Genomic DNA, 72,089 nt, shown 5'->3' on the forward strand with positions numbered 1-72,089 from the left:
TGGATTACTTGTAATCCATGATGGAATAATTGTAATCCGTATTGGATTTTGTAATCCATAATTTTAATGTATGGAATAACGGATTATTTTAATCCAGTAATCCGGGATTAATAATTCTGCCCATATCTACGTTAAGTTTGCTATAAATTGCTCAGCTCTAAACTCCACGCTAGAATTTCATTTTATTAAGAAAAAATACTAGAGTCCTATGTGTAAAACGTGTTAATATACAAATAATATCTAATAAGAAAGTGTTGAATGGTTGCGATGAGGTTTTACGAATTTTTTCATTATTTTATTTACTTCTTCATTTTCATTTCATTCCATTCATTTACTTGTGTACGCTTGTTTATTTAGTGTGAACTTGACGATTAATTAACGAGAGGTGTATCAAGAGTGACAAGCTTAAGACTACTCAAATTCTTACAATTTTGTAATATAAAAGCATCTTACTGAAATGTTCAATGTTTTTATTAATTGTACCTTATAATAAAACAGTCGTTATGGTTATACGGACCCGTAATGCTAAAGCATTTCCACGATTCAATGTTTTTCCGTGGAGCGGAGGAAATAACTAGATATTTTTTTAATAAATATGTTCTGTGGCTATAGACGGATCGTTTTCGAATGAAAGAAGTCGAATTCGTATGATAGTTAATTTTAGTATGAAAATTCAAACAATTATTTAAATTATTAAATTAAATTGTGAAGTCGGGAAAAAAGTCCTCATTAGCGAATTAAATATTTTAAAAATCATAAAAAATTATATTGGTGAAGTAGTTTTGGATCACATCACTCTATTGCACACAACCTTGTTTATGATTTAGTATTTTTATTCAACGGAATTAAGTAACTTATGTTACTCAATTAACTCATCGTCTATGAAAAGAGTCAAATTCGTTCAATTAAATCTTGTACTGTTGGTTGAACAATAAATTAAAAAAATTGATATTCATAAATTGAAATAAGTATAGCGAATAAGATATTGTTTTTAAGTACAACTAAAATAAAACTTTCAGTTTTGCAAAATTTTTGTAAAAATATGTTGAATTTTATAATTACCTGAAGCTTCGCGTAACCATCTTTGCAGTTTAATCTCGGATTCGATCTCTAAAATTTAAAACAAAATTAATTTTTACATGTCTATTGTTATGGCAAAATTAATATATACATATTAATGTATACATATTATGATTTTTCTAATAATTTAAAAACTAATGTAAAAGCCGTGTGTAATGTATTATTAATATGAAATAGGAATTACGCGTAGTTGAGTCTGGATCATAATCTTGTTCTGAAATTAAAACGAAAACATTTTTTACTTGTGAATAATCAACAACTATATGGAAATATTTTCAATTATTACCAGGTAATGCAAACATAAAAGTCAATTGCTCTGAAATTATGATTACAAAAAATTATTTTTAAACGATATAAGACCTAATTTCATGTTTCATTATAAATTAAAGGAGGAAGTCAAGGTTTAAAATACACGTTTAATAATAGTAAGAAAGTTAATTTTACAAATAAATACTAAAGGATTTAAATTTAATATTCATATCTCTCATAAAAATACATTGATAAATGGTTTTTGCGATTATTGTATCATTTCCAAAATATTTCTCCTACTAGCATACATAATTGGTTTTGTTGTATAATAATAGTTACTCATTGAGATGTTATCTTGTCCAACAACAAAATTTATCATGTTCCACATGGTCTCTGAAATAAACAAATAATTGATTGAGTTAAAACAATCAAATGAAGTTTTAATGCGACATAATCGCAACATTTTGTTTTAACACAAAATGTTCTGAATAGAAGTACATTTTGAGTTAAACGTGGCCCATTTAATTAGTGATAAACCGTCTCAGAATTTTATCAAACAATTATTCTATAATATCTATTCTAGATTATCAATGATATTGTACAAACTAAATTAATATATAATCATATTGTTCGTGTAGGAGACTCTTTTGAGAAATATTATTAACACAAGTTGCGTTATTTGAGCTTATTATCCTCATCAAACCTCGGCTTCACCACTATTGATAATTCTTGGAGTCCTTCGGTAAAAAACATTTTTAAAAAATACAATACACACAAAGGCCTCTAATTAGAACCATTTTTTATAGAGATTATAGTTCATAAATATAAATTACCTTATAGTCAGGCAAATGGCAAGTACAACAAAGCCATTAAATTTATAGTATTAATAATTTTAAGTATGTCTTACTGGCTTTAATATGTATGCCAATGAGTACGTCTGTAATAAATTATGTATAAAAAATGTAAGTCTTGAAATTAAAAAAAATATTTTGTAAACGAAATATGTACTGACTTGTAGTTTCAAGCTCCATTCGATAGAAAGGTCCATCTGTAAGAAAGTTGAATATTTAATTTTGTTTAGTTTTTTTTTTAAAGTTACAACAAATACCTTGAGTAGGTACTTGTAAAAACAAATTACATACCATTATTTGCCAAAACATTTAAAATAGTATAGAAAAGTAACACATAGTTCACTTTCATTTTTGTCTGCAAATAATAATGCAAATTAAAACATGTCATAATAGACGGAGATATACTTACAATAAAATCTAAACATTTATTGTAGGGTTGCCTATGTAAATTGTTTAACTCCGTTTGGGATTATTTCTTTATCAATATATTAATGTATAACTGGATCGAACAACTACATTACAACAACATTAATAGAATAATACAAGAAAAAATAGAAATAGAATGGCAGAACATGTGGCAACAATTAAACACAAATCTAATTGAAATAAACAACAATATCAAAAGATGGCCAAAAAGCAGAAAAATCGAAGTCATATGAAACAGACTCAGAATTGGACACAAAAACTTACCCATGTGTACATTTAAAAAAAAGAAGACAAGCCAGTGTGTCAATCCCGCGGCACCTCTCTCACGGTCAAATACGCATTAACAGAATGCAGAAAATACGATGACTCCTCATTCCCTAGCGAGCGAACTCAAATTAAATTAGATTTAGAAGTAGTAGTATCAAACATAAAATGAAAATAACCACTGATAATATGTAACACCTATATTTCCAACCAAAAAACATTTTCTTGCAATGACATCGAAAATATTATATAGAAAATACCCTCTCTTTACAATATTGCAGGGGAATTTTAACAAAATATGGGATACCGGTAAAATACCAGACAGCTAGAAAAACGGAAATGTAGTAACGATACAAAAACCTGGGGAAAATAAATTGCATTTTAAATGTTATGGACCTATTAAATTACTTAAGACCATGTGTAAAATATTAGAAAAATGTATAAAGTTTAGATTGGTCTGGTACCTTAAGCACTTAAAATATTTCAGTTCTATTCAAAGTGGATTTAGGAAATATAAGTCAACTTAAAATTCTCTTACAAGATGATAGAAATTTTGCTCAACAGGTTAAGCAAAAATTTGGACTAATTGGGTAGCTTAAACATAGCTAAAGCTTATAACAAATCATGGAGACACTAAATCAAAAGAGAACTATCCAAAGTAATAAACAAAGAAAAAATGTTTAAATTTGTCGAAAGTTTGCTTCAAATTAGAACATTTCAGGTCAAAAGGGGGAAAATTGCTGTTCGGATAAATATATTTTGGAGAATGGAGTCCCTCAAGGATCGACACTACCTGTAACTCTTTTTTTAGTTTGTGAAACAATGTATCTAATACTATCTCGGCACCAATACAGGCAACGTTATTGGCATTTTAATGTCTTAGCTCTGGCACATAGCCAAAAAAGCGTAACGAAAAAAACATTACCTAAAAAGCGTAACGAAAAAAGCGTTACCAAAAAATAAATGGGGTTGAAGATGAGGTGGGAATGGGAAAGGGTGGAATTAGCTATGGGAAATAACCGAAAAAAAGCGTAACGAAAAAAGCGTTACCAAAGAAGCGTTATCACACGGAGATCGGTTGGAGGTGAAAATAGGGGTAGGAGATAAGGGGTGGGGGTGGGATAGGGTTGGGGTTGGGGACAGGAAATAAGGGGGGAGGTGGGAATGGGGTTGGGGTTGGGGACAGGAGATAGGGGTGGAGATAGGGTGGGAGATAAGGGTGAGAGATAGGGGTGAGTGATAGGGACGGGAGATAGTGGGTAGGGGAGAGGGGTAAGATATAGTAGATAAGAGATATGTTGTACGTTCAACGTTAAAATTCAAACTAAATAATAAATTCAAAATAGTTTAATTCTCTATGTTAAGTTACTTTTGGCCAGATAATAAACACTACAATTTTAGCCAGAAACTTGATTATACATAATTTTTTTATCTCTTTGGCCTTATGCTGTAACTGGAAGCTCCATAATTTTTTTTTTAAATTATAATTCCACAACTAATTAAAATTTATTCGGTATTTCAACGAGACATGAAAATGCTCTTTCGTGGTTGCAGACTCGGCTGAAAAACTTTTTTACCGACGACTTATATATTTCTTGTAAAAGCAAAAGAATTAAAACAGTGAGACACTTCTTACAGGATACATTAGACCAACTTTCTAATTGGACACTTAACTCAGGATTTCAATTCTCCTCCAAAAAATCAAAATGCATAAACTTTACTAAAAATCGTAAAGCTGTAAGAAGCTATCATTAAAAATGGCCAACAAGGAAACCGAACAAGTCACAGTAATAAAAATATTAGGTCCAACTTACAACCAAAAAAATTCATGGCTACAACATAAATCAGCTAAAAATGTATTTAAATCGAAACTTAAATTTAATCAAAATGATATCACATACCACTTTGGGTGCAGATACTTTAATTTCAAAAATAATGTACAGAGCCATTATTCGCTCCAAGATAGACTATGGAGTGATAATATTATATAAGTGTGAATCGAACTATCTTAAACAAATAGAAAGCTAACACAATAGTGGGATACGTCTCTTCTTTACACATTCAAATTATTAAGAACAAATAACTATTATTAAACCACAACAAATCAAGAATTTACCAAGCCATACTTTATAGAATAAACCTTGAAAATATTACTCAAATAGAATGACATAAAACTATACCCTGGACAACCAAACAAACAATAACTGAATATTACTGTATAATCGATCGCCCGGGTGTTTTTTACACAGGTTGGATCCGATTATTTGCGTGGTTCAATAGGTAATACACCAAAGAATTCTCAAGATAAAGCGGAAAAAGTGGACTGCATAGATGGTAGGATGGCACTTACAATAATATTGAAAACGAATGCGGAATTAAAATAAGTGAAATATGTACTCAAACATAAATCACAAAACGAACAGAAAATTATTAATCAATGGGGAGAATTCTTATAAATTAATGCCACACGGCGTAATAACCTAAAAACCCCTAAATTTATAGTAACAATAAGATACTTATCGACTATTTGAAGATTTGTCTTGTAACCTATGTTCAACCCAATGATGGCCACTAGGTTGACAGATATGTAGCTGACGAGTACACACACGCGAACTAGAACACGCTAAGGTGTAGGTGAGTCGCAGGGCGATTAAATTATATGCACGAGGGTGCAGGTGAAATATGCACAGGGGTGCACGCGAAATATATGCACAAGAGTGCAGGCAAATCGCATGACGATTAAAACTATACGAACGACTATTTACTAAAATAACAACATAGGACCATCGAGTAAGGTCCAAGATGGCGCGACGTACATCGGCGAGCAAATAAACGTCCGGTAGGCACAATGGTCAACGAAACATAGGATTACTGACAAAGACGAGGTGCGTTACATCAGCGTTCTCTCTCGTCCAACCGGGGGTGGTGGCACAAGCAGTGTTGCCGGTTCACTACATAATAATGAAAAGAGGGCATGTATACTATTGTAATATTGTACCATAGCATAAAATGTTACCATTTTTGAAGTTTGTTAGTATTACTTAAACAATTGCAATGATAGAAATACTAACTGCTTCAATGGTTTTCATACATGTACAGTGTGATTATTTTATCATAGGCCACTTAATATCTCACTTAGCTCAATTAAAAAAATGAATTTTTTTTCATAGTGTCTTCAAAAATGTGATCTCGATTTTCCACAACATTTTATATCTTCAACTGCTTTTAAACTTAGTTTTTTTGTTTGTAAATTTAAAAAAATAAACTTTAACACAAGCATTTCATTAACTTTTTAAATTGAGAATAATGTACTAAACGTTTTGACTGGTTGATAACAAGTTTTGGATTTACTTAAACAATGATAATTACAATATGAGTACCCAACAATTTCTGGTGATATTATTCAGTTAGTGCAAAACACTTGTTTAAAAAATACATGTTTTTTTTGTGTTCAATATGTAAACATCAAAGAGTGACTACGGCTAGAGGAGGAGCTAATATATATATCATGTAAGTATAATATGGTATACAACTAAACAAGTGCTGAAAGTCCTACACTACAATACTAAAAAACTATTTACATCTATTCTAAATACTCCGTCCCTGCTGTTTTTATTCCATTATGCCTTGAATCAACTTTACTGGATTACTAGGATAAAATCATTTTCAAATAAACGCTTTGATACGTACTATGATATGCGTAGTTGAGTGGACCAAAAACAATTTTTTTTACTTCTTCTCTTGACATTATGTTCCTTGGAGGTAAAATAATATTTCCCTATTTTTTGGCATAAAAACAGTAGGGACGGAGTAATTTTTTTTTGGTCCACCCTAATGCGTAGTTATAACCAGAGTTTTGCATCATTATAATAAAATATATCTAAATAATCATCTAGATGACAAATTATTCATAAACAAGTTCTTAGTTTAAAAATGTATTTGAATAATTTTTAAATATAGTATTTAAATTGTACGTAAGTATTTATTTACACCTAAAGTAGTGTCCACTCAATTCGTCCAGTTTTGTAAAAAAAAATTAGCCATTTTACATATTGTTCATATTAATACAGATTGTAAATATTTCCAATAAAAAAAAAGTTATAATAATTTTTTAAAATAATTATATTTAAAAATTGTATTTCATATACATTTAGTATTTACAATTTTATATTTAGAAAAAATATAAGCCCAGTAAATATAAGAAAACAATTTTGTATATTACTTACTAAATAATTGCAATGATAGTTATACAAGCTTCTTCAATGTTTTTTTTACGACTGATCGAATGGCTTATATTTTGTCGACCGAAACAATAAAATCTAGATGTATTTTGCAGAATTGTTTATGCGAATTTGTTAACACAAGCAACATATGTCATTTTTGGTTACGAATAACTTATTTATATTTACATTACTCTGAAGCATAATACGAAGTAGAGTATAAAATTACATTTATTCAATATTATACTAGTATGAGTAATAGTAAGCGGAGCTCTATGTACACAATTAACTTACAAATAAATTCGTACAAACGATCGCCGACAATGAACACGCAATATTACAACTATCAGATTCGAATGTTTTTTAACCCAAGAGAAAAATATAGAATCAAGTTTTTATAGGGGTTATAGTTTTTTTTAAACCTAAATTAAGAAAGCCAATGTAATTTTAATGTGGTTAATTACATTGTATACACTCAGATCCGGAAATTGAATTAATTATCCGTATTTTATCAAATTAAACTAGGGCTCCCTATTTCACGGATTCACGTGAAATTAATCATGAGTTTATAAGACCCGTGATTGGAAATTGTCCGTGAATTTATAGTTTTATTCACGTGATTCACGTGATATTACGTGAATATCACGTATATCACGTGAATATTCACGTGAATAATATTAATATACGTGATCACGGGAACTTTGTACAACGTATTCACGTGAATTAAACATACGGATTTTATATTACTTTTATTCACGTGATCACAGAACCGTGATCACGTATGTATTATTTCACGTACGAAACCGAGACCCCTAAATTAAACATGTATATTTTTTTAACTATTTCAGACAAATCTGAATTTTTTGTTGCAAATTATAGCTAAACAAAATTATTGATATTTTGTAAATTGTCAAAAATTTGTTATATTTGCAATAAAACGATAACCTGGTTGAACGTTTAAACTCTCTTTTTTTCATATCTTTGTTTACACATTCTTGTTAACACAAAAGATTTGAAAAAAAAATTAAAAACACAAGTTAAGTGGATGAAATATTGACGATTAGATATATAAGAGTGGGCCTGCGTGCATTTATAATGTTATGTGATAGAAATATTTATTTATAATTTTAAAAAAAATTATAAAACACTTTTATGTTATTGACGAATGTTTATGAATTTTTACTGTAAAAAAGTAACAAAAAAAAAAAAATCATAACTATTACTCCAAAAGTTGTGTGCAAACTTTTGGTAAAATAATTTATCTCTGATGTAAACCAGGGCTAATGTAGAGTTTAAAAATGGGGCTAGAAATAGAAAATCTCTTCAAATACAATTTAATTATACAAATCAATAGCCTTAAAAGTTAAAGTTTATATTATAGTAAAAACAATACATATTCAAATATTTTATTTTTTTTTAAAATTAAAGCCTGTAAAAATACACTTTTAATGCACACTATTTAAGTACGTAAGGAAAAAGCATTAACACCAATAGCCCCTTTCCCAAGCATCCTCCCTTGTCTCTAATCAAGTGAGGAGCTTATGGTACATCATCCCCCCTTGTATCTACCCTGAACGCAAATGCCCTTGTCGCTTATCGTATATTATAATTTAACTTGCATATTGAATTTTACTTAAAATATCAGTGTTGAACAAAAACCAACGATATGTTTTCATAAAATACCGTATTTTTCTCAATAGTTGTTGCAATGTAAACAAATAACAAATATCTGTTGGCATTATACAGCTTGAGTTTTAGCATAATATTAGCAGCCATATTTAAATTAACAAAATGTATTGAGCTATTATGGTTTTTTTAGAACACAAGTGTTCTTTCAAACTTAAATTATGTTATAAACACAATAATGAAAAAACGTATTAACTAGAGGATTAGATATCTAATATTGTACAAAACTTAAATTATATTTATTTTTATAATTGGGAGCTGTGATTTTTAAGTTTTGTATTTTCATGTTTGTTTTGACATTTTGAGTATTTTATCGTAGTACATGGTTCTACAATTTAAGAAAATAAATATTTCAGACATTTAAGTACACAAATAATGTGTTTACTTGTTTACGAAAAAAAACTATAATATTTCTGTAAAAGTAGTTTTTATAATGTATAATGCTAAAACTTATTAATGTATGATACCTTCAGTTGTTTTTCATTAATTTATATCGCAACAATTATTGTGAAAAAGAACTTGTTTCCGATAAGATAAAAAAAACCAGTACAGTGGGGTCGGTGCATAGTGGGGAAGAAACATAGTTGGGTCGGGGCATTTTGGGGACGGGGAGGTCACAGGTTTACAAGAATTTTTAAATCTGAAAGTGATAAAACCACTTTCGAAAAAACGCTTCGATGCAAATCGGTAGTTAGTATTTTCAAGCCAGTACAGTCCAAACCAAGCACAGTATAAACCAGCAAAGTTAGAAAGTCTTAAATGAAGGTTCTGTATTTACAAATGAGCATCAAAGCGTTTATTTGAAAGTGATTTTATCCAAGAGGACTAGTACAGTAGAGTATTGGCATAATGTAATCAAAGCAATGAGAAAACGGAGAGGTCACAGGTCTACAAGAATTATTATAAATAAAAGTGATAAAATTGAATAAAATAGCTTTCAAATAAACGCTTTGATGCTCATTTGTAAATACAGAACCTTAATTTAAGACTTTCTAACTTTGCTGGTTTATACTGTGCTTGGTTTGGACTGTACTGGCTTGAAAATACTAACTACCGATTTGCATCGAAGCGTTTTTTCGAAAGTGGTTTTATCACTTTCAGATTTAAAAATTCCTGTAAACCTGTGACCTCCCCGTCCCCAATATGCCCCGACCCAACTATGTTTCGTCCCCACTATGCACCGACCCCACTGTACTGGTTTTTTTTTTTTTTTGCAAAAACTTAGTGGACCAAATAACACATATACATGTTATATTTTGTTGGAATGGTCGACGATTCATGTTCCAATCGTTTGTACTCCATAGTTTAAATTATAATCGCTTATTCTCAATAAAATTAATATTTATGTATTATATACTTCCATTAAAGCAATCTCACACAAACTATTTATACTTCATGGATTATATTATTTCAAAGCTATATTATACTTCTATTTTACTAGATTGACAATGTACAAAATAAAATGCAACTAAAAAAACCTTTTCATAGATCCTTAAAATGTAAAGGGTGGGATAGTGAAACGGGTTTTACCATTTAAATACATTAGAAAATCGCCGTTTTACTGCCTCATCCTGTATAATAATTTCTTGTTATTTTCTAAAGAAAAATGGATTTTCTTACATTTAAATTAAAATAAATCGTATACTGGTACTGTGATGGAGAAAACAATAAATTTTACCTACATATATTACTTATTAGTTAAATATTACTAACGTGTATAGCCACTAGCGGTCGGCTGTTGCCTGTTATTTAACAATAACCTTTTATGGAGATTTTAAAAATTGTGTTTTTTTAATAATAGCATAAGAGCAGTATCATGATGTTAAACGTTCACGAGATTTGATCTAGTCATAAAATAAAGTATTATCATTTATGACTTAATTATTATTAAAATTTATCTTAATAGTAATAGTACATAGTAATAAAATAATGAAATATTTTACACAAAATTAGAGCTACAAGTTAATAAACTAAAAAATTAAAATTAGCACGAAGCAGATTATCTAATATTAGACTATTTAAACAATCAAGCGTGAATCTCTTTAAATGAATAACAGTATAACAATATGCAAAACATTAGTTTTCCTTTAAAAAAATTGTGTAATAAAAAATACATTTTGAGGCGGTATACTGCATAAAAACCAACACTTAATCTGAATCCAAAAAACAACAGTCCTCTTCATTACTTGCAGGTAGTTGGGCCTTATATACTCATAGTTGACCTTCGGTAAGGTTATATAACGCAGGCTATAAAATAACGCGATAACGACAGTGGTTTTGTCGTATCAGAATCATTAAATGTTTTAATAAGTACACGGATAGGTTTTTTTCCCAATAAATCGAGTGTCTACTATAATCAGTTACACGATTTAGTCGCCTATGATATCATGTAATAAACACAATATTATGATACCGATCATTGGGCCCTAACCTAATCTAACACGGATAGACGTTACCAACTGATAGTTTTTAGTGTCTGTTCGTTTCTCACATCTGGTACACCGGGTTTTTAGTTAAAAAAAAAAAAATTGAATTTGTGTAATCTTAAAGTCAAAAGTGGTACTTGAGCACAAAACTTAATAGTACCATTCTGCATAGATAAACATACAATTTTTTTAATGATTTGATCAATTTTTTTTAAAGATTTTAGGTGTTTTTGTTAAAATATACGAAATCTGCGAAAACACAGTTTCCCGGCAAAAAAAAAAAACTGTAGTGCCGAATTTTTTTTCCCGTTAAATATGTTATGGGTACATATGAATTCCAACTACTGGCAAATTTTCAACCCAAAAGTATTAAAATTACCGCTAAAAACCCCGAAAAACAAAAAAACTTGTACCCCCCCTAGGGGGGTGGGAAATGGGTATAGTTTAAATTTGACACAACTGACGTGTGCGGGCATACCAAATAATTATTTCTTATACATTTCAACTCGATCCGATTCTTTTTCTCGAAATTATAGCCAGTAAAAGTTCTAACTTAAAAACTCGTACGGTTTTTTTTTTTGTTTTTTCAAATTTCGTCTGTAAAGAATTAAACTTTTTCAACTTTTACCCCCCCCCCCCCCCAAAGTACAAACTAGATAAAATTTGTGATTTATAGAGTTGCTATTCTAAGGAATTTGTCTAGTATTATAAAAGTTACAGTGTATACAGCGAAAAAAAAAGCCCACATCAGAGTAAAACCAATAACTTCTCGCTTTGCATCGAAGCTAAAATAAAATTATTGAAACAGTTGAAAAATATTGTATATTATCGTGAATCGCTCTGTATTGAAAGTTTAAGATACCTATATTAATAACCTTTTATTTACATTACAGCAGTCACTGAGAATAACAGCTTAGTTTTGATAAAAATAACAATACTACAATATGGTATTACAATTACACGATAACTGATTTTACAAAAACTTCTTGTAATAAGTAATAATTATAAAATATATTTGATTCAGAAAAACATTCACTGTATGTCTCTCTTTTTCGTTTAACCTCCGTTTCTTTTTTTTTTAGAAATATTTAATTAATAAAAAGTAATTAAGGGCACATAATGATATTGCTTCAAGATCCGTAACCACCCGGTACCCCTGTGTACGCCGAGTGTTTTATATGACCAGCCATGGATGATGTTGATATATAAAATTTCAGTATCAATTAAAAACCATTAATAATTGTATTTTTAAACTATTCTAAACAACTATTATACTTTTTTCTCGGAAATTTAAAAAGTATCATATTATTAATTTTTTTTTATTTCATTTATTTCAAAGAAATATCCGTTTTTACATAATCATATGAAAAAGTTTGTAATATCCCTCTCTTCTTTAAAAAAACAACATTAGTACTACGTTTTGAAAGAAAAATTGTATTAACTTGTTTTGTAATTGCTTAAATTATAATTAAAATAAATGTTATCATATACATCAAGACATAAGGAATGTGCAAAAAATACGTTAGATACGTTTCTGACGACATGACTATTGAGGAGTAGTTCGTTTTATTTTTCTTCGACTGCAGTCGTCGGATGGAGGTTCCTAACAACCACTCTGAAGGCTCTTTTTTGTTTCAGTTGAAACGTATAAAAAAATCAGCTTTAACGGACTGAAGGAATTTTATGATATTCCTATAAGATTTTTCAGAACTGGTGGATAGTCTTACTCCATTTGTGGAACTTTTGCAAAGGAACTTTTCACCATTGGTAGCTTCATTAATTTTAGAGAAGAAAGTGTTGAAGTCGTTTACACTCGAATATAGATAAGAGGTGGCGGATTATTTGGACGAATGGTAATAGGAACGTCGTTTGTAGTGAGGTCCATATCAATTACATTGGTATTTGTATTGTCAGTACTGTGTGATTGAAGTGGCGAGAAGCGGTTATGTGAATTACATTTTTTTGACTGTTGGTTTTAATGTGCTGTTTGGTTAAGTAAACTTAAACGTTTGGAGTTATTCAGTCGACATTTTTTCCTGATGATTTAGATGAGGTAGGCGAATTATTTGACACGCTCTGTATGCGAGATTTTGGTATAACAAGCGGAGGAACGGTTGGTTTAATGTTATTATTGTTATAAGAGGCAATATGGATGTCGTTATCGCATATGTGATTACGACGAGATAAGATGGGTCCGTGCCGTCACGATTACAAGCTCGTTGATATCTTATTTATACTTACCTGTTACCAGTTAATTAGGGATTTTAACACGATGGGCCACTCGAGCCGAGACCCCAAAAAATGTTTTGGGTAAAAAGCGTAAAATGCAGCGAACTTAGGGATTAAAGACCATTTGCAATTTTAATTACTAAAAAGGTTGTCCTAGTACGCTTAATTTAGAGTTAAACTTTAACTTAAAAGTGAGTAGTAAAAAGCTGTCGCTATTAAATAATAGCACTTTAGACAATTACTATAGATGAATTTTTAAATTTGTATTTAATACATATTATAAAATACGAACCTAACTAATATTTTTTTTAGAAATATTAAATTAATAAAATTTAATAAAGGGCGCAAAATGATATTGCTTGAAGATCAATAACCACTCGGTACCTTTAACTCTATACAGGGTGATTTTTTTATCATGAGCCACTCAATATCGTATAGGGTTTAATAAGAAATTAAAGTTTTCTTTTTTATCAAATTTGAACTCAATTATTAACAATTTTTTTTGTATATACCCCCCTCCTAACTCGTTTTTTTTGTATAGCAACTTTTGAAACTCTAATGGTAACGTATATATTTTATTAACTTTTTAAATTGAGAATAATGTACTAACAATTTGACTGGTCTATAACCAGTTTCGGATAACTATTTTTTAAGTTATGAAAGTTTCAAATAACAACACAAGATGAGTTTATAAACAAGTAGAATAGCACATAAAACACACAAAACGATCAGTACTGTGAGGTGAGTACAAAATGGTCTCCACCTAGGTAAGAGTACCTATGCTAAGTGGAGAGTTACCTTGGCTATTTTGACATTAGTCTTTTATAGTAAAAATAGTTAATATTGTTTTGCTTATTTTACATTAAGTTCAAGTGGGTCGTTTGCATGAGTTCCCGAATTGGCATTATTGTTACACAGTACATAATATTACACAATTTAAACATACAATTTGTTTTGCTTAATCTATTTACTTAAATTGTACTTTATATTACAGTACTAACTAGATGAAATTTGTGATTTATAGAGTTGCTATTCGAAGGAATTGGTCCAGTATTAAAAAAGTTACAGTGTATACAGACAAAAAAAAAAAAGGCCGCATTAAGGTAGAACCAATACCTTCGCTGGTTTGCATCAAAGCTTAAATTACCCTGTATATATGAATTTGTTTTAGAAATATTTAAAAGATAATTATTTCGTTAATAATTGATATATTATGGCTAAACGTCGTAATGAAAATGTGACCACTTGATTCTTGAACGAACTCGTTTGGCTCCGTTAATGATTGGCAGCGGTCTAAATATTTGTATGGGAGAGCCATAACTAAAATATTTTCAAACGAATATTTCTTTGACCAAAGTTAACTATATAAACTGAGTCCATCTTCTGTGTTAAAAAAAATGTAAGGACTTAAACTTACTAATAATAAATAATGGTGAAGTCACGTCAACGGATGTGATAGATGGAGAGGAGTAGTGGTCCTGACAAAGGACCTAAGTTGCCTTTATATTACACCTGTATATAGCCAATACAAATTATGACTGAAAGTAATAAAATAATTTATAGTAGCGAGCAAAGATATTTTATTGTGCGGTACATTAAATTACTAGACAATTTTTTATACTAGTGTGCAAATATACTAAAAATTTTAACTGCAAGTACATTTAACGTAATAGAGATAGAAGTATGTCATTCATAATTATTAAATGGTTATCGTTATCTACAAGACGTAAAAGTCTTTTACGCCTAATGACATATTTGCAAGATACCATGGCTGTACTTCCATGGCTTATGACACAAGTATTGTCAGGCGGAGGTGTAACAACAGCAGAAGTTGAGTAGTTGTCTGCATACCTGATACTTAAGTACAATCCTATCAGTTTACATGTATGCTCAAATGTAACATCGTGGCTCTCTGGGTCTAAAAAAGAGTTTTTAAAAGTTATCCAAATTCAGCTTGCTGCACTGACAAAAAATACATAGTTGGACAAACTAAAATTAAGATTAATCTTTTATCTTCACCCAAGAGAAAAAGTGTATTGAGTCACAAAATATAAATTTTACAAGAAAACACATAATAAAATTATTTATTAATAAATTAATAATTACTAATTTCTTCTTCATAAACCTATCAACCTTACACACTTCAATATCACCCAACTGCAATACCTGTTTTACCCTATAACATTCTCCAAAAATAAACACGATTGTCGCCGTTTTACAACTTCTAATCCTCAGTCTTTTACCTTCAAGTTTCTCAGCCAATTCTACCGGACTTTTCCCCACTAACGCTGTACATCTTTCGTAATCTCGTCCATTACTAAAGAGAACAAGTAAGGACTCAACGCTATACTTTGATGCACACCTACTCTTACACTAAAATCTTCTATTTCTCCACACAAACTCTTCACTCTTGTACTTGCTCCATCATACATTTCCTCTAATACTTTCACTCACACTCGTGGCTTTCATTTTTTCTTGAACGCCCACCTCTAAACCTCTAATTAATAAAAATTGAAATTTTTTGTTTAATACACTTTTACTCTGAGGTACGGATATAACCTAATAAAAAACTCTAACGGTGAAATAAGTATTAAATAATTTGTTGGACTAAGTTTGTATTAGTTGAACGATTTATTTATGTAGTTATTTCAACTATAAATGTATCGTGTTAACTGTAATGTTTGTTGGTCCAAATATGAATTTTCTCCGTATAACCAATACATTTTTAGTAGTTTATTATTTACTCTGTATTATATCGGTTATTAACGATTTTAAATTACGTCTTAACAGTTTTCTTCTGTCAGCTCCAAGTTTTTTTACTTTTTTTCTATCACTACCTGAAAAATTCAATAAATGTGTTAAAAAAGTATAAATACTTTTGTAAAGTGCTTTTATAATGACAATTATGTAACCCTAAGTAAGCACAGTGAAATTTAAAATTTGCATACTACATTATTCGAAAAACACACAAATCGTTCATATATGTTTTTATTGGAATTATACGTTTACATGGTGTCTTTTTAAAACATTCTTTATATAAGATGTCTACATGCACTATCTAAGTGCCTGCGCTCAAAGCTACTATCAAAGAAATCGAAAATTAGACTATACAAATAATAGCAATACCTATCATAACGTATGCATGTGAGGCAAGGCCAACAACGTTAGAGGATGAGAGAATATTGGCTATAGTAGAAAGAAAGTTTCTAAGGAATATATGTGGACCAAAAATAATTAATGTAACAAAAAGGTATGAAATGAGGGCAAACGAAGAAGTATACAATGGCTTTGGAGAACCAAATATAATTGAAGTAATTAGAGCCAAAAGACTAAGCTGGCTAAGTCACATACCTAACTAAGGTCTAACATGATTGTGAAGAAGGTCCTAAGTTGGGGACCACGAGGAAAGAGGCCCTTAGGTAGACTTACACAACGATGGTTTGATAAAGTCTCAAAGGATCAGTAGGATCAGATCAATGGATAGAAAGAAATGGAAGGAAGTGTGTGTTGCAGCAATGGGCCTGACCGGCCTCTAAAGCTGAAGAGAAAATAACATTCGTAGAATAATTATTATTTCTATATAATTTACTTTCGTAGGCGTTTATTTATTTTTTAATGAACTATACAGGGTGATCAATTTATCGTGAACAACTCAATATCTCATAGGGTTTAATAAGAAATTAATTTTTTTTTTCATATTATTTTTATATAATGTGATCTCAATTTTTCACAAATTTTTGTTTTATTCCCCCTTCCGACTTTTATTCTTTGAAACTTAAAGGGTAACGTATACATTTTATTAACTTTTTAAATTGAGAAAAATGTATTAAAAATGTTGACTGGTCGATATCCAGTTTCAGATAATTATTTTTGAAGTTTATTTATTTATTTATTTATTTATGAACGGGCTAGGAGCCTAATAGTAGAATACAATTTATAGTCTTAAATATGAACAATATAACATAATTATTAAAGTAAGCAAATACCAAACAATGCAACGGATCAAATAAACAAATGGCACTTATATGAAAAATAAAAAACAAAAGTAAACATAGGTAAAAAGTAGTAATAACAGATTGCAGTACTATTAATAAAATATTTTAAGATAAGCCTAGTTGCTCGTTACAAATGTGCATCATACGGTGAATGGGATTATTTCTACCCTAGTTGGTGGTGTGGAATGGAACAACAAATGAAAAATTAGACCTAGTTAAGTGAGAAGCAACTTTAAAATTAATTAGAGAAAGGAGAGAGGGAGCATCCACACGTCCGTCAATTAGCTTGTGCAAAAACACCAAATTAGCTTCAACTCTTTTATCCGCTAGAAACAAGAGTCCAAGTTTATTCAACACTGGCCTATAATCTTGCGATGGATGTGGAATTTGCAAAATAAATGACGCCGAAGAACAGAAACGCCTCTGGACCCTCTCAATGCAAGAAGAGTCAGCTGCCGTAAAAGGGTCTCAGAGAATAGAAGAATATTCTTAAAGAAGCCGTACGACAGAGCAATATTAAGCTTTTAGAGAACTAGAGAGCTTACATTTTTTTGACGTGCGTATGACAAAGCCAAGCATCTTTAACGCACGACAACAAACTGCCTCTATATGGTAATGAAAATCGAGATTTGGACAAAAAAGAATACCCAAGTATTTCTACCTAGTAACAATATTAATGCTTGACCCATTTATCAAGTATGTATAGCTAATAATATTTCTATTCCTAGCAAAAATCATGGATTGGCATTTTTCTACATTAAAGCTTAGTCCCATAGAATTGAACCACAAAACAAGAACATCAAGCTCGTTCTGGAGGGTAACACAATCAGTTACTGACTCAATTATCCTGTAAATTTTCAAATCGTCAGCAAACATAAGGAACATAGAATCTGGGATAACCAATTTTAGACCATTAACCAATAGAGAAAACCACAACGGGGATAAGTGCTCCCCTTGAGGAACACCCGAAGGTACATAGACTGCTTTAGATTTACATCCTAAGACTTTAACACATTGGACCATACCAGATAAATAAGATTTGAACCAAGATAGAATGGGCTCACCAAATCCAGCTTTATATAGAACTTCAATTAGTATTTTATGGTCTACTCGATCAAACGGTTTGGAGAAATCCGTAAAAATAACATCCACCTGTGTGCGTTTTTCAATGGCCTCCAATATAAAATTATGAAGTTATTGAAGTTTCAAATTTAAGGCAGGAGGAAAGGTGGAGTGCATTATTATTTTTATCTGCGCTCATTTCCCAACCGCACTTCCTCAAAAAACTAGTTTGCAAGGGAGGAAAAAAAAAAACAAAATTTTAAAAATTGAGATCACTTTGTATAAAAACAATGTGAAAAAAAATGTAATTTCTTATTCAAACCTATGAATAAAGTATAAATACATAACGGAATAAAGCGTAATTACCAATATCATCAACAAACTCGAATTCAATATTGCCTGTAACTAAAACATCAAAATATGCAATAAGTAGTTGTACGATTATTGAAAATAAGTATTTTATTAGATCTACGTATAACGGTAACTTTAAAACTGAGATTACATAGACTAAGTCAACATTTTGTTGAATATTACTAGTAACGATTTTACGATGCTACGATTTCGCGTCATCAACATAAAGATAAAGATTTAGTGATTGAATAATAATAATGGGTACCAGGGTACTATAAAACACACTCCGTCGCTGCCGGTCACAGTACCAGAGACCCATACGTTAAGTTTGCTAAAAATTGTTCAGCGCCAGGAGCGGACGATAAATGTATGAATCTCATAGTGCCAAAACCTTTTCAAAATTAAATGTCATAGTATTACGTTAAACATTTTTAGAAAAATACAATATAACAAAGCTAAACTTGCACAGACACACTGCACTAAAATATCAATTTACAAGAAAAAAGTATTAGGAACCTAAACGAAAATTTTTAGAAACTGTGGTAGTTTTGCGGAACCGTAATGCTACCGTAAAGCATCTTACTGAAATGTTCAATGTTTATATTAATTATACCTAATAATAAAACAATCATATGGTTATACGGACCCGTAATGCTAAAGCATTTCCACGATTCAATGTTTTTCCGTGGAGCGGAGAAAATAACTAGATATTTTTTTAATAAATATGTTCTGTGGCTATAGACGGATCGTTTCCGAATGAAAAAAGTCGAATTCGTATGATATTTAAATTCACTCAATTTAAACTCATACTGTTGGTTAGACAACACATTTTAAAAACATTTGTTCACAAATTAAAATAAGTATAGCGCATAAAAATTAAAAATTATTATGAAAAATATTTTTAAGAAAATTGTATGTGAAACACAGTTATTTTTAGTTACCCGAAAGCTTAACTTTTTAGAGAAATTCCCTTTCATAAATAATAATCGATTCAGTTTAGAACACTTGAAATAATATGTAGTAGCCACATTTGAGTAAAAGAAATGAACGGAATGATATTAAACGATCATTAAAACTAAGTGAAAAATATTTAGCTTATGACTATGATTTAAAATCGAATGTTTTTTATGAGCAATTAAAATGTAATTAATAGTTTTGTAAAGTGTTTGGGAAAATATGTTGAATTTTTTGATTACCTGATTCCATGAGTAGTCCTTGTTGCAGTTCACGCTCAAGTATGTGCTCTAAAATTAAAAAAACAATTCATTTTTATACATGTCTATTGTTATGACAAAATTAATATGTATTTGATTTTTATCCTAATTTAAAAACTAATGTTAAAGCCGTGTGTAATGTATTATTAATATGAAATAGGAATTACGCTTAATTGTGTTTCCATCATAATCTTGTTCTGAAATTAAAACGAAAACATTTTATACTTGTGAATAACCAACTACTAAATGGAAATATTTTCTATTATTACCAGGTATTGCAAACATAAAATTCAACTGCTCTGAAATTATGATTATAAAAAAATTATTTTTAAACGATATTACACTTAATTTCATGTTCCATTTTAAACTTAAAGGATTAAGTCAACGAAGAAAATACACGTTTAATAATAATAAGGGAGTTAAATTTACAGATAAATATTGAGTGATTTAATTTTAATATTTACGAGTAAATCACACACATAATTGCATTGATAAATTGTTTTTTCATTAATTATTGTATCATTTCCAAAACATTTCGTCTACTAGCATAATCGGTTTTGTTGTAGAATAATAGTTACCCATTGAGTGCCGATTTTGACGAACAAAATGTTTGAATCTGTCCCAAAGTGTACCTTAAATAAATAAATAATTGATTGAGTTAAAAAATATCAAATGAAATTTTAATTTTTGTACATATTATATATGTACAAAAATGTTCTGAACAGAAGTACATCTTGAGTTAAACGTGGCCCATTTAACTAGTGATAAACCCTGTTGAAATTTCATTACACAATTATTCTATAATATCCATTCTAGATGAATAATAATGTAATTATATTATTCGTGTGGGGACTCTTTGGAGAAATATTTTTAAAACAAGTTGCATCATTTAAGCTTATTATCAAACCTCGACTTCACCATTAACGATAATTCCTGAAGTTCCTAAGTATAAATCATATTTTAAAAACACAATACACTCAAAAGCCAATAATGGGAAACATTTAATTACAGAGATTATAGGTCGCAAATATAAATTACCTTATATTCAGGTAAATCACAAGTACAACAAAACCATTAAATTTATAGTATTAATCATTTTCAGTATGTCTTACATTTATTAATATGCATTTGAAGGAGTTCGTCTGTAACAAATTATGTATAAAAACTGTTAGTCTTAAAACTTAAAAAAGTATTTTGTAAACAAAAAATTTACTGACTTGTAGCGTTGAGCTTCTTTCTATCCTTTGGCTTATCTGTAAAAAAGATGAATATTTAATTTTGCTTAGTTTTTTGAACCAAGTATCTTGAATAGATACTTGTAAAAACGAATTACATACCATCATCATCATTTTCATCATTCGCCAAAATTATTAAAATAGCACAGAAGAGTAATGCACAGATAATTTTCATTTTTGTCTGCAAATAATAATGCAAATTAATATGTGTTATATTAGACGGAGGTATAGCGATACTTACAATAAAATCTAAACGTTTATGGCAGAGTTGCCTATGTAAATGTTTAAACTCCGTGCTATATTATTTCTTTATCATTATATTTACTTATTTACATTGCTCTGGCATGTAGTTTAAACTTCTGTTATAATAAACACGAAGGTACAAAATCATGGTTTTCTTACATAGATGCAAAGATTACGTAACCACAAAATACGATTACAGAAAATACTGAAAACTGTTATTGATACATGTTTAACAGTTTTAAAAATTGTTGTCGTTTACGCGTTTCAGAGTATGGTTTAATTAAAATTAGTTGTTTTCAATAAAAACTACATATGTCAATTATGTCTAGGCGATATGGATACGGTTTGTCGCTTTGAAACTTATAGATTACACGCGGGAGTACTATTAGAAAGACACGTATGACTGTATTGAGGTAAAAACGACTGTATTAGACCAGCAAAAAATAATATTAAACAATATTTTAATATGTAGATATCTATTCACAATATGTGAATAGATCAAAGCGTTTATAGCGTTTATTAAAAAGTATTTTTACCACTTTTACTAAGATTAATTTCTGTAGACCTTCGACCTCTCCGTCCATACTTTTTTAATTCATTATGCCTCGACCCCAGGTCACTTCTTCTTGGGACACACCTTTTCCGGCCCTCAATTAGCACCCAGTGCTACTAGTCGGTCCGCAGTCGTATGGGGATACCTCCGGGACGAACCACTAAAGCCAAGGATTTAACCTAGTAAACCAGTACCTACAGGTAGTACTGGTTTACTAGGTTAAATCACTTTCAAATAAACGCTTTGATACGTACTGTGCATACTATGCTGTGCGTAAATATAACCAGAGTTTTGCATAATTCTAATGAAAGATGTCTAAATAATCATCTAGAGAACAAATTATTAAAAACAAAAGTTTTTTGTTTAAAAGTTTACTAGAATAATTTTTTAAAAATATTATTTAAATAGTCTTTTAAGACCCCTGGATACCGGCTGTTTTCTTCAGCCAAAACACATAATTTTTTGTCAATCGCACAGACCGAGCCAATGATCCGATAAGCAATTGAAAATCAGATATGAATTTGCCATGAAGTTTACTTGTGATCGGTTTAAGCACTTTTTTCAATTTTTAGTTTTAACTATTTCCAAGTTTGATTTTAAAATTTGAAATTGTACAAAATGTTCAAACGTGTTTTATGCGCAGTAGGAATAATATATCAATAAAGTACGCTGACCGATCTTAAGTAAACTTCATGACAAATTCATATTTGTTTTAAGATTACTTATCGGATCACTGGTTCATGTGATTTTTTACACACTAAGTAGTGTCACTGAGCGCTACCTTAACTCAAGTTATCCAGCTTTGTAAAAAAAAAAATAGCTATTTTACTTATTGTACATATTAACAACAGACTGTAAATATTTTCAAAAAAAAAAAATTAAAAAAAAAAGAGTAGTCACTATTCAACCCTTCACTAGAGCTTTGTAAAAAAAAAATTGCCTTTTAACTTATCGTACATATTAACAACAGATTGTAAATATTTAAAAAAAAAAATGATTTTTTAAAGCAATTATATTTTAAAATACTATTTCGGATACATTTAATACATTGTACATTTAGAAAATATATAAAGCCACTAAAAATAAGACAGCAGTCCTGTATATTACTTACTTAAATAATTTCAATGATAGCTATACTGACTGCTTCAATGGATTTTTTACGACTTATCGAATGGCTTATATTTTGTCGCCCAAAACAGTACATATTATATGTATTTTGCAGAATTGTTTATGCAAATTTTGGTACCAAAAACAATAATACACCTATAAAAGTTGTTAATGTAAATATGGCTTCTCATATTATGCTAAAACTTAAGCTGTATAATGCCAACAGATATTTGTTATTTGTTTACATTGCAACAACTATTGAGAAAAATACGGTATTTTATGAAAACATATCGTTGGTTTTAGTACAACAGATATTTTAACTAAGATTCAATATGCAAGTTAAATTATAAAATGAATGATAAGAGACAAAGGCCTTGCGTTTAGAGCAGAATTAATGGGGAATATTGGACCAAGAGTCCTTCACTTACTTCAAGTTAAACTATTATTTAAATGGTTAGAGACAAGGGAGGATGCTTGAGATGGGGGCTAATGGTGTTGAAGCTTTTCTCTTACGCACTTAAATTGTGTGCATTTTAAGTTTATTTTTTTAGGCTCTAACTTTTTTAAATATTAAATACTAGAATACCTGTATATTGTTTTCACTATACAATAATCTCTACTTAGTTTTTTTGTCCTTAAGTGTTATAATGACTTTAATATTAATGTAGCCAATTGTAGAGTTATCGTTATGTTTTTTTTTACTTTTTTAGTGTTGAAATTATGTAAATTAGGTTTTTAAGTCGTTAAAAATTATAAGTATACGATCTTAAAAAGTATTGGAATTTTTTAACATCACAACAGTCGTTGTAAAAATGACATGTTAATATTGCTAGCATAATTTTTTCATGTTAAAAAATAACCGCGCAATTTAAAACAATACAAATTATGGAAAAATATTGTATTTAGTTAAAGAAAAATTATTGTTAGCATTTCTGCAAGAAAAAATATTTTATCTAAAATGCCTATTAAGTGTATTATGTCAAATAATAATAATTAGGCATAACAGGGTATTTGCTATAGTTATTGAAACATCGAGATTCTACCGCGAAATAAATAAATGAGGTGAATCATTTAAATAAAAAAACAACTGCAAAACAAAATATGTTTAGCAAAACAAGTCGTTTTCTATAAAAAAAAAAAACCATACAAATTGTTTTTGTAAAATACGAAGTTTCTTATAATATACAAAGTCTGAGTTACCATTTGTTTACATTACAACGATTGCTGATAATAACAGTTTGGTTTTGATAAAAAAAACAATACTACAATATTGGCTTACAACTTTTATTAAAGTATGCAGATTCAAGATACAAAATACTTGATAATTGGTTTTACAAAAAAATACTTATATCTAAGTTATGTTTATAAAACATGTATTATATAGAGATATGTCATATATTTATGTAACTGTACATAAACGGTATTGGTTACAATTATTATAACAACAGGGTTCTACAATGCATTTAAATTTTAAACATTTTAAACCATAAGGAACAAAAGTTGTTATAAATAACAGCTTGAATTTTATTAGTTAACCCTACGACAATCATATCAGAAAAACTATTTCGCTTCAATAAAAATGTCACTATAAAATGATACATACTTTTTTTTAAGGTTTGCCAATCCTTACAATGTAAATTATAAAGGCTTAATATACCATCCTTGTAAGCAAATACCCTATTAAATGTAATAAAATGTAGTTTTTATTTTGTAAAATAAATTTTAAAAAACCAGTACAGTGGGGTCGGGGCATAGTGGGGACGGGGAAGTTACAGATTTACAGGAATTTTTAAATCTGAAAGTGATAAAATCACTTTCGTGATTTAGTTGTATATTATACAATTTAGTTTTGGTTATCTCCTCTCAGGCTGCTTAACAACTAGTCGGGGTACTACACAAAACTCTTTTGCTAGTTAGATCTATTTCGTTATCCTATTCCAAGGCTACCTATCCTAATAAAGACTGGTATACTACCCCGCTCAAAGACGACTACACAGATTGTCCTTCCTTTACCAAACACTTTATAATGACTATTTAATTATTTTAAGTATCCAATTCTTATCGAAAACACCCAACTAATTGGCAATCAATGAAATTAGATTTCTGTAACAACCCTGTAGCCCTGTACGTATGTATTGCAGGCTGTTTGAGTCTTGTCACAATCGTGGTGATAGGTTTTTAGATATTTAATAGACTAACTTCAGAGTAAATCACAAACATTTAATTTGATATACTTATAAAACATGTACAACGTCAAACAGTTAATAGCATAAGTTCAGTATGCTTCATAAATATGATGACTAAGACAATTATAAGCCGCTTAAGACTTCAAAAGAAAATGATAGGTAGAAACTTCAAGTGTAGTGTGTGGCGGACCCAACTCATCTCCTCTGCTATGACTCAAGTTCTCCCTTATATGCTGGTCCGCTCGTTGAATGGCCGTGGAAATCTTCGCAATTATCGAAAGTCCGCGCGTGGATGACCTCGCTCGCCCATGACATCCGCTTATGTCAACGGTGGAGGAAAGGTAGAGGCATGAGAGTGCAGCCTTCGCATGGTCGAAATTGGCTAGCTTCGATGTGAGATTCGCGCGGTAGTTGCCAAAACGTTAAGTTCCTTTTAGTGTTTGGCCTCGTTGTTGAGGTCAACTGTGAACAGAATTACAAAGTTGTCTGCTTTCGCAAGATGCTGTAATGACCTTCTGGGTCTGATGTGAAATCGGCACGTGTGGTACATTCATATTTAGCAATATTTAACAATGAGAAGTTATATAATATAATATATAGATATATGTATATGTTAGTCCCGATAAGTTGTACAATGTAATGTATATATGTATCAATTAACCCTGAAAAGGGTGGGTCCGTAACATTTCTGAGCTGCATTCGCTTCCTAAGAAATATAGTGAACCAGGATACCTATAACCGGACTATTTTAAGATAATTTAACTATAATAAAATAAATAAATGATTAAATAAATAATAGACGAATACTTTGTTTCTATTGATAAATCTTTACACTAATACACTGAGTTAAGCTATAGATATTTACATAAGAATAGTTAACCCTACTTTCGTGCCTCTCCAACTAAATGATTGGTGTGTAGCTACGGAGCTACAGGAGTTACTCGTGTATGTCATTCTCTTTCTGTTTGGCCAACTCAGTATATTTGTTATTTTTTATTATTTACATGTTTTATCTTATAATCAGATGCAAGTATTACTATGTGCATAAAATATTATGAAATAGTCGATATCAATATATTACAGCTACTATCAAAAAAACTAAATTAGGAGGGGGGGGGGGGTAAATACAAAAAAAATGGAAGAAATTGAAATCACATTGTATACAAATATTATAAAAAAAAATGTCAATTTTCAATTAAATTGTGTGGTTCACATATCATTGATGTCAATGATATTTAATTTTTAACGTAACCACCCGGTACCCCTGTGTACGCCGAGTGTCTTATATGACCAGCCATGGATGATATTGATATATAAAATTTCAGTATCAATTATAAACCATTAATAATTGTATTTTTAAACCGTTCTATACAACTATTATACTTTTTTCTCGGAAATTGAAAAAGTATCATATTATTAATTTTTTTTTATTTTACTTATTTCAAAGAAATATCCGTTTTTGCATAATTATATGAGAAAGTTTTCTAGGTAAGAGTACCTATGCTAAGTAGAGAGTTACCTTGGCTATTTTGACATTAGTCTTTTATAGTAAAAATAGTTAATATTGTTTTGCTTATTTTACATTAAGTTAAAGTGGGTCGTTTGTATGAGTTGCCGAATTGGCGTTATTGTTACACAGCACATAATATTACACAAATTTAACATATAATTTGTTTTGCTTAATCTATTTACTTAAATTCTACTGTCTACTACAATACCAACTAGATGAAATTTGTGATTTATAGAATTCCTACTCGAAGGAATTGGTCTAGTATTAAAAATGTTACAGCGTATACAGACAAAAAAAAAGCCCACATCAAGGTAGAACCAATACCTTCTCTGGTTTGCATCGAAGCTTAAATCACCCTGTATACATGAATTTGTTTTAGAAATATTTAAAAGATAATTATTTCATTAATAATTGATATGTTATGGCTAAACGTTGTAATGAAAATGTGACCTCTTGATTCTTGAACTAACTCGTTTGGCTCCGTTAATGATTGGCAGCGGTCTAAATATTTGTATGGGAGAGCCATAACTAAAATATTTTCAAACGAATATTTCTTTGACCAAAGTAAACTATATAAACTGAGTCCATATTCTGTATTAAATTAATTTTAAAAAGTTTTTCAGCCGATTCTGCAACCACTAAAGATCATTTACATGTCTCGTTGAAGTACCGAGATAAATTTAGAGTAGTGGTGGAATTATAAATAATGATATAGTATATTAAGAAGCAGTAACAAGCGCTAGTATATTAAAACATCAAGTTTCTGGCTAATATTGTAGTGTTTAATATTTAGCTTAAAGCAATTCATAGAGAATTTAGGCCCCTAAACTGTTTTGAATTTATTATTTAGTTCTAATTTGAACGTTGAACGTACAACATATCTCTTCTCTCTTATCTCCTATATCTTTCCCTATTCCCTACCCACTATCTCCCATCCCCTATCTTCCACCCCTTTCACTCACCACCTATCACTCACCCCATCTCCCACCCCCTATCTCCCACCCCTACCTTCTACCCCTATCTCCTACCCCCGTAATGGTTTTGTAACGCTTTTGTAAAGAACACTTTTTTCGGTTATGTGCCAGAGCTAATTCCCACCCCCATCCCCATTCCCAACCCCATCTCCGTGTGGTAACGCTTTTTTGATAACGCTTTTTCCGGTTATGTGCAAGAGCTTAGACATGTAAATGTCAAAAAAAAGTAAGGACTTAAACTTACTAATATTAAATTATGGTTAAGCAATGTTAACAGATGGGATGGATGGAGAGGAGTAGTGGTCTCGACAAAGGACCTAAATGGCCTGTATATTAAGCCAATACAAATTATGACTGAAAGTAATGAAATAATTTATAATAGCGAGCAAAGTCTTTTTATTTTGCAGTACATTAAACTAATAAACAATGTTGATATAAGTTTCCAAATATACTAAAAATTTAAACTACAAAAACAATTAATAACGTAATATATTAAGAGATATGTCACCCTTTACATTCTTATGGTCTTGGTTCTCTACAAGACGTAGACGTGAGAAATATTTGCAAGACTTCAAGATTGCTTCTCCATGACTTATGACACAAGTATTGTCAGGCGGAGGTGTAACAACAGCAGAAGTTGAGTAGTTTTCTGCATCCTTTACACTTAAGAACAATCCTAGCAATCGACATGTATGCTCAAATGTAACATTGTGGCTCTCTGGGTCTAAACATTTTTTTTTAAATTCATCCAAATTTAGCTTGCTGCACTGACAAAAAATACATAGTTGGACAAACTAAAATTAAGGTTAATCTTATATCCTCTTCCAAGAGAAAAAGTGTATTGAGTCAAAAAATATCAATTTTACAGGAGAACAAATAATAAAATTATTTATTAATAAATTAATAATTACTAATTTCTTCTTCCTAAACCTATCAACCTTACACACTTCAATATCACCCAACTGCAATACATTTCATACCCTATAACATTCTCCAAAATTAAACACGATTGTCACCGTTTCACTCCTTCTAATCCTCAGTCTTTTACCTTTAAGTTTCTCAGCCAATTCTACCGGACTTGCCCCCACTAACGCTACGTCATCCGTAAACAACATACACCAAGGCACCTCCCATTGTACATCTTCCGTAATCTCGTCCATTACTAAAGAAAACAAGTAAGGACTCAACGCTATACTTTGATGCACACCTACTCTTACACTAAAATCTTCTATTTCTCCACACAAACTCTTCACTCTTGTACTTGCTCCATCATACATTTCCTCTATTACTTTCACTCACACTCGTCGCTTTCATTTTTTCTTGAACGTCCACCTCTAAACCTCTAATAAATAATTAACTAATTAATTAAAATAAATGAACTTAGATGGACCCATCTAGAGCCCAAAAGTCATATAAGATATATATATATATACTAAATATCATTTATATATTATAAAGGCAGTGAATAGAGCGTGCAACTTAAATCTAAGTAAACCAAAAAACCAGAAAATTATAATTTTTTATTTAATACACTTTTGCTCTGAGGTACGGATACAACCTAATAAAAAAACTGTAACGGTGAAATAAGTATTAAATAATTTGTTGGACTAAGTTTGTAGTTTCTTGAAATAGAAAATTAGTTGAACGATTTATTTATGTTATTATTTCAACTATAAATGTATCGTGATAACTGTAAAGTTTGTTGGTCCAAATATGAATTTTCTCCGTATAACCAATAAACTTTTAGTAGTTTAATATTTACTCTTTATAATATCGAGTAATAACTCTCTGAAATGTGGTCTTAACAGAATTCTTCTGTCAGCTCCAAGACTTTTCACATTGTTTGTACCACTACCTGAAAAATTCAATAAATGTGTTAAAAAAGTATAAATACTTTTGTAAAGTGCTTTTATAATGGCAATTATGTAACCTAAGTAAGCACAGCGAAATTTAAAATTTGCAAACTACATTATTCGAAAAACACACAAATCGTTCATATATGTTTTTATTGGAATTATACGTTTACATGGTGTCTTTTTAAAACATTCTTTATATAAGATGTCTACATGCACTATCTAAGTGCCTGCGCTCAAAGCTACTATCAAAGAAATCGAAAATTAGACTATACAAATAATAGCAATACCTATTATAACGTATGCATGTGAGGCAAGGCCAACAACGTTAGAGGATGAGAGAATATTGGCTATAGTAGAAAGAAAGTTTCTAAGGAATATATGTGGACCAAAAATAATTAATGTAACAAAAAGGTATGAAATGAGGGCAAACGAAGAAGTATACAATGGCTTTGGAGAACCAAATATAATTGAAGTAATTAGAGCCAAAAGACTAAGCTGGCTAAGTCACATACCTAACTAAGGTCTAACATGATTGTGAAGAAGGTCCTAAATTGGGGACCACGAGGAAAGAGGCCCTTAGGCAGAACTAAACAACGATGAATTGATAAAGTCACAAAGGATCAGTAGAATCAGAGCAATGGATAGAGAGAAATGGAAGGAAGTGTGTGTTGCAGCAATGGGCCTGAAAGTCCGATATACAAAATTCCAATATTACGAAAATGGTTATAATTTATAGGACACGTTTTATACGTTCAGAAGAGAACACTTAAAATTATTACTACCATTTATCCTCAAACTAAAATACAAGCTATAATACAGGGTGATCAACTTATCGTGAACCACTGAATAACTCACTGGATTTAATCAATAATTAAATTTTAAATCTAAAAATGTTAACTGGTCGATAACCAGTTTTGGATAAATATTTTTAAAGTTATGAGGGTTTAAAAGTTAGGATGGGAGGGGAAGTATGGATGGTAATGCACGCAGATAAAAATATTACTACACTCCACCCTTTCTCCTGCCAGTCAAAATTTATAACACATTATTCTCAATTTAAAAAGTTAATCAAATATAAACAATACCATTTAAGTTTAAAAGTTGCTATCAAAATAACCAAGTTGGGAAGGGGGAAGATTGAGATCACAATGTATTAAAATAATATGAAAAAAAAAATGAATTTCTTATGAAACCTCTGCGATATTGAGTGGTTCACCCTTTATAGTGTCAGCTTCATGCTCTATTAGATGCCATTAAGTTTTCGACAGCTTTTTAACATCTATATTTATCTATAAAAAACATTAACTGTTATTACTGTAGCTGATATTAGTTTTTAATAAAATAATTAAAAAAAAAAAAAAGACTAATTATTCTTGTTGTTTAGTATTCTTAAGGTATTAAAAAGAAGAATTAATAAAATGTATATTTGTGTTTTGTGTATATAACTAACACAAGTCACAAAAATATTTTATATAAACGAATATAGTTCGCGTGTGGCGTCCGTAGCATGCACACTCGTTTTTGCTACGCTCCGTCATTCCATTCACCGTTATCGCATTTTCTAACGTAAGCACAATTTTAAATTATTCGAGTAAATTACAACATCGTCGTAGTGCTCTTCTTATCGTTGCGGCACTCGTTGTCGTCGTCGTTATCACGCGCGGCGGCTGGACCTTGACCTGTACCTGCAATGCCACAATCACCTGCACTCGCAATCAAGAACACAAATAACAGTAATAAATTGAATTTATTTACCACCAAGATAAATAACGACGATTCTAATAATCATCGAACAAATAAACTTAAAAACCAAACAACTTCTACGAATAGCTCAGGCGCTACTGATACAATGAACACCTCAAATAATGATAACTCCTCTCCGGATGAGTGGACACAATCTACGACAACTAAAACCAAAAGAATTCATTCAAGCTCATCCGAACATAGCTCACCAAGAACGCCGTTAAACAAAAATAAAAATAAAAAACTATTTTTTTCCACAAATCTGTATGAAGTATTATCGCAAGATGATCCTCCGCCCGCACCTCCACCGAATGATAATATAGATTCTATCCAAAATCAAAATCCATCAGGTTCCAGCAACACCGAACCTAAAGCACATCGACCACCCCCAATTTTTGTAAGAGGCTTATCCAACTTTCCTGACCTTTGCACTACACTTATCGAATTAATTGGAGTAGATAACTTCTATTGCAAATCGTCAACAGATCGGTTGAAAATAATGACAGCTAATCCTGAATCGTACAGATCACTGGTCCACTTCCTAAGGGACCAAAAGGCCGAATTTCATACTTTCCAACTTAATGAAGACAAACCAATACGCGTTGTGATTAGAAACCTCCATCCATCCACGCCAACTGAGCTAATCAAATCCGAGCTTGAAACGCGTCTATTTGAAGTCAGGCAAGTATCAAGCGTACTCCATAAGATTAATAAACATCCACTTCCGCTGTTTTTTGTGGACCTTGAACCAAATGAACAGTCTAATGACATCTTTAAACTTACGTCACTACTTCATACACTAATAAAAGTGGAAGAGCCGTATAAACCAAAAACCTTAAGCCAGTGCTCAAAATGTCAAGATTATGGGCACACTAAATCCTATTGCGGCTATCCAGCACGCTGTGTACGCTGCGCTGCCCATCAAATGACGTCGGACTGTCCAAACTCCCGGGATGTCCCTCCAAAGTGCGCACTCTGCTCCGGGGACCATCCGTCCAATTACAAAGGCTGCTCGATCTACAGGGACCTCCAACGACGCAAAAAACCAAAGTCAACTAACCAGGTATCTGATAATATTAGTCCTAAAAATACTCATGTACAAGAAACACAACCAGTGAAAACCTCCTCAACCCACCCACCTGTTCCAAATTATACCTATGCACAAGCTACTTCCAACTCTAATGCTAATAATATAGTTACTCCTCCTCCAGATATTAATCTACTAATGGTGAATTTCATGAATGAGTTCAAACAATTAATTAACCCATTAATAGCTCTTCTCACTAAAGTAGTCTCAAAACTTTTAGATAAAAAATAATGTCTTCGTCCACGAACAACTCTATTCTAATTCTTCAATTTAATGCCAATGGTATTAAAAATCACGTAAATAAATTGCAACTAGTCCTTCAGGAAAAGCGCATAGATATTGCGCTAATTTCTGAAACACATTTCACGAAACATTCCCACATTCCCATTAATGGGTATAATCTTCATAAATCAAATCATCCGGACAACACAGCGCATGGAGGTGCAGCGATTTATATTAAGCCCTCCCTGATGTACCATTCCATTCCAAACTTCTGCCAACCTTATTTACAGTCATGTGCCATTCTATTACATATCAATAACATACCAACTACTATAGCGGCAATTTACTCCCCTCCAAAACATAATATCAACATTCAAAACTACGCGGACTATTTTAGTACACTTAGTCATAATTTTATCATAGGGGGCGATTATAATGCTAAGCACATCAACTGGGGCTGCCGCACTAACAACCCCAGAGGTATGGTACTTTACAATTTTATAAATATGAAAGGCTACAATATTTCTGCTCCACCAAGACCAACTTACTGGCCTACCTCCATACGCAAAAAACCGGATATATTAGACATTTTTGTTTCCAACACACCATCCAACATATACCTTACGACGGGAAATCTCCTTGAACCTACCTCGGATCACTTCTGACCATCAGTGCTTCTCCATCAATCCGTTCATCTCCTCCTAAACTATTTCAGCCGACTACAGATAGGTGTAAATTTAACAATTTAGTTGACCAAAATATAAATATGAAGGTTAGCCTCAAAACCACTCAGGAAATTGACGACGCAATAAATAAACTTACAAATATAATTCAACCCGCAGCCTGGGACGCTACCCCAACGCAAACGCAATTTTTAAATAATTCACTAACAATTCCCGAACACATACGCATCCTAATAGCTAACAAACGCAGAGCTAGGGCGCTATATCAACGCTATTGCCTTCCATCACATAAACGCAACTTTAATAATCTAGCAAACTCTCTAAAAAAAATACTAGCTAAACATAAAAACCAACTCCAAGTCAATTACCTCACCAATCTATCACCTAATAAAAGTCTTTGGGAAGCTACTAAAAACTTCTAAAACACGCAGCACCAAACACCCCGTTAATCCAACCAGATGGTGGGCTCGCTTCCACAGATACTGAAAAAGCTGAAATACTAAAAAACCACCTAGCAGAAACCGTCAGTCCTCACACTGATATACAAAATCCACAAAATACTGAGTTAGTGAAGCAGTACCTTGATACCCACCTTCCTCTTTGTCTTCCCACTAAATCTTTTACTCCAAATGATGTTAAATTTGCTCTACAGAAATACAGCCTCAAAAAGTCCCCAGGCTATGACTTAATCACTGCAGAAGTAGCAAGGTGTCTCCCAAAAAGAGCAATCGTTCTACTAACAGTCATATTTAATGCTGCCCTAAGATTGGCATACTTCCCACTACTCTGGAAATTTTCAATCATCACACTTTTCCCTAAACCCAAAAAGCCTTCCGATCTACCTTCATCATACCGACCAATAAGCCTCCTGCCCTTCTTCGCCAAATTATTCGAAAGACTAATTTTAAAAAGAATCCTTCCTTCCATATACTCCAGTAATGTACTTCCTAACACTCAATTTGGCTTTCGTGCCTCTTACTCTACAACACACCAGCTGCACAGGCTAGTGGACGCTATATTTTTTTCTCTTGAAAAAAAAAATACTGTTCCTGCGTGTTCCTCGACGTGTCCCAGGCGTTTGATCGGGTCTGGCACGAAGGACTGCTATATAAATTAAAACTTTTTCTTCCACCAACGTACTACCTGTTAATTAAATCATATTTAACCGACCGCCACTTTCAAGTTAGGTTTGGTTCATCTTACTCAAACATTGCAAACATTAATGCAGGAGTTCCCCAGGGTGGCATACTGTCACCAATTCTATATAATATATATGCCGCTGACCAACCTACCTCTCCAAACACAATAGTAGCTGAGTTTGCGGATGACAAGGCAATTATAGCAATACACGAAGACCCAATTTTAGCTTCCTTAAATCTTCAACATCACCTTAACTTAATGTCTAATTGGTACGATAAATGGAGAGTTAAAGTAAACCAATCAAAATCGCTACATACCACATTTACACTTAGACTTACCCCATGTCCCGCAGTTTCTTTAGCTGATATACCCATCCCTTCATCTCAATCAATAAAATACCTAGGGCTAACCATTGATCGGCGCCTCACTTGGGCATTACACGTAAGAGAAAAAAAACTTGCCTTAAACGCACGTCATCGGTTGCTTAAAACATTATTAACTAATAAACATACTAAATTAAATATAAAATTGCTCATTTACAAATCCTTAATAAAGCCTATGTGGACATATGGACTTCAACTCTGGGGCAATGCCAAGAAATCAAATCTTAATAAAATACAAACCACTCAAAACAAAATCCTTCGCTCCATCACCAATGCCCCACCTTATGTTTCCAATTTCTCTATCCACTCCGACTTAAAAATTAAAACTATACATGAAGAAGCCAAAACGTTCTATAAACGTGTCTTCCATAAACTGTCCTCTCACCCAAACCCTCTTATATCTGGACTAGCAACTCACACGATTCCTGGAAACCCACCACGGCGACCAAAAAGAAACTGGTGTAGAGATCTCCTTAATGATTAACCAAAAAAAAAAAAAGTAAAAATTTAAAAATTTATATATAAGATTTATATATAAATAAGCAAAAGGAAGTGCGATCACTGGATGGTTTCTTCCCTCACCCTATTCATGTGAAAATTACTTGTAGCACATATTCTTATTATGCCTAGGGCATAGATTGTATATTTCAAATAAAAAAAAAAAAATAAAAATAAAAATACAAACGAATATATTTTTGGTTTAAAGATGTGTTATAATTTACATTAAAAATGATTTCATTATGAAAAAATAATATATATTTTTTATAAAGCCATGTTTTTTTGTATTCATTTGGTGTACATTTTTTTATTAATCTCATTGACAAGGATTTACGATGTGTTAGTTATTTTATGTACCAATAAATGTATTGTAGGAATGCAGATTAAGTTCAAAAAAATATTATTTAAATGAACGAATCTAAAACGTTCATATACAAAAAATTTGATGAAAAATACATTTTTTACGTTCTGTTAAGGATAGCGGTTTTTGAAGACCTATGACGTCATATGTTTTAACTTTAAAAACCGTTACACTGAACTGAATGTATAAAAACGATTTGTTAATTAAATTTTTGCAAATAAACATTCAAGATTCAATTCAAGGTGGAAGTTTTTGAAGTTAAAACATGTTATGTTATAAGTTTATAAGTTCAATGAAGTAACAATTTTGCGGTCAGTTGGAGGTAACGTTTTAAAAGTTAACATATGTAGCGTTTAAATGAACATATAGTTTTAGAACAAATATTTGTATAATGTTAAATTTAGATTATTATCAACTTGCAAATTGAACGATTTCATTTTAACAGTTTATTCTCATTACGTTACGGAAACCTTAATGACTTAAAATAAATTTCGAATGACCATCTAGATATTAAGCGCTATTTACCAATATCGAATAAAGCGTAATTACCAATGTCATCAACCTGAGCGAATTGAATATTGCCTGTAACTAAAACATCAAAATATGCAATGAATAATTGTACGATTATTGAAAATAAGTATTTTGTTAATCCACGTATAACGGTAATTTCAAACTAAGATTACATAGACTAAGTCAAAATTTTGTTGAATATTACTAGTAACATGGATATGATATCGGACGGGGTGTCATTCCAAAATTTGCGTGGAAAATTTGTGTTACGATTTCGCGTCATCAACATAAAGATAAAGATTTAGTGATTGAATAATAATAATGGGTACTAATGCGGTAATGCGGAACCGTAATGCTAAAATAAATCTAATGAGCTATTATTAAAAAGCCAAACTTGCTTAAACACTATACGCTAGAATGTTATTTTATTAAGAAAAAGTACTAGTGTCATATGCGTAAAACGTGTAAGTATAGTAATAAGAAAGCAATTAATGGTTGCTGCGGTCGATAAAGTTTTACGACTTTTCCATTCAGTTTTTTATATTTTCATTTCATTCATTCACTCGTGTACACTAGTTTATTCAGTGTGAATTTTACGATTAATTACCGCGGGGTGTACGAAGAGTGACAAGCTTATGATTACATACATTATTACATTTTTTTTAATATAAAAGCATCTTACTGAAATGTTCAATGTTTATATTAATTATACCTAATAATAAAACAATCGTTATGGGTTATACGGACCCGTAATGCTAAAGCATTTCCACGATTCAATGTTTTTCCGTGGAGCGGAGACAATAACTAGATATTTTTTAATAAATATGTTCTGTGGCTATAGACGGATCGTTTCTGAATGAAAAAAGTCGAATTCGTATGATAGTTAAATTCATTTAATTGAAACTCATACTGTTGGTTAGACAACACATTTAAAAAAAAATTGTTCACAAATTAAAATAAGTATAGCACATAAAAATTTAAAATATTTTTAATAATTATTTTTAATAAAAATTGTATGTGAAACACAGTTATTTTTAATTACCCGAAAGCTTAACTTTTTACAGAAATTCCCTTTCATAAATAATCGATTCAGTTTAGAGCACTTGAAATAATATGTAGTAGCCACATTTGAGTAAAAGAAATGAACGGAATGATATAAAACAATCATTAAAACTAAGTGAAAAATATTTAGTTTATGACTATGATTTCAAATCGAATGTTTTTATTAGCAATTAAAATGTAATTAATAGTTTTGTAAAGTGTTTGAGAAAATATGTTGAATTTTTTGATTACCTGATTCTATGAGTAGTCCTTGTTGCAGTTCACGCTCAAGTATGGGCTCTTAAATTAAAAAACAAAATGCATTTTTATGTATAGCAAAATTAATATGTATTTGATTTTTCTCATAATTTAAAAACTAATGCAAAAGCCGTGTGTAATGTGATATTAATATGTAATAGGAATTACGCGTATTTGGGTCTGCATTATAATCTTGTTCTAAAATTAAAACGAAAACATTTTATACTTGTGAATAACCAACAACTATATGGAAATATTTTCAATTATTACCAGGTATTGCGAACATAAAAGCCAATTGCTCTGAAATTATGATTACAAAAAAATTATTTTTAAACGATATTACACTTAATTTCATGTTCCATTATAAATTTAAAGGATTAAGTCAACGAAGAAAATACACGTTTAATAATAATAAGGGAGTTAAATTTACAAATAATTATTGAGTGATTTAATTTTAATTTTAACGAGTAAATCACTCATAAAATTGCATTGATAAATTGTTTTTGCAATAATTATTGTATCATTTCCAAAACATTTCGTCTATTAGCATACTAAATCGGTTTTGTTTTAGAATAATAGTTACCCATTGAGTACTTATTTTGACAAACAAAATGTTTGAATCTGTCCCAAAGTGTACCTTAAATAAACAAATAATTGGTTGAGTAAAAAAATCAAATTAAATTTTTATGCTACATCATAAGTATAAAACGTTCTGAATAGAAGTATATTTTGAGTTAAACGTGGCTCATTTAACTAGTGATAAACCCTGTTGAAATTTCATTACACAATTATTCTATAATATCCATTCTAGATCAATAATAATGTAATTATATTATTCGTATGGGGACTCTTTGGAGAAATATTCTCAAAACAAGTTGCATCATTTGAGCTTATTATCAAACCTCGACTTCACCATTAACGATAATTCCTGGAGTTCTTCAGTATAAACCATTTTTTAAAAATACAATACACTCAAAAGCCAATAATAGGAAACATTTATTTACAGAGATTATAGGTCGTAAATATAAATTACCTTATAGTCAGGTAAATCACAAGTACAACAAAACCATTAAATTTATAGTATTAATAATTTTTAGTATGTCTTACTTTTACTAACATGCATTTGAAGGAGTTTGTCTGTTACAAATTATGTATAAAAACTGTTAGTCTTAAAACTTAAAAAAGTATTTTGTAAACAAAAAATGTACTGACTTGTAGCTTCGAGCTTCTTTCTATCCTCTAACTTATCTTTAAAAAAGATGAATATTTAGTTTTGTTTAGTTTTTTTGAACCAAGTATCTCGAATAGATACTTGTAAAAATAAATTACATACCATCAGTCGCCAAAATATTGAAAATAGCACAGAAGAGTAATGCACAAATAATTTTCATTTTTGTCTGCAAATAATAATGCAAATTAAAATGTGTTATATTAGACGGAGGTATAGCGATACTTACAATAAAATCTAAACGTTTATGGCAGAGTTGCCTATGTAAATGTTTAAACTCCGTGCTATATTATTTCTTTATCATTATATTTACTTATTTACATTGCTCTGGCATGTAGTTTAAACTTCTGTTACAATAAACACGAAGATACAAAATCATGGTTTTCTTACATAGATGCAAAGATTACGTAACCACAAATTACGATTACAGAAAATACTGAAAACAGTTATTGATACATGTTTAACAGTTTTAAAAATTGTTGTCGTTTACGCGTTTCAGAGTATGGTTTAATTAAAAATAGTTGTTTTCAATAAAAACTACATATGTCAATTATGTCTAGGCGATATGGATACGGTTTGTCGCTTTGAAACTTTTAGATTACACGCGGGAGTACTATTAGAAAGACACGTATGACTGTAATGAGGTAAAAACGACTGTATTAGACCAGCAAAAAATAGTATTAAAACAATATTTTAATATGTAGATGTCTATTCACAATATGTGTGGAATGGATGAAAATATTTAACATAAGCAAAGCATCAAGAAAATACGAAATATTTTTCAAATTTTTTTTTTTATAACGACTACGTTGAAAATTAGCGTCAAAGCGTTTAGCGTTTATTAAAAAATATTTTTACCTCTTTTACTAAAATTAATGTCTGTAAACCTTCGACCTCTCCGTCCATACTTTTTTAATTCATTATGCCTCGACCCCAGGTCACTTCTTCTTGGGACACCCCTCGGCCCTCACATAGCACCCAGAGATACTAGTCGGTCCGCAGTTGTATGGGGATACCCTCGGGACGAACCACTAAAGCCAAGAAATACCTGTACTGGTTTACTAGGATAATATAACTTTTAATTAAACAGATTTAACAACAGATTGTAAATATTTTCAAAAAAAAGTGATTTTTGAAAGCAATTATATTTAAAATACTATTTCGGATACATTTAATACATTGTACATTTAGAAAATATATAAGCCACTAAAAATAAGACAGCAGTCCCGTAAATTACTTACTTAAATAATTTCAATGATAGCTATACTGACTGCTTCAATGGATTTTTTACGACTTATCGAATGGCTTATAATTTGTCGCCCAAAACAATACAATTTATATGTATTTTGCAGAATTGTTTATGTAAATTTTGGTACCAAAAAACAATAATACACCTATAAAAGTTGTTAATGTAAATATGGCTTCTCATATTATGCTAAAACTTAGGCTGTATAATGCCAACAGATATTTGTTATTTGTTTACATTGCAACAACTATTGAGAAAAATACGGTATTTATGAAAACATATCGTTGGTTTTAGTACAACAGATATTTTAACTAAAATTCAATTTGCAAGTAAAATTATAAAATGAATGATAAGAGACAAAGGCCTTGCGTTTAGAGCAGATTTAATGGGGAATATTGGACCAAGAGTCCTTCACTTACTTCAAGTTAAACTATTATTTAAATGGTTTAGAGACAAGGGAGGATGCTTGAGATGAGGGCTAATGGTGTTGAAGCTTTTCTCTTACGCACTTAAATTGTGTGCATTTTAAGTTTATTTTTTTGGCTCTAACTTTTTTAATATTAAATACTAGAATACCTGTATATTGTTTTCACTATACAATAATCTCTACTTAGTTTTTTTGTCCTTAAGTGTTATAATGACTTTAATATTAATGTAGCCAATTGTAGAGTTATCGTTATGTTTTTTTTACTTTTTTAGTGTTGAAATTATGTAAATTAGGTTTTTAAGTCGTTAAAAATTATAAGTATACGAAAAAGTATTGGAATTTTTTAACAACACAACAGTCGTTGTAAAAAATGTTAATATTGCTAGCATAATGTTTTCATGTTAAAAAATAACCGCGCAATTTAAAACAATACAAATTATGGAAAAGTATTGTATTTAGTTAAAGAAAAATTATTGTTAGCATTTCAGCAAGAAAAAATATTTTATCTAAAATGCCTATTAAGTGTATTATGTCAAATAATAATAGTTAGGCATAACAGGGTATTTGCTATAGTTATTGAAACATCGAGATTCTACCGCGAAATAAATAAATGAGGTGAATCATTTAAATAAAAAAACAACTGCAAAACAAAATATGTTTAGCAAAACAAGTCGTTTTCTATAAAAAAAAAAACCATACAAATTGTTTTTGTAAAATACGAAGTTTCTTATAATATACAAAGTCTGAGTTACCATTTGTTTACATTACAACGATTGCTGATAATAACAGTTTGGTTTTGATAAAAAAAACAATACTACAATATTGGCTTACAACTTTTATTAAAGTATGCAGATTCAAGATACAAAATACTTGATAATTGGTTTTACAAAAAAATACTGATATCTAAGTTATGTTTATAAAACATGTATTATATAGAGATATGTCATATATTTATGTAACTATTTATGTACTGTACATATACGGTATTGGTTACAATTATTATAACAACAGGGTTCTACAATGCATTTAAATTTTAAACATTTTAAACCATAAGGAACAAAAGTTGTTATAAATAACAGCTTGAATTTTCATTAGTTAACCCTACGACAATCATATCAGGAAAACTATTTCGCTTCAATAAAAATGTCACTATAAAATGATACATACTTTTTTTTAAGGTTTGCCAATCCTTACAATGTAAATTATAAAGGCTTAATATACCATCCTTGTAAGCAAATACCCTATTAAATGTAATAAAATGTAGTTTTTATTTTATAAAATAAATTTTAAAAAACCAGTACAGTGGGGTCGGGGCATAGTGGGGACGGGGAAGTTACAGATTTACAGGAATTTTTAAATCTGAAAGTGATAAATCACTTTCGTGATTTAGTTGTATATTATACAATTTAGTTTTGGTTATCTCCTCTCAGGCTGCTTAACAACTAGTCGGGGTACTACACAAAACTCTTTTGCTAGTTAGATCTATTTCGTTATCCTATTCCAAGGCTACCTATCCTAATAAAGACTGGTATACTACCCCGCTCAAAGACGACTACACAGATTGTCCTTCCTTTACCAAACACTTTATAATGACTATTTAATTATTTTAAGTATCCAATTCTTATCGAAAACACCCAACTAATTGGCAATCAATGAAATTAGATTTCTGTAACAACCCTGTAGCCCTGTACGTATGTATTGCAGGCTGTTTGAGTCTTGTCACAATCGTGGTGATAGGTTTTTAGATATTTAATAGACTAACTTCAGAGTAAATCACAAACATTTAATTTGATATACTTATAAAACATGTACAACGTCAAACAGTTAATAGCATAAGTTCAGTATGCTTCATAAATAGATGACTAAGACAATTATAAGCCGCTTAAGACTTCAAAAGAAAATGATAGGTAGAAACTTCAAGTGTAGTGTGTGGCGGACCCAACTCATCTCCTCTGCTATGACTCAAGTTCTCCCTTATATGCTGGTCCGCTCGTTGAATGGCCGTGGAAATCTTCGCAATTATCGAAAGTCCGCGCGTGGATGACCTCGCTCGCCCATGACATCCGCTTATGTCAACGGTGGAGGAAAGGTAGAGGCATGAGAGTGCAGCCTTCGCATGGTCGAAATTGGCTAGCTTCGATGTGAGATTCGCGCGGTAGTTGCCAAAACATTAAGTTCCTTTTAGTGTTTGGCCTCGTTGTTGAGGTCAACTGTGAACAGAATTACAAAGTTGTCTGCTTTCGCAAGATGCTGTAATGACCTTTTATCTCTGATGAAACCAGGGCTAATGTAGAATTAAAAAAAGGGGCTAGAAATAGAAATTCTCTTCAAATACAATTTAATTATACAAATCAATAGACTTAAAAGTTAAAGTTTATATTATAGTAAAAACAATACATATTCAAATATTTTTTTTTTTTAAAATTAAAGCCTATAAAAATACACTTTTAATGCACACTATTTAAGTACGTAAGGAAAAAGCAATAACACCAATAGCCCCCTTCCTAAGCATCCTCCCTTGTCTCTAATCAAGTGAGGAGCTTATGGTACATCATCCCCCCTTGTATCTACCTGAACGCAAATGCCCTTGTCGCTTATCGTTCATATTATAATTTAACTTGCATATTGAATTTTACTTAAAGTATCAGTGTTGAACAAAAACCAACGATATGTTTTCATAAAATACCGTATTTTTCTCAATAGTTGTTGCAATGTAAACAAATAACAAATATCTGTTGGCATTATACAGCTTAAGTTGTAGCATAATATGCGAAGCCATATTTACATCAACAACTTTTATAGATGTATTGTTGTTTTTTTAGAACACAATTGTTCTTTTAAACTTATACTATTATTTATTAAATATCGGATTATGAATGTATAAACACAGTAAAATGTATTAGCTAGAGTAAAAGATATCCAATAATGTACAAAACCTAAATTATATTTATTTTTAGTAAAATAATTTACCTATGATGAAGCCAAGGGTGAATTTAGAATTGAAAAAAATAGGCTAGAAAAAAAATCTCTTCAAATATTTTACAAAGCAATGCCATAGAGTTTGTACAATTTCCCCCCAGGTATCTTCCCTGAACGCGAGGTCTTTGTCTCTTATCATTTAATATTGAATTTTGCTTAAAATATCAGTGTTGAACAAAAACCAACGATATGTTTTCATAAAATACCGTATTTTTCTCAATAGTTGATGCAATGTAAACAAATAACAAATATCTGTAGACATTATACAGCTTGAGTTTTAGCATAATATGAGCAGCCATATTTACATTAACAAAATGTATTGAGCTATTATGGTTTTTTTAGAACACAAGTGTTGTTTCAAACTTAAATTATGTTATAAACACAATAATGAAAAAACGTATTAACTAGAGGATTAGATATCCAATATTGTACAAAACTTAAATTATATTTATTTTTATAATTGGGAGCTGTGATATTTAAGTGCTATGATATTTGATGCTAAAACTTATTAATGTATGATACCTTCAGTTGTTTTTTATTAACTTATATCGCAACAATTAGTGTGAAAAAGAACTTGTTTCCGATAAGATAAAAAATATAATTATTGAAATAAATGACAAATATTGTATATTATCGTGAATCGCTCTGTATTGAAAGTTTAAGATAGCTATATTAATAACCTTTTATTTACATTACAGCAGTCACTGAGAATAACGGCTTAGTTTTGATAAAAATAACAATACTACAATATGGTATTACAATTACACGATAACTGATTTTACAAAAACTCCTTGTAATAAGTAATAATTATAAAATATATTTGATTCAGAAAAACATTCACTGTATGTCTCTCTTTTTCGTTTAACCTCCGTTTCTTTTATTTTTAGAAATATTTAATTAATAAAAAGTAATTAAGGGCGCATAATGATATTGCTTCAAGATCCGTAACCACCCGGTACCCCTGTGTACGCCGAGTGTTTTATATGACCAGCCATGGATGATGTTGATATATAAAATTTCAGTATCAATTAAAAACCATTAATAATTGTATTTTTAAACTATTCTAAACAACTATTATACTTTTTTCTCGGAAATTGAAAAAGTATCATATTATTAATTTTTTTTATTTCGTTTATTTCAAAGAAATATCCGTTTTTACATAATCATATGAAAAAGTTTGTAATATCCCTCTCTTCTTTAAAAAAACAACATTAGTACTACGTTTTGAAAGAAAAATTGTATTAACTTGTTTTGTAATTGCTTAAATTATAATTAAATTAAATGTTATCATATAAATCAAGACATAAGGAATCTATAAAAAATACGTTAGATACGTTTCTGACGATATGACTATTGAGGAGTAGTTCGTTTTATTTTTCTTCGACTGCAGTCGTCGGAAGGAGGTTCCTAACAACCACTCTGAAGGCTCTTTTTTGTTTCAGTTGAAACGTATGAAAATCAGCTTTAACGGACTGAAGGAATTTTATGATATTCCTATAAGATTTTTCAGAACTGGTGGATAGTCTTACTCCATTTGTGGAACTTTTGCAAAGGAACTTTTCACCTTTGGTAGCTTCATAAATTTTAGAGAAGAAAGTGTTGAAGTCGTTTACACTCGAATATAGATAAGAGGTGGTGGATTATTTGGACGAATGGTAACAGGAACGTCGTTTGTAGTAAGGTCCATATCAATTACATTGGTATCTGTATTGTCAGTAGTGTGTGATTGAAGTGGCGAGAAGCGGTTATGTGAATTACATTTTTTTGACTGTTGGTTTTAATGTGCTGTTTGGTTTAGTAAACTTAAACGTTTGGAGTTATTCAGTCGACATTTTTCCTGATGATTTAGATGAGGTAGGCGAATTATTTAACACGCTCTGTATGCGAGATTTTGGTATAACAAGCGGAGGAACGGTTGGTTTAATGTTATTATTGTTATAAGAGGCAATATGGATGTCGTTATCGCATATGTGATTACGACGAGATAAGATGGGTCCGTGCCGTCACGATTACAAGCTCGTTGATATCTTATTTATACTTACCTGTTACCAGTTAATTAGGGATTTTAACACGATGGGCCACTCGAGCCGAGACCCCAAAAAATGTTTTGGGTAAAAAGCGTAAAATGCAGCGAACTTAGGGATTAAAGACCATTTGCAATTTTAATTACTAAAAAGGTTGTCTAGTACGCTTAATTTAGAGTTAAACTTTAACTTAAAAGTGAGTAGTAAAAAGCTGTCGCTATTAAATAATAGCACTTTAGACAATTACTATAGATGAATTTTGAAATTTGTATTTAATACATATTATAAAATACGAACCTATCTAATATTTTTTTTAGAAATATTAAATTAATAAAATTTAATAAAGGGCGCAAAATGATATTGCTTGAAGATCAATAACCACTCGGTACCTTTAACTCTATACAGGGTGATTTTTGTATCATGAGCCACTCCATATCTTATAGGGTTTAATAAGAAATTAAAGTTTTCTTTTTTATCAAATTTGAACTCAATTATTAACAATTTTTTTTGTATATACCCCCCTCTTAACTCGTTTTTTTTTTATAGCTACTTTTGAAACTCTAATGGTAACGTATATATTGTTATTAACTTTTTAAATTGAGAATAATGTACTAAAAATTTGACTGGTCTATAACCAGTTTCGGATAACTATTTTTTAAGTTATGAAAGTTTCAAATAACAACACAAGATGAGTTTATAAACAAGTAGAATAGCACATAAAACACACAAAACGATCAGTACTGTGAGGTGAGTACAAAATGGTCTCCACCTAGGTAAGAGTACCTATGCTAAGTGGAGAGTTACCTTGGCTATTTTGACATAAGTCTTTTATAGTAAAAATAGTTAATATTGTTTTGCTTATTTTACATTAAGTTCAAGTGGGTCGTTTGTATGAGTTCCCGAATTGGCGTTATTGTTACACAGTACATAATATTACACAATTTAAACATACAATTTGTTTTGCTTAATCTATTTACTTAAATTGTACTTTATATTACAGTACTAACTAGATGAAATTTGTGATTTATAGAGTTGCTATTCGAAGGAATTGGTCCAGTATTAAAAAAGTTACAGTGTATACAGTCAAAAAAAAAAGGCCGCATTTAGGTAGAACCTTCGCTGGTTTGCATCAAAGCTTAAATCACCCTGTATATATGAATTTGTTTTAGAAATATTTAAAAGATACTTATTTCGTTAATAATTGATATATTATGGCTAAACGTCGTAATGAAAATATGACCACTTCATTCTTGAACGAACTCGTTTGGCTCCGTTAATGATTGGCAGCAGTCTAAATATTTGTATGGGAGAGCCATAACTAAAATATTTTCAAACGAATATTTCTTTGACCAAAGTTAACTATATAAACTGAGTCCATCTTCTGTGTTAAAAAAAAAGGAAGGAATTAAACTTACTAATAATAAATAATGGTGAAGCCACGTCAACGGATGTGATAGATGGAGAGGAGTAGTGGTCCTGACAAAGGACCTAAGTTGCCTTTATATTACACCTGTATATAGCCAATACAAATTATGACTGAAAGTAATAAAATAATTTATAGTAGCGAGCAAAGATATTTTATTGTGCGGTACATTAAATTACTAGACAATTTTTTATACTAGTGTGCAAATATACTAAAAATTTAAACTGCAAGTACATTTAAGTACGTAATACAGATAGAAGTATGTCTTCCCCATATGTTTCATGGTTATCTTTATCTACAAGACGTAAAAGTCTTTTACGCCAAGTGATATATTTGCAAGATAGCAAGACTGTAGTTCCATTGCTTATGACACAAGTATTGTCAGGCGGAGGTGTAACAACAGCAGAAGTTGAGTAGTTGTCTGCAAACTTGATACTTAAGTACAATCCTACCATTTGACATGTATGCTCAAATGTAACATCGTGGCTCCCTGGGTCTAAAAAAGAGTTTTTAAAAGTTATCTAAATTCAGCTTGCTGCACTGACAAAAATACATAGTTGGACAAACTAAAATTAAGATTAATCTTTTATCTTCACCCAAGAGAAAAAGTGTATTGAGTCACAAAATATAAATTTTACAGGAAAACACATAATAAAATTATTTATTAATAAATTAATAATTACTAATTTCTTCTTCATAAACCTATCAACCTTACACACTTCAATATCACCCAACTGCAATACCTGTTTTACCCTATAACATTCTCCAAAAATAAACACGATTATCACCGTTTTACTCCTTCTAATCCTCAGTCTTTTACCTTCAAGTTTCTCAGCCAATTCTACCAGACTTTTTCCCACTAACGCTGTACATCTTTCGTAATCTCGTCCATTACTGAAGAGAACAAGTAAAGACTCAACGCTATACTTTGATGCACACCTACTCTTACACTAAAATCTTCTATTTCTCCACACAAACTCTTCACTCTTGTACTTGCTCCATCATACATTTCCTCTATTACTTTCACTCACACTCGTGGCTTTCATTTTTTCTTGAACGTCCACCTCTAAACCTCTAATTAATAAATAATTAACTAATTAGTTAAAATAAATGAGCTTAGATGGACCCATCTAGAGGCCAAAAGTCATAAAGGTATATATATACTATATACACTCTTGTACTTGAATAGAGCGTGCAATTTCAATCTAAGTGAACCAAAAAACCAGAAAAATTGAAATTTTTTGTTTAATACACTTTTACTCTGAGGTACGGATATAACCTAATAAAAAACTGTAACGATTAAATAAGTATTAAATAATTTGTTGGACTAAGTTTGTATTAGTTGAATGATTTATTTATGTAGTTATTTCAACTATAAATGTATCGTGTTAACTGTAATGTTTGTTGGTCCAAATATGAATTTTCTCCGAATAACCAATACATTTTTAGAAGTTTATTATTTACTGTGTATTATATTGGCTATTAACGATTTTAAACTATATCTTATTTTTTTTTCTTTCAGCTCCAAGTTCTTTCACATTTTTTATATCACTACCTGAAAAATTCAATAAATGTGTTAAAAAAGTATAAATACTTTTGTAAAGTGCTTTTATAATGACAATTATGTAACCTTAGTAAGCACAGCGAAATTTAAAAATGCATACTACATTATTCGAAAAACACACAAATCGTTCATATATGTTTTTATTGGAATTATACGTTTACATGGTGTCTTTTTAAAACTTCTTTACATAAGATGTCTACAAGCACTATCTAAGTGCCTGCGCTCAAAGCTACTATCAAATAAATCGAAAATGATACTATACAAAGTAATAGCAAGACCTATCATAACGTATGCATGTGAGGCATGGCCAACAACGTTAGAGGATGAGAGAATATTGGCTGTAGTAGAAAGAAGGTTAAGTGAGAAGGAGCTTTAAAATTAATTAGAGAAAGGAGAGAGGGAGCATCCACACGTCCGTCAATTAGCTTGTGCAAAAACACCAAATTAGCTTCAACTCTTTTATCCGCTAGAAACAAGAGTCCAAGTTTATTCAACACTGGCCTATAATCTTGCGTTGGATGTGGAATTTGCAAAATAAATGACGCCGAAGAACAGAAACGCCTCTGGAGCCTCGCAATACAAGAAGAGTCAGCTGCCGTAAAAGGGTCTCAAAGAATGGAAGAATATTCTAAAAGAAGTCGTACGAGAGAGCAATATTAAGCTTTTAGAGAACTAGAGAGCTTAAATTTTTTTGACGTGCGTATGACAAAGCCAAGCATCTTTAACGCACGACAACAAACTGCCTCTATATGGTAATGAAAATCGAGATTTGGACAAAAAAGAATACCCAAGTATTTCTACCTAGTAACAATATTAATGCTTGACCCATTTATCAAGTATGTATAGCTAATAATATTTCTATTCCTAGCAAAAGACATGGATTGGCATTTTTCTACATAAAAGCTTGGTCACATAGAATTGAACCACAAAACAAGAACATCAAGCTCGTTCTGGAGGGTAACACAATCAGTTACTGACTCAATTATCCTGTAGATTTTCAAATCGTCAGCAAACATAAGGAACATAGAATCTGGGATAACCAATTTTAGACCATTAACCAATAGAGAAAACCACAACGGGGATAAGTGCTCCCCTTGAGGAACACCTGAAGGTACATAGACTGCTTTAGATTTACATCCTAAGACTTTAACACATTGGACCATACCAGATAAATAAGATTTGAACCAAGATAGAATGGGCTCACCAAATCCAGCTTTATATAGAACTTCAATTAGTATTTTATGTTCTACTCGATCAAACGGTTTGGAGAAATCCGTAAAAATAACATCCACCTGTGTGCGTTTTTCAATGGCCTCCAATATAAAATTATGAAGTTATTGAAGTTTCAAATTTAAGGCAGGAGGAAAGGTGGAGTGTATTATTATTTTTATCTGCGCTCATTTCCCAACCGCACTTCCTCAAAAAACTAGTTTGCAAGGGAGGTAAAAAAAAAAAACAAAATTTAAAAATTGAGATCACTTTGTATAAAAACAATGTGAAAAAAAATGTAATTTCTTATTCAAACCTAAGAATAAAGTATAAATACATAACGGAATAAAGCGTAATTACCAATATCATCACAAACTCGAATTCAATATTGCCTGTAACTAAAACATCAAAATATGCAATAAATAATTGTACGATTATTGAAAATAAGTATTTTATTAGATCTACGTATAACGGTAACTTTAAAACTGAGATTACATAGACTAAGTCAACATTTTGTTGAATATTACTAGTAACGATTTTACGATGCTACGATTTCGCGCCATCAACATAAAGATAAAGATTTAGTGATTGAATAATAATAATGGGTACCAGGGTACTATATAACACACTCTGTCGCTGCCGGTCACAGTACCAGAGACCCATACGTTAAGTTTGCTATAAATTGTTCAGCGCCAGGAGCGGACGATAAATGTATGAATCTCATAGTGCCAAAACCTTTTCAAAATTAAATGTCATAGTATTACGTTAAACATTTTTTGAAAAATACACTACAACAAAGCTAAACTTGTACAAACACACTGCACTAAAATATCAACTTACAAGAAAAAAGTATTAGGAACCTAAACGAAAATTTTTAGAAACTGTGGTAGTTTTGCGGAATCGTAATGCTAAAATAAATCTAATGAGCTATTATTAAAAAAGCCAAACTTGCCCAAACACTATACGCTAGAATGTTATTTTATTAAGAAAAAGTACTAGTGTCCTATGCGTAAAACGTGTAAGTATAGTAATAAGAGAAGAATTAATGGTTGCTGCGGTCGATAAAGTTTTACGACTTTTCCATTCTTTTTTTTTCATTTTCATTTCATTCATTCATCGTGTACACTAGTTTATTCAGTGTGAATTTTACGATTAATTACCGCGGGGTGTACGAAGAGTGACAAGCTTATGATTACATACATTATTACATTTTTTTAATATAAAAACATCTTACTGAAATGTTCAATGTTTATATTAATTATACCTAATAATAAAACAATCGTTATGGTTATACGGACCCGTAATGCTAAAGCATTTCCACGATTCAATGTTTTTCCGTGGAGCGGAGAAAATAACTAGATATTTTTTTAATACATATGTTCTGTGCCTATAGACGGATCGTTTCCGAATGAAAAAAGTCGAATTCGTATGATATTTAAATTCACTCAATTTAAACTCATACTGTCAGTTAGACAACACATTTTAAAAACATTTTTTCACAAATTAAAATAAGTGTAGCGCATAAAAATTAAAAATATTTTTCATAATTATTTTTAAGAAAAATTGTATGTGAAACACAGTTATTTTTAATTACCCGAAAGCTTAACTTTTTACAGAAATTCCCTTTCATAAATAATAATCGATTCAGTTTAGAACACTTGAAATAATATGTATTAGCCACATTTGAGTAAAAGAAATGAACGGAAAGATATCAAACGATCATTAAAAATAAGTGAAAAATATTAAATGTATGACTATGATTTCAAATCGAATGTTTTTATGAGCAATTGAAATGTAATTAATAGTTTTGTAAAGTGTTTGGGAAAATATGTTGAATTTTTTGATTACCTGATTCCATGAGTAGTCCTTGTTGCAGTTCACGCTCAAGTATGTGCTCTAAAATTAAAAAAACATAATTCATTTTTCTACATGTCTATTGTTATGACAAAATTAATATGTATTTGATTTTTCTCCTAATTTAAAAACTAATGTAAAAGCCGTGTGTAATGTATTATTAATATGAAATAGGAATTACGCTTAATTGTGTCTCCTTCATAATCTTGTTCTGAAATTAAAACGAAACCATTTTATACTTGTGAATAACCAACTACTAAATGGAAATATTTTCTATTATTACCAGGTATTGCAAACATAAAATTCAATTTCACTGAAATAATGATAACAAAAAAAATATTTTTAAACGATATTACACTTAATTTCATATTCCATTTTAAATTTAAAGAATTAAGTTAACGAAGAAAATACACGTTTAATAATAATAAGGGAGTTAAATTTACAAATAAATATTGAGTGATTTAATTTTAATATTTACGAGTAAATCACACATATAATTGCATTGATAAATTGTTTTTTCAATAATTATTGTATCATTTCTAAAACATTTCGTCTACTAGCATAATCGGTTTTGTTGTAGAATAATAGTTACCCATTGAGTGCTGATTTCCACAAACAAAATGTTTGAATCTGTCCCAAAGTGTATCTTAAATAAATAAATAATTGTTTGAGTTAAAAAATCAAATTAAATTTTTATGCGACATCATAAGTATAAAACGTTCTGAATAGAAGTATATTTTGAGTTAAACGTGGCCCATTTAACTAGTGATAAACCCTGTTGAAATTTCATTACACAATTATTCTATAATATCCATTCTAGATCAATAATAATGTAATTTTATTATTCGTGTGGGAGACTCTTTGGAGAAATATTCTCAAAACAAGTTGCATCATTTGAGCTTATTATCAAACCTCGACTTCACCATTAACGATAATTCCTGGAGTTCTTAAGTATAAATCAATTTTTAAAAATACAATACACTCAAAAGCCAATAATGGGAAACATTTAATTACAGAGATTATAGGTCGCAAATAAAAATTACCTTATATTCAGGTAAATCACAAGTACAACAAAACCTTTAAATTTATAGTATTAATCATTTTCAGTATGTCTTACATTTATTATTATGCATTTGAAGGAGTTTGTCTGTAACAAATTATGTATAAAAACTGTTAGTCTTAAAACTTAAAAAAGTATTTTGTAAACAAAAAATTTACTGACTTGTAGCGTTGAGCTTCTTTCTATCCTTTGGCTCATCTGTAAAAAAGATGAATATTTAATTTTGCTTAATTTTTTTGAACCAAGTATCTTGAATAGATACTTGTAAAAACGAATTACATACCACCATCAACATTTTCATCATTCGCCAAAATATTTAAAACAGCACAGAAGAGTAATGCACAGATAATTTTCATTTTTGTCTGCAAATAATAATGCAAATTAAAATGTGTTATATTAGACGGAGGTATAGCGATACTTACAATAAATTCTAAACGTTTATGGCAGAGTTGCCTATGTAAATGTTTAAACTCCGTGCTATATTATTTCTTTATCATTATATTTACTTATTTACATTGCTCTGGCATGTAGTTTAAACTTCTGTTATAATAAACACGAAGGTACAAAATCATGGTTTTCTTACATAGATGCAAAGATTACGTAACCACAAATTACGATTACAGAAAATACTGAAAACAGTTATTGATACATGTTTAACAGTTTTAAAAATTGTTGTCGTTTACGCGTTTCAGAGTATGGTTTAATTAAAAATAGTTGTTTTCAATAAAAACTACATATGTCAATTATGTCTAGGCGATATGGATACGGTTTGTCGCTTTGAAACTTATAGATTACACGCGGGAGTACTATTAGAAAGACACGTATGACTGTATTGAGGTAAAAACGACTGTATTAGACCAGCAAAAAATAATATTAAACAATATTTTAATATGTAGATATCTATTCACAATATGTGTGGAATGAATGAAAACATCTAACATAAGCAAAGCATCAAGAAAACATGAACCATTTTTAAAAAAATTGTTTTGTTTTATTTAAACTACGTTGAAAATTAGTATCAAAGCGTTTATAGCGTTTATTAAAAATTATTTTTACCACTTTTACTAAAATTAATTTCTGTAGACCTTCGACCTCTCCGTCCATACTTTTTTAATTCATTATGCCTCGACCCCAGGTCACTTCTTCTTGGGACACACCTTTTCCGGCCCTCAATTAGCACCCAGTGCTACTAGTCGGTCCGCAGTCGTATGGGGATACCTCCGGGACGAACCACTAAAGCCAAGGATTTAACCTAGTAAACCAGTACCTACAGGTAGTACTGGTTTACTAGGTTAAATCACTTTCAAATAAACGCTTTGATACGTACTGTGCATACTATGCTGTGCGTAAATATAACCAGAGTTTTGCATAATTCTAATAAAAAATGGCTAAATAATCATCTAGAGAACAAATTATTAAAAACAAAAGTTTTTTGTATAAAAGTTTACTAGAATAATTTTTTAAAAAAATTATATAAATAGTCCTTTAAGACCCTTGGATACCGGCCGTTTTCTTCAGCCAAAACACATAATTTTTTGTCAATCGCACAGACCAAGCCAATGATCCGATAAGCAATTGAAAATCAGATATGAATTTGCCATGAAGTTTACTTGTGATCGGTTTAAGCACTTTTTCAATTTTTAGTTTTAACTATTTCCAAATTTGATTTTAAAATTTGAAATTGTACAAAATGTTCAAACGTGTTTTATGCGCAGTTGGAATACTATACCAATAAAGTACGCTGACCGATCTTAAGTAAACTTCATGACGAATTCTTATTTGTTTTAAGATTACTTATCGGACCACTGGTTCATGTAATTTTTTACACACTAAGTAGTGTCACTGAGTGCTACCTTAACTCAAGTTATCCAGCTTTGTAAAAAAAAAAATAGCCATTTTACTTATTGTACATATTAACAACAGATTGTAAATATTTTCAAAAAAAAAAAAATTTAAAAAAAGAGTAGTCACTATTCAACCCTTCACTCGAGCTTTGTAAAAAAAATAGCCATTTTACTTATTGTACATATTAACAACAGATTGTAAATATTTAAAAAAAAAAATGATTTTTTAAAGCAATTATATTTTAAAATACTATTTCGGATACATTTAATACATTGTACATTTAGAAAATATATAAAGCCACTAAAAATTAGACAGCAGTCCCGTATATTACTTACTTAAATAATTTCAATGATAGCTATACTGACTGCTTCAATGGATTTTTTACGACTTATCGAATGGCTTATATTTTGTCGCCCAAAACAGTACAATTTATATGTATTTTGCAGAATTGTTTATGCAAATTTTGGTACCAAAAACAATAATACACCTATAAAAGTTGTTAATGTAAATATGGCTTCTCATATTATGCTAAAACTTAAGCTGTATAATGCCAACAGAGATATTTATTATTTGTTTACATTGCAACAACTATTGAGAAAAATACGGTATTTTATGAAAACATATCGTTGGTTTTAGTACAACAGATACTTTAACTAATATTCAATATGCAAGTTAAATTATAAAATTAATGATAAGAGACAAGGGCCTTGCGTTTAGAGCAGAATTATTGGGGAATATTGGACCAAGAGTCCTTCACTTACTTCAAGTTAAACTATTATTTAAATGGTTAGAGACAAGGGAGGATGCTTGAGATGGGGGCTAATGGTGTTGAAGCTTTTCTCTTACGCACTTAAATTGTGTGCATTTTAAGTTTATTTTTTTAGGCTCTAACTTTTTTAAATATTAAATACTAGAATACCTGTATATTGTTTTCACTATACAATAATCTCTACTTAGTTTTTTTGTCCTTAAGTGTTATAATGACTTTAATATTAATGTAGCCAATTGTAGAGTTATCGTTATGTTTTTTTTTACTTTTTTAGTGTTGAAATTATGTAAATTAGGTTTTTAAGTCGTTAAAAATTATAAGTATACGATCTTAAAAAGTATTGGAATTTTTTAACATCACAACAGTCGTTGTAAAAATGACATGTTAATATTGCTAGCATAATGTTTTCATGTTAAAAAATAACCGCGCAATTTAAAACAATACAAATAATGGAAAAATATTGTATTTAGTTAAAGAAAAATTATTGTTAGCATTTCTGCAAAAAAAAAATATTTTATCTAAAATGCCTATTAAGTGTATTATGTCAAATAATAATAATTAGGCATAACAGGGTATTTGCTATTTTTTGAAATATCGAGATTCTACCACGAATGAAATAAAATAGGTGAATCATTTAAATAAAAAAACAACTGCAAAACAAAATATGTTTAGCAAAACAAGTCGTTTTCGATAAAAAAAAAAACCACACAAATTGTTTTTGTAAAATACGAAGTTTCTTATAATATACAAAGTCTGAGTTACCATTTGTTTACATTACAACGATCGCTGATAATAACAGTTTGGTTTTGATAAAAAAAACAATATTACAATATTGGTTTACAACTTTTATTAAAGTATGCAGATTCAAGATACAATTTACTTGATAAATTGTTTTACAAAAAATCATTACAACTAAGTTATGTTTATAAAAGTTGTATAATATAAAGATATGTCATATATTTATGTAACTGTACAAATCTGGCATTCGTTACAGTTATTATAACAACAGAGTTCTACAATGCATTCAAACATTTTAAGCCAAAAGCAACAAAACAAAATTTGTTATAAATACAGAAAGCCATTTCCCTTCAATAAAAATGACACTATAAAATTTTACATATATTTTTTATGGTTTGCTAATTCTTACAATGTTAAAACATAAAAGCTTAAAGTACAATCCTTATAAGCAAATACTCTATTAATTGCAAAAAATGTGTTTTTGATTTTGTAAAATAAATGTACAAGATGCTTTAACATACAATACATAAAGCTATACAAATTTAGGACTGAAACAAAATAACTACGTAACATTATAACACCTTTAATATACATTACAAAAACGACTATTACAGAAATATTATATTTTTTTTTCGTAAGCAAGGCGGTTATAAGAGTATGTGGTTATGTTATTTGTGTACTTAAATGTTTGAACTATTTATATTCTTGCAATGTAGAACCATGTATTACAGTAAAATATTCAAAAAATCAAAAAAAATCGGGAAAATTCAAAGCTAAAATATCACAGCTCCCAATTATATTATTAAGACAATTTTAATTTTTGTTTTGTAGATTAATGGTTATCTTTTACTATAGTTAATACATTTTATTGTGTTTATAGATTTACATTTCTTTGTTAAATGAAATTCCATAATTTAAGCTTAAAAAAACAACTGTGTTTAAAAAAAAAAAGAATACATTTTACATAAACGGTATTCGTTACAATTATTATAACAGCAGGGTTCTACAATGCATTTAAATTTTAAATATTTTAAACCACAAGGAACAAAAGTTGTTATAAATAACAGCTTGAATTTTCATTAGTTTACCCTACGACAATCATATCAGAAAACTATTTCGCTTCAATAAAAATGTCACTATAAAATTATACATACTTTTTTTTAAGGTTTGCCAATTCTTACAATGTAAATTATAAAGGCTTAATATACCATCCTTGAAATACTCTATTAAATGTAATAATAAATGATGAAATAAATAAATGTTTTTTATTTTGTATAATAAATGTAAAAGATGCTTTACTTGCAATACAAATAAAGTGGAATACATAATATTAAAATTATTTTGTTTTATCATTTGTGTATTTAAATGTTTGAACTATTAATGATCTTGCATTGTATAACCCTGATGTTAGAAAATTTACTATAGATGAATTTGTATTTAATACATATTATTAAATACGAACCCAACTAATACTTTTTTCTTAGAAATGTTGAAATAATAAATTTAATAAAGAGCGCAAAATGATATTGCTTGAAGATCTATAACCACTCGGTACCTTTAACTCTATACAGGGTGATTTTTTTATCATGAGCCACTCAATTTCTTATATGGTTTAATAAGAAATTAAAGTTTTCTTTTTTATACTGTTTTTACAAAATGTGATCTCCAATATAAACAATTTTTTTGTTTTTACCCCCCTCCTAACTCGTTTTTTTTATAGCAACTTTTGAAACTTTAATGGTAACGTATATATTTTATTAACTTTTTAAATTGAGAATAATGTACGAAAAGTTTGAATACACACGAGAAAACACAAGTTTTTTTTAGTTGTATCATTTATTTAACCAACTTACTTTATTTTGGTGTGTACAACATTTTACGATTATTCTTAATGTATTTTTTTTATAAAAGTCAAATAAAAAATGTTTTAAAAAATGTTGACTGGTTGATAACCAGTTTTGGATACTTATTTTTAAAGTTATAAAAGCTTAAAAGTTAGGATAGGAGGAGAAGTGCGCGTAGCTTAAAATAATACTACACTGCACTATTCCTCCTGCCCTAAATAAGAAACTTTAATAACTTAGAAAATAGTTATCCGAAAATGGTTATAGACCAGTCAAATTTTAAGTTCATTATTCTCAATTTAAAAAGTTAATAAAATATATACGTTACCATTAAAGTTTCAAAAGTTGCTATAAAAAAAACGAGTTAGGAGGGGGGTAAAAACAAAAAAAATTGTTTATATTGGAGATCACATTTGTAAAAACAGTATAAAAAACAAAACTTTAATTTCTTATTAAACCCTTTGAGATATTGAGTGGCACCTCTAACCCTATTTTAATCTAAACCATTTTAATCCCCTTAAGGGTGGAATTTGCAACCTCTGAGGATTAAAAATGCATTGTCATCTAATTGTGAGCTAGCCTGAAAGTTTCAGCCGGATAGCTAATCGGGAGTGCTCGAAATTTAAAATGCGAGATTCCACCCGGAACGACAAACAAGATTGTGAGTTCATAAAAACATTATAATAATAATAAAAAACAATTTAAATACTTCTTATAGATACCACAGAAAATTACTTTTAAGAACTTCGTTTTTTATCAAACATTCGTCATAAGTCAAAGAAAAAAAATATAAAAGTTTTATTAAAAAAAAATGTATAATGTTACTACTTAAAATTAATCAGCATATTTAAAACGTCTACCAGATCAATAATTACAGTCAATTAATGCTTATCCTTTGCTCCTTAATAAATAGCGCTTTCTATTTCCCTTAATGGTGCTGACATAAAATTATATTTATTAGCTTTCTAATTATAAATCTACTATTAGAGAGAAGCTTATTAAAAATAATTTTCCCTGATGTATTCATAGGGGGAGGGGAACTACAAAAAGTAATCAAACCAGAACTATCTAGTACTTAAAATCTAATAGTAGTAACGTTGGGGTTAAGTTTATTGAATTTCATTCCTTTTAAAATGTGTTTAATATTTTCTACAATTATATATTGTGGTTAGGTACTCTTTGTATTAATATAAAAAAACATGTTTGGCAACTAAATGTTCAAAACAACAGAAGTTAAAACTACGTCAGAGTAATATGAATAAGTAAACATATCGAACAAAACAATCCCGCTTGAAGTTTAAAAATGTGCTTGGGAACTCTGCATAATACGTCCTAATAACCATCTTAAAAACTAAATTGTATTTATCCATGTTTATAGTACTTAAGTAACTTTATAGAATTTTTCAAAACCTATAAAAATAAGTTTTGCTTATAGATTTTACAATAACACAGTTTATAGGTGCAATTTAGAAAATTAGTCGGCATATTTAAAATGTCTACTAGACTATTATTCGTTAAATAATGCCTACCATCCCTTGCCCCTTTAATTAGTAGCGCTTTCCGTTTCCATTAATGATACGGACATACGATTATTTTAATTACTATCTTTCCAATTATAAATCTAATATCGATAAACAATAGTATATATTTTTACTATATTTTTAAAAAGAATTTTGCTCGAGATCAAGTTCAGCAACGTATTTCTAGTGGAAGGGCAACTAATACGAGTCGTGAACAAAAATTAGTTCTCTATATCAGAATGTAGTAAGGTTTTATGTAATAAGTTGCTTAATACATTCTGCAATCGTATCTTGTAGTTAGGTACTCTTGGCATTATTACAAAAACATGTTTTTGGAACTAAATGTTCACAACAACAGAAGTTTAAACTACGTCAGAGTAATGTAAATAAGGAAACATATCGAACAAAACAATCCTGCTTGAAGTTAATACATTTTCATGGACAACTCTGCATAGTACGTTTAGTTTTTCTGTTTCGTTCGACCTAATATCAAGCATTGTAAGTATGCCTTCAATATCTTTTTATTAAACTTAGTTTTTGGGTTTAAAATAACGGTAACATTTAATAGTTAAACCATAGTCATTAAAGTACAAATAGATAATTCAATAAAAGTTTAAAGAATAAATATATTACGTACAGCTATGAAAATATTTCTAAACATTAACATGATAAAATAACGTATAAAATGTAGTCGAATTATTTTCATCTTTATTTTTATTATACAAAGTTGATTTGAACAGAACTCCTATTTTTGCGGATTAAATTAATTAAATTTAAGTATCTAAAATGCCAGTACAGTGAGGACGGGGCATAGTGGGCACGGGGAGGTCACAGGTTTACAGGAATTATTACAACTGAAAGTGATAAAATTGTTTTCGAATAAACGATTCGATGCGAATCAGAAGTTAGTATTTTCAAACCAGTTAAGTCCAAACCAAACCCAGTATAAACCAACACAGAAAGAAAGAATTAATTTGAGATGTAGTGCTTACAAATCAGCATCAAAGCGTTTTTATAAAAGTGATTTTATCACTTGTATTAATAATAATTTCTGTAGACCTATGACATCTCCGTCCCCTCTATGCTTTTATTCCATTATGCCTCGACCCTACTGTATTAGTCGTCTAGGATAAAATCACTCGGTACTAATGAGTGATATAGAGTGCACCAAATTTAAAAAATTACAATTTAGAAGGTAATAAAAACCATTGCTTTTTAGAACCGATTTTTATTTTTTGTTTTCAATTTTGACGTTAGAGTGTTATTAAGTGTAACATTACGCTCATTCTAACTATTTTGAAGTAAACCCTTATTTAGTTGGCGCATGCGCAATATCAATTTTTTAAATCCTAAGTAAACCCCATATTTTTCAATTTTTACAACAAAAATTAAAAATACACAGTTTGGTAACCAAGTTTGTGGGTACTCCGATTAAATAATAAATGTGTATATCTCTGTCGGAAATTGTCAGAAAATTCCTTTCATTTTATCAACTCATTAACAAATACATAAATAGATCACGTTCTTATTACTATAATATTTGTTCATCCATAAACGGTAATTACTTTTTTTAATTAAAAATTGTATGTGTTTTAGTTATTTACGATGAAATCCAACACGAGTCTTGTGTTAATTGTGATGTGTTTTTTCGGTCTAATTGTAAGTAAACATAGACTTTTGACTAAATTTTTTACTATTTTATAATAAGAGTTATATTTGATCCTCTGCTTTCGATTTATTTATACATTAAAAAATATTGTATGATGGTCTCAATAATGTAATCTCTATACGTAAATCTTAGATTCTTACCCAAGACAAATACTAATATTGTAATATTTTAAAGATGCCGGATGTATAAAAATATTTTTTGATTTTTGTTTTTTTTTTAATAGCACAAAGACAATTTCATAATGCTTTAAGTAAAATTTAATTTTACTTCTATATTTATAACAAGCTATTTAGGTCTCTCAAAAAATCAGACAACCACTTCTTCCCAGACTATAAAGCCATAAGTTGGTAACAATTTTTCTTTGACCTATCTTCACAGAAGGTTCAAAACTTTTATACTTAAGTACACAATTGGTATTTGACCACAATTGGCAAAAACTCTATTATACTAATAGTACTAATATTACGGTTGTGTTTTAGATTTCTTTGGACGCTCAGAGTCTCCGTAAGTTTTTGAATTCCATCGTTCGTCGTAAGAACCGCCATAATTTCGTGCCCCGATCTGTAAAAAACTTTGGAAAAAATATTACTGATTTTGGTTTAGAATTAGGTTTAAATGAACCGAGCTTAGTAGGAGAAAGTGAGTATTTAAAACAATATTTTGGTTAATTTGTATGTAATAAGTAAAGAGAATGATAGGTGAGATTGAAAGATCCGGTTTTTTACACTTCAGAAATCACAACTTTTTTTTGGAATTTTTAGGAATCCTATATTTTTTTTTGTTCTTAGTTGTACCTAGAAATAGCGGACATATTTTTCGAAGGTCAAACAATTTTCTGGATAATATATTGAGGATCTCAAAATATGACGTATAGTACATTTTAAGTGTTTACGCTACACCAAGAAATTTAAATTTAGATAAATATATTGAAAAATATGTAGTCAAACTATTATTAATTAAATAAAACTGCATCATTATTAGCTACATAGTGATTTTATACATTTTTTCGTGGTATCAATAATTGTATGTTTTCCTGAGTGATTTTATCAATTTCATTAAAAGACTCTTAACTTGTAAAATATGTCTGTATCTTGTCTGAAATGCATATAAGGAAAAGCTCTCCGGCTAGCTTGAAAACATTGAATTCAAAAACTTAGCCGATTAAAGTAAAACCGGCGATTATCCGGATTTCTTTAAAATTAATACAATTACGATTCTGGTCATATTTAAATCGTAAAACAAGCTGAATATTTTAATGGAACATTTCATCAAACATTTTTGATTAGATTTTAACACTAAAAAACGATACCATAACATTTGTATTACTGCTCTGCTCTTAACTCTTTCTTAATTATGACATATTTTTTTAAAGTAATACTAGTATAAAATAAAAGTAACATACTATACCTATAACATAATATATAAATATATGTATATATTATATATAGTTTTACAACGGTTTTTAAAATGTTTTTTGTTACAGCTTTCGATTTAGGCGATTGGCCATATGATGTGGCAGCCGGTCAAAATGCAAAAAACATATATAAAAATACCGGTGATGAAGCGGGTCGTGCATTTTTATTCAGATCATTAGAAGTGAAAACTATCGAAATGCCAGAACTGTACACAAAAGAGGTGATAGAGGAGCGTTTTGGTGGTGATCCTAATAACATAGTAGAAAGTATAAATTCCGTCGTTGACTTATTCGAAAGAGACATGGAAAGCGAATTAGCGGAATCATAAATTCAAAATGAATTTTCAAAATAAACAAATGCTTTATGAAAATTATGATGACTTTTATGTTGTATAATTTATTTTTCATTTCGTTGAATTTCTAATATGTATTTTACAAATAAACTATAATTATGTTTAAAACTTTTGTTCATTTTTTTTATTTATTTCAAGTGTTATTCGTGTATTTTTACATTGGTATTCATCGGCACATTTTATATTATTGAACTTTGCATATTGAATTAGGTTATAATTTGTTTTATACGTGGTTCTATGGGTAAACTACATTGTTTATTAGCCGAAAACCCGAATTAACAAAACAAATATGTGACCGAATATTGAAAAAAGTAATTTCACTAAGAATTTTAAAGAATATTTTACGGAGAATATCGTGGATAACGGTATTTTATTTTTTACCACAACTAAGACCAACTTTTCTCGGCTATTTTTTATCAATTTCACTATATTATATCAATTCAATAAAAAACTAGTGAAATACGGAATTTGTAAAAATGAAACATGTCGCAATATTCACAGCTATGAAAAGGCAACCTGTGCGTTAAATGTATAAATAAATTAATTAATATAAAGATAATTATTTTTATGCTTTTTGCGAGAGCCAAGCTTCCACTTGCAACATTATTACACCGTATCAATACACCGCCATTCCACGTATCAAACATAAATTATCGTTTAAGAGAAGGACTGACAGGTTATTATATGGGAATTTATGGTTCATATCCTATCTGCTCAGATATTATGCGGCATTAAATATTTTCTTAATCATACACTAATTTTAAATATTAATATATTTAAATTAAAATTGTATTTGTTATGCATTACTATAAAATATATTTGCCTTTGTAATATTTTGAGAGCGTTATTAACATTGCAAATTATTTTATTTTATTGTGATTACACTAATCACGATTAATTTATAAAACTAAAACATTTATTATTAAAATTTAATTAATACATTATTGTTTATTACCATATTTACTACTTTATAATAAGTTTATTTTCCAACGATTTGAAAACAATTTTCGTTTAATTAAGTAATAATATGTTTAAATAAATAACTTAAATTAAATAAAAAAAGAGTTTAAAAGTTATATAAATAAATTAACTATAATAATATAATAAGATTTAATAATTATAATATTTGCTATTCATTAGTTCTTGGTCAATTTTTATAAAAAAATATATTAAGAAATTCAGAGAGGAGAGAAAAATTGTTGAGCTTTCTCCCTAAATTACCTTGGCAGCAGTGAGATCTTTGAGTGCTAACGGTTTGATATGATGTCCGCCCCAACACCCTCTTTGACTTGCATTGCACGTTCCCCTTGAAGTAAATGTGCCCCCATCACACAGATACCTAAGAAAACGCGCAAATTAAACCGAGCTTAGATAGGTGATTCGAACGGTTTTCCCTTATCTGAAAATATGAAATTCCTACCAAGCGCAGCAGCACCCAAGATAACGTAATTATACCATATCGACACTTATAAGTCGATTTGTATCTTTTGTTATCATCGAAAAAGACTCATTTATTTCTTATTTAACATAACCTATTTGATTTTGTTTGTTTGATGGGAGAATATTTACTGAAGTGCAGTACCTATCTATTTTGTTTTTATTTAACACTGTGGTGCCGTTATAATACACTATTTTACATGTTAGAATTTACATATTAAAAGCAGTTTGGTGATATTAACAGTTTGTACTGTTGATTGTTGTTAATTGACGATTAAAAATTTACACAAATAAGTACACTTTATTTATTACACACAAATAAGATATTGATTGTAAAACCTGAACAAATGTTATAAAAGTAAGTACCTATTATTATTTTAAACATTTAATCGTTTGTTATCATTGTCAGGTTACTGAACACTTTGTAATAGTGGAGACAAATGACAATACGATGACATCCCGCATCACTAGAAACTAGAGACGCACAAAATCCATTAAAATGCATTAATTTTTTGGATATGGTTAATGACATTAGGTCTGCAATTTTATGTGCTAATATTGTAAAAATTTTTTCCTCTTTAATTTGAATTAAACATACTAATTTTAAGGTTGAAAAATGTAGAATAATACAACTTGTAGAGTAGTTGTTATGTTTTTTTGTGTTACTTTTTTACAGTAAAATGCATAAACATTCGTTTAATCTGTTAAAAGTGTTGCTCATATCATAATGCACTGCATTACATAAATTATTAAATACTTTATTTTTTATTGTAGTCAAAAATACAAAACAACAAAGTTAAAATGTCACAGTTTCAATTGTATTCGCTGTGGCTGTTCATATCAATTGTTTGACGACCAAGTAGACAATTTATGATGTTCTGCATAAAGTTATACAATTTTAGGAGTGAAACAACATTACTATGTTATATAAAAACAGCTGTAATATATTTTTAAACGCATAAACTCAATTTTAGTTTATTAGAATATAGTTTTTTGTCTTTAAGCGTTATAACATGATTGATAGGAATATTAGCTAACTGTATTACAGTAAAATATTCAAAAAATCAAAAAAATCGGGAAAATACAAAACTAAAATATCACAGCTCCCAATTATATTATTAATAAAATTATAATTTTTTGTTTTGTAGATTATTGGTTATCTTTTACTATAGTTAATACATTTTCTTGTGTTTATAGATTCATATTTATTTGTTAAATAAAATACCATAATTTAAGTTTAAAAGAACAACTGTATTTAAAAAAAAAATAATATATCTTTCAAAATTGTTGATGTAAATAGGCTGCTTATATTATGCTACAACTTAAATTGTATAATGCCAACAGATGTGTGTAATTTGTTTACATTGCAACAAGATTTGAGAAAAATAGTGTATTTTATAAAAATGTATCGATGGTTTTTGTACAAAAAGACATTTTAACTAAAATTCAATATGCAAGTTAAATTATAGTATGAACAAAACAAATTACATAATTATAAAAAACAAGCCCAACTAACATATGTTTTTAGAAATTTTCAAAAATAATAAACAAATGATTACAAATTATCATTTTCACTGGTTTGGTTAATGTATTTTTGCTCAAAGAGTAATTTAAAATTAATACACGACTAAAATATCGCAGCTCCCGTTTTTATTATAAAAATAGTTTTTAAAACCATTGAGTCAAATTTCATTGATATACAGAGTGATAATAAACGACCCGTTAACTTTGATAACAACATATTTTCATGTTGAAAAAAAACCGCGCAATTTTAAACCATATAAATTGTGGAAAAATATTGTATTTAGTTTTAGAAAAAGTATTGTTAGCGCTTTTCAAAAAAAAAAAACATTTTTTCTAAAAATAATAATAATTAGACATATCAGGTTATTTGCTATAATTATTAAAACATCGACATTCTACCGTGCAAGAAATAAAATAGGTCAAACATTTAAATACAAAACAACTGCAAAACAAAATATGTTAAGAAAAACAAGTCGTTTTCGATAAAAAAATAAGTAATAAAACTATACATATTGTTTTTGCAAAATACGAAGATTCATACAACGTTTAAAGTTTGTATTACATACAAGAACGTGCCATTTGCTTACATTACAATAGTAGCTGTGAAAAACCGCTTGGTTTTAATAAAAAAACACAATAAATGGTTTTACAAAAACTCCTTGTAATAAGTTATAATTATAATTAATTTGTGATTTAGGAAAACGCAATACATTCACTGTATGTCTCCCTTTGACATTTAACGTCCGTTATTTCCATAGATTAGACGGTTTAGTTTGGCATTTTTGGGCTTATATGCTAATTAAATTATTATATGAATGATAAGAGGCAAGGAGTTTGCGTTCAGGGAAGATACCTTGTTCTATAATACACTCAAACACAAGCATCAAAACAAAATTTGTTAAGTTGATTAATCACCTTAATTTATAGGTCACACAAAGTCCATCTTGTGCGCAACATATTTTGTTATTTGAACGGGTTGCTTTTAAAAAGAAATAATAATAATAATAATATATTTAACATTTTGATTTATTGTGTTCGAAAAATATCAGGAATATTCGAAATGTTTTAACAGCCCTAATTGTTTTTTTATAAATATGAACGCTTTATTATACACTAGTCTAGAATTTTTGGATTGTTACACAATTAATAAAATAGTTTTTTAAAGTATTCCGACTGTTTTATAGGGTATCACACTATATGTATTATTGACACATAAAAAGATAATATAATATTATTTTAAAATTCATAATAATTTTACGTAATTACATACTTTGACCATTTAATTTCAACAATAAATTGCGACTATTTACTTTTTAGCTGAGAAGGTATTGGTTTTGTCATGATGTAAATTTTGGACCTGAAGTCAAGAAAACTTTTTTTCCCAAGGTCAGTCCTATCCTATCATATTAATACAAATTTGTTCTCAATTAACAAAAATTGTCGTAATGCTTTAGCAGTTATGACGTTCAAAGAGTTTTTTTTTTTCTAAGAATTGTATTAAACATAAATGATTTAACTATTTGTAAAATGTTAAATTTCACTTATACTAGTTACCTGCTTGTACTAATAAAAGTACAATTAATACTACGTAGTTACTTATACAAGTCACTTGTTGTGTTATGGTAAGTTGTACTTAATATTGAAAGGTACACAATAATAAAGTTTAATGGCTAATAATAGCTGTATTTCTGGACATGCGAGGAAAGTATCAAATCTGTGCAATTTCTAAAATCTTAGAAAAGCATGTAAAAGGATATCAAGTATAGAAATTTAGAGAAGTCATTTTTCTTATTTAGTTATATAGTCCAATAAAAAAGGAAACCATTAAATTTTCGAAATTTTATTTCTAGACGCCCGAGACTATTTACTACTTTTCTGAGATCCTATTTCACAAGCAATAAATATTAAAAATCACCGTTCATTTAAATATATGGAATTAATATAAGATATGGTAATAGGATTTAAACTATAAACTAGTTTTTACAAATGAGCGTTATATTTATCAATACATTATAAAAGTATTTAATTACAAAATATACAGATACCCTAATAACTTTGCATCGTTATGTTTTATTTGTGTCTGTTTAAACAAGTTTAATAGAAAACGTGACTAACGCTCGAGTTGTTATTATAATATACGTAGAGGCATAGTTTAAAAAAATCTATGATAAAAAAAACATCAAAATATTAAATTTTCATTGGCTAAGTATATTAAAAATCTACTTTATTACTCCATTTATCACTTTATCCACTTAAATTTATTTTGATTATATGTAAATTTTATAAAAATACTATTTTTTTATAATGATATCAGAAAATATGAACACTTCAATAAAAAAATTTTATTTGTAGAAATATGGTATTACCATACAAGCAAATTCAAACGTTCATTTAAAACATAAATAATAATTACAAAACAGAAGTTTTAACTAGAATAATAATGATCTACATTATAGACCGAAGGTAAATCTATTGTATAACTTTTAAACCACTGAATCGATCACTTCAGGCCGATATTCTATAGATCAGATATCGTACCTCAAAGGTTCTATATTAGATAAAAAATTTAAACTTTCATTTTTTTACACTTCAAAATTAAGAAAAATAACAAACATTTTATAGATTTTCCATCTTAGAAATACGGCGCTCCATAACTTTTTTCAAAAAAATAGTCGAATCAACTCCAAATTTATATAAAATTCATTCAAATAAATTATATGACTTGTGAAAAAATCATTAAGTTTGAATTTAATTCAAACATGTGTTATTGTATTGCAATACCACATAATGATTCATAACAAATAATAAAATAGCTTAAAATGTTTTCAAATTTTATAATAATTGTAAAATTAATTTTGATTTAGAAAAGAAGTTCTTTTGACTTTGTTTTTATATATACTTATATGTATGTTAATGGTTCCAATATTATTAAGAGCTTGGAACAAAAAAGAAACTTTCCCAAAATAACCAAAAAAGGAAGTCATTTTTCTTTGTTTCGTTTTTTATGTATATTACTAGAACTTAAATTTTGTAAATTGTTCACAGTGTAAACTAGGTGTGGTCCTATATTATATTAACATTTTATAAGATTCCTATTAAGAAAATAACAAAATTTAACATAATTCCAAATATAATAATTTATATACAATTTCATATTGTTATTCATTAATATTAAATTGTAGTTGTTGTTGTAAACATTGTATTTTTATTTGTATGAGTCAGATTTTTATCAAAAACGTTTGATTTGCAAAGATAGTCTATTCAGTTAGTTTTCAAGCTGCGTAGGTTTTGAAATTTTGTATTTATCAAAGTTAATATTACAACATTTAAAATACATCTTTTTATGCATTTTAAATTTACAACACCTATAACTTCGAATTTATGGATATTCACCATTTGTTATTTTGTAGTTATTTAGTTTTATATTATGAGTCATAGATAGTATTGTAAAAAATATATATTTGTAAAAGAATCCTGTGCTGTGCATTACAAAAATCTAACCTTTTCAAACTGCTAAGTTTTTGACATTTTCATGTCTTTGCTCTAGCACATAGCCGAAAAAAGTGTTAAAAAGTGGTAGTCACGAAAAAGCTGGCATTTTGTAGTAAATAATGTTACTGATAAGAGATTATATATTAAAGATAAGAGATTATAGATGATGGATGGGGATGAGGTTTGGGATGGGGATGGTGATGGAATGGGTAGGGGGATGGGGATGGGAGTAGGAATCGGGACGTAGGTGTGAATAGGAATGGTGGTAGGAGTGAAGATGGTGATGGGGATGCGGTTGTGGATGGGGGTGGTTTTAAATTTCGATTCTATAGGCACTTGAGTATTGATGGCTATAGTTATACGTGTATATATTTTACTTACAACGATCAAACTAAAACTAAAAAATAAATTCAATAATTTAACAGATCATATTCCCTATGAATTGTTTTAGGCCAGATATTATGAAAACACTAAAATATTAGCCAGAAACTTGATATGTTTTAATATACTAACCACCTTAGATACTAGCTTGACGAGACATGAAAACTACCGGCGCGGCGGCCATTGTCTTGCTCGGTTTTGTCGCGTCCGCCACTATATGGACACTGATAATGATTACTGAGAAGGGGAAGACACTTATCACTAAAAGTTGCGGCGGCGGCGCCCATCCACATCTATAATGTTTTTTAAGTCCACATCATTGTAAAACCAATACCATCTCTGCTCCGCATCGAAGCTAAAAATGTTTTCTGGATTTTTATGTAAAAGACTTAAAAAGTGGACAAATGATATGTTTTTGGAGTCGGTAATTTCGAATTTAATATCAGTTTTTAATTTTACTCAGCCAAAAGAAACTTAAGTAAAACAAAAAATATGTAATTAATATCTAAAACTGGTACTCGATTTACAAAACTTAATAGAATCATTTTGAATAGATATCTACATAAATTTTTTGTAATAATTTGATAAAATTTGTTTAAGGTGTTTTTGTTAAAATATACGAAATCTGTAAAAAAACAAAGTTTTCGGCAATTAAAGAAAAACTGTAATCCCGAATTTTTATTCGTTTTATATATATGGATACATAATATGAGTTCTAACTACTGACAAATTTTCAACTAAAATGTCTTAAAACTTCGGCTTAAAAACCAAAAAAATTTAAAAATTTGCGATCCATAGGGGGTTAAATAGTTTAAATTTATGACTACTGACGTGCTGGGGCATACCAAATAAATATTCCTTATAGATTTTAACTCGATCCAACAGTTTTTCTCGAAATTATAGCCAGTAAAATTTCTAACTTAAAAACTCGTACGTTCATATATTAACTATGAAGAAGTAAACTTTTTCAATTTTTACCTTACTCCCCCCAAAAAAAAGCCTTTAGAAGCTTTTAGCAAAAAGAATTGTTAGCATTTCTGCAAAAAAAATATTTTATCCAAAAATGCATTTTAAGTGTAATACGTAAAATAATAATAATTAGACATATCGGGGTATTTGCTATAACTATTGAAACATCGAGACTTCTACCGCAAAAGAAATAAAATAGGTCAACCATTTAAATACAAAAACAGCTGAAAAACGAAATATGTTAAGAAAAACAAGTCGTTTTCGATGAAAAAATAAGTAAAAAACTATAAAATTTGTTTTTGCAAAATACGAAGATTCTTCGTATGCCATATTGTAATCCAATATTGTACTATTGTTTTTTTTATCAAAACTAAGCTGTTATTCTCAGCGACTCTTGTAATGTAAATAAAAGGTTATTCCTATAGGTATCACAATCTTTGAATACAGAGTGATCCATTAATCATGAACCACCAAATATCTCATAGGGTTTAATAAGAAATAAAAATTTGTTTTTTCATATTTTTCTTAAAAATGTCAACTCAATTTTTTACAATTTCTCCCAAATTGGTTTTTTTTGGCAGCAACTTTTGAAACTTAAATGGTAACGTATATATTTTATAACTAAAAGGTCTTAAAACTACGGCTTAAAAACCCAAAAATTATAATAACTTGCACCCATAAAGGGATTAGAAAAAGGGTATAATTTAAATCTACTACTACTGACGTGCTGGGGCATACCAAATAAATATTTCTTATAAATGTCAACTCGATCAGACTCTTTTTCTCGAAGATATAGCCATTTAAAGTTCAAACATTAAACCTCGTATGGTGTTTTTTTGTTTTTTCAAATTTTAACTGTGAAGAAGAATTATTAACAAAAAAAAAGCCCACATCAATGTAAAACCAATAGAATCTCTGCTCCGCATCAAAGCTAAAAAAATATTGCATCCAGAAAATTATGGTACAATATGGACCAGACTACACTACTACTACTACTACAGTTACAATTGAAGACCTGGGGCAACAACAAGACATATCCTTTTTTTAAAATTTTTTTTTCAAAATGTTTTTAAACCCAAAAATTTTTTTTCAAATTATTCTAAACAATTTTTTTTCAAAACGTTTTAAATTCTAAAAAAAAAAAATGTTTACATGTATATAATTACATATCATTACAATTTGTTTTACATATTTGTAACTTTCATGATGATTTATAGAACAAGAAATTCGTTTTTCTAAGTCCTTATAATTTCTGAAAAATAATATTCATTATACACATTCGTTATAATATAAGTATTAGTCCAAAACGTACAAAAATGTATCATACCTAGATAACCATCCGGATTATTCAGTTCGCAGTGATACACTATACAACTTCAATTATTGTAATTACGCTTAATAAACTATACCTAGTCTATTTATCTTTAGCAATATGTAAAATATTTTATTATATACAGCACATTCAGATATACAAAAA

General features: G+C 29.4%; 3 protein-coding genes across 8 annotated transcripts in view; all 3 read right to left on the minus strand.

Moving 5' to 3' along the window:
- Window positions 1–7,139, minus strand: part of LOC126842958 (uncharacterized) — a 10,468-nt gene extending 3,329 nt beyond the window's left edge. Inside the window, exons 1-8 of the mRNA XM_050580253.1 lie at window positions 7,097–7,139; window positions 2,472–2,535; window positions 2,342–2,377; window positions 2,237–2,266; window positions 1,669–1,722; window positions 1,367–1,396; window positions 1,265–1,294; window positions 1,063–1,110 (exon numbers count right to left, since the gene is read on the minus strand). Of these exons, the coding sequence (XP_050436210.1) occupies window positions 1,063–1,110; window positions 1,265–1,294; window positions 1,367–1,396; window positions 1,669–1,722; window positions 2,237–2,266; window positions 2,342–2,377; window positions 2,472–2,529 (286 nt within the window). The 5' untranslated portion in view covers window positions 2,530–2,535; window positions 7,097–7,139. The remainder of the gene's footprint in view (window positions 1–1,062; window positions 1,111–1,264; window positions 1,295–1,366; window positions 1,397–1,668; window positions 1,723–2,236; window positions 2,267–2,341; window positions 2,378–2,471; window positions 2,536–7,096) is intronic.
- A 7,953-nt stretch (window positions 7,140–15,092) lies between these two features.
- Window positions 15,093–23,341, minus strand: LOC126835721 (uncharacterized). Its single transcript, XM_050568489.1, has 11 exons — window positions 23,196–23,341; window positions 21,391–21,469; window positions 21,271–21,306; window positions 21,166–21,195; window positions 20,632–20,685; window positions 20,323–20,352; window positions 20,221–20,250; window positions 20,036–20,083; window positions 18,855–18,893; window positions 16,176–16,268; window positions 15,093–15,349 (listed from the first exon to the last, which is right to left on the minus strand). Exons 2-11 carry the CDS (start codon window positions 21,461–21,463, stop codon window positions 15,093–15,095), a joined length of 690 nt encoding a protein of 229 aa, XP_050424446.1. The 5' UTR covers window positions 21,464–21,469; window positions 23,196–23,341.
- Window positions 23,342–28,252: 4,911 nt separating this feature from the next.
- LOC126843252 (uncharacterized) lies at window positions 28,253–54,953 on the minus strand. Of its 6 annotated transcripts, none has more exons than XM_050580856.1 (9): window positions 54,838–54,953; window positions 52,941–53,019; window positions 52,820–52,855; window positions 38,751–38,780; window positions 38,227–38,280; window positions 37,638–37,685; window positions 36,384–36,422; window positions 29,624–29,716; window positions 28,253–28,537 (listed from the first exon to the last, which is right to left on the minus strand). In XM_050580856.1, exons 2-9 carry the CDS (start codon window positions 53,011–53,013, stop codon window positions 28,338–28,340), a joined length of 573 nt encoding a protein of 190 aa, XP_050436813.1. In that variant the 5' UTR covers window positions 53,014–53,019; window positions 54,838–54,953; the 3' UTR covers window positions 28,253–28,337. The 6 variants fall into 6 exon arrangements, with proteins under 6 accessions (XP_050436813.1, XP_050436647.1, XP_050436725.1 ...); XM_050580690.1 differs by having other exon boundaries at window positions 28,253–28,585; XM_050580768.1 differs by lacking the exons at window positions 52,820–52,855; window positions 52,941–53,019; window positions 54,838–54,953 and adding exons at window positions 38,856–38,891; window positions 38,977–39,040; window positions 39,101–39,174 and having other exon boundaries at window positions 28,253–28,585.
- Between the last annotated feature and the right edge of the window lie 17,136 nt (window positions 54,954–72,089).

The sequence above is a fragment of the Adelges cooleyi genome, unplaced genomic scaffold (genome assembly GCF_023614345.1).
Source record: "Adelges cooleyi isolate 19-005CV unplaced genomic scaffold, UGA_ACOO_1.1 ACOO_flye_CR_arks_rails_tigmint_CR_PRNA_1, whole genome shotgun sequence".
Lineage (NCBI taxonomy): Eukaryota > Metazoa > Arthropoda > Insecta > Hemiptera > Adelgidae > Adelges > Adelges cooleyi.

Excerpts from the sequence above, each read along its gene's own strand:
- LOC126835721 (XM_050568489.1), bottom strand. The coding sequence starts at position 21,463 with ATGAAAATTATCTGTGCATTACTCTTCTGTGCTATTTTAATAATTTTG. Across the intron at positions 18,894-20,035 it reads AGGACTACTCATGGAATCAG|TTACAGGCAATATTGAATTC; the intron begins GTAATCAAAAAA and ends TTGATGTTTTAG. Across the intron at positions 15,350-16,175 it reads AATAACCGATATAATACAGA|ACCCAGAGAGCCACGATGTT; the intron begins GTAAATAATAAA and ends ACTCTTTTTTAG.
- LOC126843252 (XM_050580690.1), bottom strand. The coding sequence starts at position 53,013 with ATGAAAATTATCTGTGCATTACTCTTCTGTGCTGTTTTAAATATTTTG. Across the intron at positions 37,686-38,226 it reads TCAAAATAAGTACTCAATGG|AGCCCATACTTGAGCGTGAA; the intron begins GTAACTATTATT and ends TTTTAATTTAAG. Across the intron at positions 28,586-29,623 it reads ATTACTCGATATTATAAAGA|ACCCAGAGAGCCACAATGTT; the intron begins GTAAATATTAAA and ends AAAAATGTTTAG.